General features: G+C 37.9%; 4 protein-coding genes and 1 long non-coding RNA gene across 6 annotated transcripts; 4 read left to right on the forward strand and 1 right to left on the reverse strand.

Annotated features, from left to right (window-relative positions):
• Positions 1–3,329: 3,329 nt before the first annotated feature.
• Positions 3,330–7,056, forward strand: LOC148206274 (uncharacterized). Its single transcript, XR_015785941.1, has 3 exons — positions 3,330–3,610; positions 3,742–3,868; positions 6,682–7,056. It is a non-coding gene; the product is annotated as an uncharacterized LOC148206274 (long non-coding RNA).
• Positions 7,057–8,555: 1,499 nt separating this feature from the next.
• LOC148206275 (GLABRA2 expression modulator-like) lies at positions 8,556–19,731 on the forward strand. 2 transcript variants are annotated; one of them, XM_088104198.1, is made up of 4 exons: positions 8,556–9,096; positions 9,193–9,294; positions 10,156–10,427; positions 17,790–18,373. In XM_088104198.1, the coding sequence occupies exons 1-4, from the start codon at positions 8,838–8,840 to the stop codon at positions 17,958–17,960; spliced, it is 804 nt and encodes a 267-aa protein (XP_087960324.1). In that variant the 5' UTR covers positions 8,556–8,837; the 3' UTR covers positions 17,961–18,373. The 2 variants fall into 2 exon arrangements, with proteins under 2 accessions (XP_087960324.1, XP_087960323.1); XM_088104197.1 differs by lacking the exon at positions 17,790–18,373 and adding an exon at positions 19,230–19,731 and having other exon boundaries at positions 8,575–9,096.
• Positions 11,928–15,794, reverse strand: LOC148206276 (uncharacterized). Its single transcript, XM_088105229.1, has 2 exons — positions 15,609–15,794; positions 11,928–12,936 (listed from the first exon to the last, which is right to left on the reverse strand). The coding sequence occupies exons 1-2, from the start codon at positions 15,792–15,794 to the stop codon at positions 12,301–12,303; spliced, it is 822 nt and encodes a 273-aa protein (XP_087961355.1). The 3' UTR covers positions 11,928–12,300.
• Positions 19,732–26,295: 6,564 nt separating the features above from the next.
• LOC148206277 (uncharacterized) lies at positions 26,296–26,874 on the forward strand. The gene has a single exon (XM_088107586.1). The coding sequence runs from the start codon at positions 26,296–26,298 to the stop codon at positions 26,872–26,874; it is 579 nt and encodes a 192-aa protein (XP_087963712.1).
• Positions 26,875–54,503: 27,629 nt separating this feature from the next.
• Positions 54,504–56,183, forward strand: LOC148206278 (uncharacterized). Its single transcript, XM_088113136.1, has 6 exons — positions 54,504–55,089; positions 55,172–55,339; positions 55,418–55,522; positions 55,624–55,672; positions 55,753–55,848; positions 55,937–56,183. Exons 1-6 carry the CDS (start codon positions 54,887–54,889, stop codon positions 56,024–56,026), a joined length of 711 nt encoding a protein of 236 aa, XP_087969262.1. The 5' UTR covers positions 54,504–54,886; the 3' UTR covers positions 56,027–56,183.
• The last annotated feature ends 15,906 nt before the right edge of the window (positions 56,184–72,089 follow it).

Below are 72,089 nucleotides of genomic sequence, written 5' to 3' on the forward strand. Positions count from 1 at the left end.
AGAACAAGGAAACATAACAATTAACCCAAAAAAAAAGCTAAGTTAGATTCAAAGACAATTCATATAATACATTTGTATATCAAGCTTCATAGTTAAATCACCTAGAACAAGTAAATCAAACATTCTAAAACATGTCAAGACTTAAACTACACTATCCGGATTTGGAATGAATGTCGAGCTATGACGGGTTGTGCACTTGTGGTGGTCTTTATTGCTTTGCAAAGCCATTGCAATCGGGTTTCACCCTACCACACTCACAAGGTCAGTCTGTTACATGCTTTGGATCATATTGGAAGCACCCAAGACTAAGACCTCTTACTAGTCTCACCACATGTGTCAATCTTCACTATTTGAGAATGAAAGACCATTAGAGTGTCAAGATAAGCCTCAAGACTGAGCTACATGCACTCATTTTAACAACACTTTAACTACACCCAGGAATTCCACCTTGGAACTCATTTCACCACTTTGAAACCATTTGAAAACATATACATATTCATTCACTTTTACATTGCATACCAAAATATAAAATTGATAATAACATTGTTTAAGTCATAAAAGAACATTGAAAAACATAGATCATATGAGTACAAGTGAATTTAGTTTAGATTAGTAAAAAATTTCACATTATTGGTAGTAATAATCGATTAGATTGGTAATCTAATCTGTTAAGGCAAGCCAGAATTCACATATCAAAAACAGGGCAAAACTGCAAATTTTAATTGATTATGTCACTAACATAATCGATTAGACTAAAGTGTTTGTTTTAATCGATTAGGTTAGTGTCATAATCGATTAGGCTGAAGTGTTTATTTTAATCGATTAAGTTAATAACATAATCGATTAAAACAAAACTATGGCTAAAAAAACTCAATTTTTATGACTTTGAACACTTTTCCCACAACTTTAATTGATCCCTAGGACCTTCTAGACACTGAGAAACACCTGAAAACACCACTGTAACTCCAAATTACTACTCCAAACCCAAACTCACCCCTCTAAGCTACCCCAAAACCTATTCTACACTTTTGAACACCCATATTAGTCCGCTAACTGCACAATAAAGTCTAAATACACTTGCTAACACACCTCAGCACCTCATATTACTCACAACCCTTTTGTTTCAAGTTCTCACTATGTAAAACCTTAAAATTTGACTAAAAACACCTAAAAACTCACCCTAAGATGACCCTAACAGTTCTACACCAGATTTTTCTCATTTAAAAGTCTAAACAAATCATAATAGATTTAATATTAGACCTTTACACTAATTGCTTCAAAATCTCACTACTCAAAACCTCCCTTTTACACTAAAAACACTCAAAATCATGTTAATGAACTACCTCTTTGTTCCATATCATTTTTCACTCAGAACACTTCTAACAAGTCTCAAATAACCATATAACGATACTAAACCAATTACTTCCTCACTCCAACACCTATCTCTCAAACACACCCATCAAACCTATATTTTTGACCTTTACAACCTAAGAAATTGACTCTTCTTTACTCCAAACACTTTAAATTCAGTTTCAAACCACAATACAACTTCACCACACAGTAACGACAGCAGAAGCATTATAACCACACCATACCAAACATTCAAACATCACACAATCATTATACACCAAGAATATTGGTACAAACATAACAATTTCATTTAAATCACATTTATCATCTATAGGGATACTAAATTTAAACCACAAATATAAATTTAAGACTAGGTCTAGCTTCCCTTACTTCACAAGGAACTATCAACTCTAGAAAACTCTTCCTGATTGCTTGGAACGCAAGGAAATTCTACAAATACCTACAAAACACTGAATTGAAAACGGAAAGAGTCCTTAGGACCTTACATTAACCAAGAACAAGTAGAAGAAGCAAGATTACGGATGCAACGATAATATTTTCTTCTAACTTCATATTAAGAACAAAAGAGGAAAAAATGAGTCGAAACTTACTTGCTCTATAACAGAAATTGATCGAATAGATGTGGAGATAACTCAACTATGATCTCGTAGGAACTTCCTTATCATCAAACAGATGATCAAGGGATGGAGAATCTTAGAGAGATGTGAGAGAAGATTAAAAGAAAAAGTTGTATAGAGATGACAGTGTTTTAAGTAATGAGACGAGTTTAAAAAAATTATATTTATATTATTGAATTATTTTAAAATAAAATAATCGGTCTCATTATTTTAAAACACCTACCAACTCTAATACTCTATCTGCTAGGTTTAAAAAAAACTTATAAATAATGCATTTTGCTTAATTTAAAATTTATTTATTATATTGGTTCATATTATTTTAGTACCAAATTAACTATATAAGTAAAAAAAAAATACTAAAAAATGTTGGAAATTTAAAATAGTAGTAAAATAGTTTGGTGAGACTATACCAAGATACAAGAATATTCACATAAACTTTAAACATTTTTAAATCTATATTTTATTTATAAATACCCTTTTACTAGCCTAAAGTTTATGAACATTTTTTTCTTCCTTCTATTTTTCTCCATTAATAAAATCACTTAATTTCTTATATATGTTGAAAATTTGATGATTCAATTTCTTTAAAATTGTAACTTTCATTTTAATTCTGGTAAGTTATTTAATATATACAATTTTTGGAACTAAAAATAGTTGTCATTTAAGCAAAGAGGACTATATGATGAACAAAGAAAAATATACAAATTAAGAATATTTCAAAAAATTATAGAGAATAAAACATAATGTATAGTATTCCATAGAGACAAAAGGTATGTTCATTTTTTTAATCGCAGTGACAGTGATGTCTAGACAGTAGGAAACCACCACTCTGGAGCACTTTAAGGAGGATCGAGTTGCCAAAAGGCCAAGATAAATATAATCATTATTATTTTGGATTATTGGTAAAGTCAAAATGAATATAAATATAATCCATTAATTAAATAATCGCTGTTCTTTTGGATTGAATTAGAGTTCGTAAAAGAGCTGTCAAAAGCTGGCAATTATTTTTCATGATCTTATTAGTATATAAGCTTCGTTGTAGTTCTGATATCATTTGTGTTTATACAGTAATGTAATTATTATCTTGTAAATTTACAAGAAATTGGTGTTTTACCGAAGGGTATTTACAGACGGCCTCAAGGCCTTCGGTAAAAGTGTATTACCGAAGGCCATTTAGAGTATTACCGAAGGTCATGGCGGCAGCCGGTAATTAAGTGCTGATTTTAAATACCGAGGGTCTTAGGCCGTCGGTATGTATGAGGGTGAATTAAAACCAAAACTTCTGTTTTCCCTCTCCCATTTCGAGCTCGTCTACTAAACCCTATATCCCTCTCCCTGCGAATCCTCTCCTCAGCCGCGTTGTGTGAGTGTGCTCACGGATGTTGTGAGGGCTTGCGTAACTGCGTCATCCTTCCTTCGGTCGTGTTAGTGAGGGGGGACACCGGTTGTCGTTGACGGTGTGAGGACGGTTGTGACTGAGGCGACCACCGTGGAGTAGGGACGGTTGGGGACTGAGGCGTCCTCCTTCATTCGGTGCGATTGGAGCTTTTGTTGAGTGATTCTCCGGGAAGGGTGTTCGTGGACGGTGATTGGGTCGGTGTTGCCGTTAGAATTGCATTAAGGTTAGTGTTCTGTTCATTTGAATTTTAGGTTTTGGGCTTGCTCCGTAATTGATTGATATTTGTTTTCGTGCTTCCAATTTCTTGCAAATCCTTGGAAGTCATTGTATATTGGATTGTGGTTGTGGCAGCAGGGGTCGTGCTTGGTGGATAGCGTGAGGACGGCATTGCGGTGGTGACGTGTTGTGGGTGCTGCTTTAAGTGGTGGTCTACTTGTGCTGGGGTTGCCATTGCAGAGGGTGCTGTGGAGCTTTTTATCAGGTTTGCTAACTTCCACCGCTATATGTTAACTGCATTTACAAGTTCCTGTTTTAGTGCTGTGGATGCTTCTACTTCTTGATGATTTGATATGAAACTGTACATCACTATGTGAAAAGTATGTATTGCATTTTCTGGTTGTTTTATGTGAATTTGTACATTACAGCCAAGCAATCCAACCAATACTTATGATTCAATAGCTTGTTTCTTGCACAGTTTGTTAGTCTAATTTACAATTCCTTATTCAGAACTAAACTAGTACTAAGTGAACCAACTAATTAAGTTCCCAGACTTCATAACCAAATCAACATCAGCCTAGAGGTATTATTCTCTCTAGGTTGAGTCCTCTTGTTCAATATAATATTATATTCATACAATGTACTCAGTGCACATCACCCTTCTTTTTTTGACCTTTAAACCAGTTAAGTGTGCCCTTTACCATGACGAGAATTAACTTTACAGTTACCTTTTATTTTCCCTCTCTCATTTACCATTTACACAATTTCATACTAGGCCAGTTGGGGTCCACTTTCTCAGTTTCCCAAACCAGGATCCTGACTCAAACACCATCATCATGTTATGACTGCAATGAAAGAGTACAAAAATCAGCCTAAAATGTCACAGAAGTAGGAAAATTTTAAAGGTTTTGATTTGATATATGTCTGATTGTAATAATTGGTGCCTTGTCTGGCACCTTAGAATTTAGAAGGATACCAGTGCCTTTTTTAGTTGTCCTTGGCCCATATCTATGTGTCACGTATATAAAATTTTATCAACATTTATCATTCTGTGGTTCTGAATTTATGTATGTTTTAGTTATAAGGATTTAACTTTATGTTCTGTTAATGGACCTAGAACATGATTCTGAAATAGAGGAATTGAACAGTGAGGCATAATTAAAGATCCTGCCAAATGGCAAATTTCTTGAACTTAAAACACCACCCATTTCGTACTCCTGGAATGTTGTTTTTCCCTATGCAAAATTCCCATCTTCCTATCTCATTATTAAATCCGAAAGAGAATAATACAGTCCACAACATTTGCCTTCTCTCACTCCTTTAAACTCATGACCAATTTATTATCACACTGCCACTGACCTTACTTCTACTCCTATTTCACTTAATTTATTCTTTCTCTTTTCTATTTGTCCATTGTATATGTTATTGTTATCCTTTGTTCATCTCTTATTTTCCCACACTCTGTCTCCCCTGGAAGTTCCCTCTGTTAACACTAATTAAAAGACTTTCGCTTCATCATTCACCTTTCACACCACAATACAACAACCACTCCTACTTTAAAGTATATTACCCTCGAATGATTAAATATTTTTGCAAATCGACATTTTATAATTAAAACAGCTCAAGAGTAAGCATTTTCTCAAATTAAATAAGTATTTAGTTTCTCAAGTTCCTTTGCAGTGATACTAGTTTCATATTCCTTCCCTAAATTACAAAATTTGTGTTAAACAACTAAAATTAATAAAGAAATTTATGAATATAGATGTTAAATTAAATTTTGGTCTACACAAAATTTAAGTTATTCTCATTATGTTTATTTATATAATAGATTAATCCACTAATTTATTTTTTATTTTTAAGAAAAATAATAAAAAGTATTCAACTGATAAACTTTATCAAAATGCATCAATTAATAAATTCGGAATTTTCAATAAATTTTTTATGATGATGATTTTGTAAGCGTAGAAAATATATTCAACAATAGTTCTCGTTATGGTATATGTGTTGAATAATATTAAGTAGAAAGTTGTTTAAAGCACTACCTACATTTCTCTTAATCAATATGGATTCATTTAAGGAAGAAATAGAAAAGAATGCATTAGCTTTTGAAGAAATTAACATACTTTCTAGAAAGGTTAAGAGTGAGAATATTGCTTTCAAATTGATATTCAAAAAGCTTGATACTCTTGATTGAATTTTCTCTTTAAAGTTTTGGGACAAAAAATGGTTTTCATTCTATTTTCACTAATTGAATTCTTTTAATTCTCAAATCAACAAAACTTTCTCTAAGAGTTAATGGTAATCTTGGTGGTTTCTAATAAAAAAAATTTCAGTCTATGATTAGTTCAAAAGATGTTATTTTTCTTCTCATATAGCTGATAGAAAATTCTAGCGTAATCTTAGGCAATTTCTAAAAGTGCATATTTTAAGTTCTGGTTACCTAAAATCATTTTAAAAGTTATTTTTATCTGTTTATGATTCTTATGGTTTTATCAGATGTGTCAAATCTATTTTATTTTGTGACTAATTTGTTAATCTTTTTGTTTATCTTGGAGTTTTCATTTTTGGTTGGTGCTCGTATATATTGGTTCTTATAGTCTTTAGTAAATAAAGTGAGATTCAAATTAATGGAAAGGTAAAATTTCAAGTATGATTGGAAGAATTCGGGTTGTTAAGTCTTTTGCTTTTGGTTTTCTTTCATATAGTGTTCAGGTTATAAATGGTCAATTACTTTGTTCAAAGAGAATGATAAATGGGTGAGAAATTTCATTTGGAACCTGAGATATTAGAAAACGTGGTGTTGGTTGAAGAATATTTTTTTCTTAATTATTGTGTCATTAAGTGATTTTCATTGTATCTTTTTTAAATTATAGGAAGCCCTTTGGTGAAACAACTTAGACTTGTAAGAGACTTATATATTTTAGATAACACATGAGAAACTATGCGAGATTTCATAAATCTCTTTTATTATAATTTATTATTCAAGTCATTAAAAATTACATATAGTTGTAACACTTTTAACCTGTGAATGAGTAATAGTATGACAAATTTCTTGATGTTAAAATACTTTGATGTTAGTGAGAATTTTCACAACTCAGCAAGCTCAATCCAACTTGATAGTCACATCTCGACAAGCTCAACACACAGCCAGGAAGTTCCGTAACAAAGCTCGACACAACTCGGTAGTACATCTTGGTAAGCTCGGTACACAGCTTGGCAAGCTAGACACACAATCCGACAATCTCGACACATAGCTCAATTGTATAGCTCGATAATACAACTCTTCCGTTTGTGGCTTCCCGCTCTGCCAACATCTTTCTGTTTACTTTGTTTATTCGTTTCTTTTTTGTTTTTCCTTTCCTTTTCTTATATAATCGCTTCCCCTTGTAAGAACGTAAGACAATTGTACTATTCTTCCTTTTCTTTTATCAAGATACTATTATGTTATTGTCTTTTGTGCTCAATCCTTCTTCTCAACCTTCTTCTTGTTTATGTTGTCTTTCATCTTCATCAACATGGCTTCCGTTACTAGTTTAGTAAACATTCTTGATACTGATAATAGTGTTATAGTATCAGAGTTCTTTTTTTAAAGAGCTTTGTTACGCATAAGTCTACTTATATGTTTCTTTTCTCTCTTTTTTTCTTCTTTCATTCTTTGGTCTGTTTTCTTTCATTCTTGTGTTTATCATGGAAAAAGAAAGTTCCATGCACAATTATCTTTACCTCAACCCCAACAAAAATCCTGTTATTGTACTTTTTTTGCCTATTCTTGATGATACAAATTATCATTCTTGGAGTTGCTTCATGCTAACCTGCACTCAACGCCAAAAACAAAATTGAATTTGTTCTTGGTAATGTTCATCCACCTGAAAAGACAAGCCTGAACATGCTACTTAGAAATGAGGAAACAATATGGTTGTCTTGCTAGTTCATTCTATCTCTACATCCATCAAACAAAGAATCATTTGGATGGATAAGGCTTTTGATACCTAGAGTGATAAGAAAAACATATTCTAAAATTATGAAGAAATTTACTTAGTTAAATTTACTTTTGTCCAGGACTAATACATTTTTAAATTAATGTGATTTTATATAATTATAAAAATCTCAAATAAAATTGAAAGATGATGATATTTGAGCAGGCCAATTGAAAAGTATTATCAATTAATCTGTTCAATTAATTTTATTAAGCTATACATAAAAAATATTAGTCTTATAGTTTTATCATGCAAATAATGTTCATTCTATGACAATTATCTTTACCTCAACCCCAATAAAAATCCTGTTATTGCACTTTTTTTTGCCTATTCTTGATGATACAAATGATCATTCTTGGAGTTGCTTCATGCTAACCTACACTCAACGCCAAAAACAAAATTGAATTCATTCTTGGTAATGTTCATCCACCCGAAAAGACAAACCTAAACATGCTACCTAGAATTGAGGAAACAATATGATTATCTTGCTAGTTCATTCTATCTCTACATCCATCAAACAAAGCATTATTTGGATGAATAAGGCGTTTGATACCTAGAGTGATAAGAAAAACATATTCTAAAATTATGAAAAAAATTAGATAATACTTAGTTAAATTTACTTTTGTCTAGGACTAATACATTTTTAAATTAATGTGATTTTATATAATTATAAAAATCTCAAATAAAATTGAAAGATGATGATATTTGAGCATGCCAATTGAAAAGTATTATCAATTCAATTGTTCAATTAATTTTATTAAGCTATACATAAAAAAAAAATTAATCTTATAGTTTTATCATGCAAATGTTCATTCTATGAAAATGAACCACAAAGAGATAACTTCTTAAATATGATAAACTTGTAAACTTTTAAAATATCAATATGACATTAATGGCTTGAGTAATAATTGAACAATTTTAAAATTAAGCATTTTATTAGAGATGGTAAATGCTCGTATTTTTATTACAATGTTTTAAAGTAATAAAAAATGCAGAAAAAAAAGAAAAAGAAAAAGAAAGCCGAAGATGTAAAATTACTATGAACATCCAGGAACTTTTGTGAAAATTCCTCCCCTGTCCTCGACCATCGAAAGGTTGAATTTGGTGGAGGAAAAGCGCCCTCCATGGTCCGCGCGCTAAAAAAAGCGATTGCATTCAACCAAATTACCACCCTCTCGTTCCCTTCGCCTCCAAAATTCCGTTTCACAATCCTAGCTCCCAACCTAATCCCAAAATCCAAACGAACCAACCCCAACAATGGAACCTCCCAAGCCCGAAGCGGAGTCTCAATCCCATGACTTCAACGGCCACTCCACCACCACCACTAACGGGTCGGGATCGGAACCGCAGGTTCCCAAGGAGAAAAGCACCACGTCATCAACCGGTAGCACGAAAAAATCCGTGCACTGGAGCCCCGAATTGGTCACTGAATCCACGTTCGCCTCTTCCCCTAACGAATCGCGATCCAATCCATACTTTTCCCCCTCGTACTCTCAACCTGCTCCCAATTTCATGGGTTAGTTTTATTTTCAACTTTCTATCTTTCAAATTCCTTTTTTCCATTTCATGCGCGTGGATGCGTATTTTTTTTTTTCGTTTTGTCTGTGTCCAGAGACGATGGTTACCGTTCGCAATGTGCTAGGGAGATGGGGTAAGAAGGTGGGAGAGGCTACAAAGAAGGCTGAGAGTCTCGCTGGAAACACGTGGCAGCACTGTAAGTTTTCTGTTTTGTTTTTATTTTATTTTATTGTCGTGTTTCAGTTACAACTCTAGAGTGGGCGCATATGGAATGGGGCTGGTGGTGACTTTTGAGTTACCAGATATGGGAATTTAATAGAATTTTTTTTTTAGGAAACTGGTGCTAGAGTTGTATAAATTTAAGTGGGAATTCGATTGTTATGTGTTTGTCAAACATGGGGATGGATTCAGTTACTTTGGAGCATTAGAAGCCATTAAATTAAACTAACGTTTGAAATGGTGCCATAACACATTTACGTTGGATAAAATAGTATAGTGTGATCCATTCTGTATGAAGAGATTCATTAAATGAGAAAATGTATCCCGCCAAAAATTCATTGTTTCTGAAACATTTCAACCAATAGTAGAAAGTGTGTTATAGTGTGTCCATAACTGTTCTCTCTTAAATGTCCCATAAAGGCTTTATTATCTATTTAAGTTGGTTTAGCAACAGGGTCTACCAAACTAACCTTTGGTGTCTGTGGCATGTACCTAGGATGCTTTATATATATATATATATATATATATATGTATATATATATATATATATATACATATATATATGTATATATATATATATATATATATATATATACATATATATATGTATATATATATATATGGTATACTTTATTAAGCATTTCCTGTGTTTAATCATCATCATGTCAACTGGTTGTTGAATATGGGTTTGTTCATTGTGTTCTAATTATTAGTGTACTTGATGATTTGATGAATCTTCTGTTTCTTGTTATTTTGCTCCCCTCGGATTATCTTAATGACAGTGAATCTTTTACACTACGCAATTAAAATTTTCTTGTTTTCTTACATTGTGCTTAAGTGAAAACAAGCCCTAGCTTTGCTGAAGCTGCTATGGGGAGAATTGCCCAGGGAACAAAGGTTCTGGCAGAAGGCGGATATGAGAAGATTTTCCTGAACACGTTTGAAACAGGTCCAGAGGAACGGCTTCAAAATTCTTTTGCATGTTATTTGTCCACATCAGCTGGTCCAGTGATGGGAGTTTTGTATATATCCTCTGCAAAGATTGCATATTCTAGTGACAATCCTATTTCCTATAAAAATAACAACCAAACAGAATGGAGCTATTATAAGGTACTTATTCTAATTAGAAATTGTTTACTGAATTGCTAGTGGAAAATAGCCTCAACATTATTATATACAAAATTTGCAATTACTAATGAACTGAGAAATTGACAGCTCCAAACTAGGTTATATTCTCCCAAAATAAGAAATACTTTCCAACACTCCCCCTTGTGTTGAAGGATATAAATCATATTCACCAAGCTTGTTAATATGGACCTGATATTCAATGACCCATACGAAACATTGTTAGGGTATCACAAGCTGACAATTAGAATTAACAAACTCAATGGTAGTTTCCCCCGAGAGGACTTTTTCTCTAATAAAGTGATAAATGATTCTCTTTGCTTGGTTTTCTCATGGAATATTGTGTTTGATGTAATGTAAAGAGCAACTTGATTATTACTACATTTTTATCTTATCGACATGATCGAACTGGTATCCAAGACTTACACTGAATATACTTCTTTATTGAACAAAGACTATTTCTGTGCCAATCTGACAGGGAAATAAGCCCAAAATACAATTGTAGATTTACAGTAATTGCCAAGATGGAATTCCAAGAGACCTCTCTCTCAGCCCTTTTCAAAAAACCAAACCCAACCAACAAAACATATCCTCCTACCAGGCCCCAACGTACTTATATGTGTTACAGTTATAACCTATAACTGTTTTAATTGTCAGTTTTTGTGCTTTTATATACAATACCAAATCTATCACAACACTCGCAAATTTCAACTCCCCAAGTAATTGTTTTGCCTCTACAAGTTCACAATCCCCTAGTCTGATCGTTATCATCTACATTAAACTGGCAACCAAATATTGGCTTCTAGGATACAAGATTACTATCAATAACCCTTGTATCCCAAAGCAGATTTTCTCTCCATACGTGAACCATATAAGTCTTTGATTTGGCAATGAATAAACTAGCATTTCTTCAATGAGATCCTGAATTATATAATCCATATAAATTGACAAACACATGGTATGCTGGTAGAAAAATGAATGAATAGATTCTGCTTGAGTCATACTGTTTCGTATATCACCCTCTCACACACTCACATCAAGCAAAATAATAATGAAAGAATGAAATTGAACGAATGAATATCTTTTATTGATGGTGATATCTGAATAAACAAAAGTAAACAATAATTGGGAGCATAACCTCCATCAATCATTTGGGAGGTTCCTCCCTCACAAGACAATAATGTCTGTCATAAAAACTCAATAATCAAAAGCATACCTTTAACCCTAGACTCTAGCTTTATTTATACTAATTATTTCTTGCCCCATCTCTTACTAAATATTTCCCTAAAATATATCTGCATTTAATATAAATATCTCTATATTTAATATAAATATCCCCGTATGTTATCCTAGCATATATCCTTAATTATAAATATCTTATATTGAATATTTTCCTAGGATATATATTTATTATTATAAATAGGGTTAAATATGTTTTTAGTCCCTGAACTATCAAGCGATTTTGGTTTTAGTCCCTACTCAAAACATTGATGGCATTTAGTCCTCGTAGTATTAAAACATGTAAAAATAGTCCTTAAAAATGGACGGCGTTAACTTTTGGTTGATCTGGCAAACGGCAATGCCACGTCCTCCGCCAGCTTCCCTGTTCTCTATCTGCCACGTTGCTTATATCGTGAAAACCCTATGTTCATCTTCCTCCGAGAGAAATGCCTAACCTAATAAATCCTCCGAGAGGCGGCAACTGGGTGCGGCGTGAATGGCTTGGATGCACTGCAGACTGTGGGGTTTGGCATCGGAATCCGGTTGGGGCAACTGTCGCCGGGAGTGGAGTACAGGCTTCACCAGAAGCTTGGAATCGGAGTGTTCTGCTTAGGTTTCGGTGGTAAGAATACAACTGTTAGAATTCGTACCTCATTGTCTTTAATGCATCTTTTCGATTGCTAATGTAAATATCATCATCCTCCCATTCAGGCTCTACAGGAACAGAATTCAAGAGGTTTTGAATCGGGGAAACATTTCTATTCTCCAAGTCTTTATCATTGTCTTGGTGATTATCAAAGGGAATATCATCCTTGACCTTTCCCAAAGTAAGACTTTCATTAGTTTTATTCTTATATGGGGTATCATATGTCGTAGTTATCACAGCAGATGATACTTTGTAGTCTTCAAAATTAACTGCAGAGGCCATTGTTTCCAATAAAGCTGAGGCCTTATCAAAATTGTTATTAACAGCAGTCAATACATCATCTATCAAGCTATGTTCAGCCCAAAGATTCTGCTCTCTAAGCTTTTTGATAGCTAAATTAACATCCTCCTGAGAAGGGGCACCACAATATTTTTCATCAGAATCAGAACCAGATACTGCCTTTTTGTTATTCAAACCCTCTTTCAACGGTGGGAAATGTTTAGTCGGCAGAAGTACTGAAGAGAAAGGCTTTGCAGGAGGATGGTTCTTCTTGACTGTAGATTCAGAAGTGCCTATAGCTGGGAAATGATCTTTATCAACTACAGATTCAAAATTGTTGTTCTTTTGCTGTTCTTTTCACGATATAAGCAACGTGGCAGATAGAGAACAGGGAAGCTGGCGGAGGACATGGCATTGCCGTTTGCCAGATCAACCAAAAGTTAACGCCGTCCATTTTTAAGGATTATTTTTACATGTTTTAATACTACGAGGACTAAATGCCATCAATGTTTTGAGTAGGGACTAAAACCAAAATCGCTTGATAGTTCAGGGACTAAAAACATATTTAACCCTTATAAATATCTTATATTGAATATTTCCCTAGGATATATATTTATTTACTCTAATTAACTTATACTGAATATTCTCTCCTATTGTGGCTCTTTTTACTGTAATTAGCTCTCGCCCTCCCTAACCGCTGTTTAGTTAAGATGGTGATTCTTCAACCGTTCGGCCTGGTCCCTCCCACCGTTCGGCCTGGTCGCTCCCCGTTGTCCACTGTTTGGCCTGATCGCTCCCCTTTGTCCACCGTTCGGTTTGACCGTTCTCCCTTGTCCATCGTTCGGCCTCACCTCTCCATGCCTTCCACCGTTCGGCCTTTATGGTCATTACCGATCGGCCTCACTTCCCTCCTACCTTTCTTCTCCTTCTCATTACCTCCCACCTTATACCCTAACAACCACCGTTCGGCCTTACCTCTCCATGCCTTCCACCGTTCAGCCTTTACGGTCAATACCGTTCGGCCTCACTTCCCTCCTACCTTTCTTCTCCTTCTCATTACCTCCCACCTTATACCCTAACACATACCAAATTATAGCTCAACAATACCAGATTTTGCTCAAGGAGATTTTAAACTGCAAAGAGACAGTTTCAACTTATAAACTAAGCTTGACTTCATCCTATTATTAATCCACATGTGAGTTTGAGTCCTACACTGATTAAAAATGAGAAAGTTGAACAACATGTAAGGAAGATGACGCATAAAGCCATTTTTTAGAGTTTTGGGTTGAAGGTCCTTATGTCCCTCAGCCTTCACGAACATCTTGATCACATGTTTTGGGTTTAGGTCCATGCTACCAGGCATTGGGCACAACTTGTCGAGTTGTGCCAACATGTTCTTGTGACCCAGGTTGGATTTGCACAAGCTCTCCTAGATATTGTATGCCTTTATACCAGAGTCTTTATAGTGAATGGTGTCAATTGTATACTCCCATGCCAACTTGCCGAATTGGCATGATTCTCTGCTGAGGGGACCACATCCATTTGTCCTTTAGGATAAGCCCCAAACCAAGTAGGACCTCTACACCTTCCCTAAGGGCAAGGCATGTATGACCTTGTGTACATCTTGAGGATTTGAGTTCTCAACTTTTTCTTAAATCCTTCCTAACATGATTTTTTTGTGTCCACAATATTCCCGTTGCCAATTTGTGCTATCATGTCCAGCATCGTGGTGGCAGTAGACACATTGATAGCAGGGAAAATCTTCAAGACCTTAGACGTGTTTAGCGAGCTTGCCATGTACACGCCCCCAAGGTAAAGACAAAAATCCTGCCACATCTAAGACCCTTGGTGTTGTCGTCTCCTCTCCTCCTTGATCAACTCTCAAAACTCTTGGGCCTGACCAATCTGGCTAGGTTGGCTGTGTATGGTCTCTGATACCCCTTGCACACTAGAACTTGTCCTTGTGTGCGATGCGCACTTGATTCAACCATACAACCTATGTTGACCTATTGTTTGGTCATGCCCACTCATTCTTACACGTAAACCCTGACCACGATTGATGCCACAAACATGACCAACTAGTGTAGCCTCTCCAAGTAACACTTTTCTAGTGTGTACCTTTGGCATTTTCTCTAGCATATCACCTTGACCCTCCACTTTCTCACAGACAAGGAGAGCATTGCAATGAGAATCATGGTTATCTCCTTTCATTAAACCCCTAAAGGTTTAAGTGAGTGTTCTTGTACCACCCCTTATAATTGTCTAACAATAAGTAGACGTGTGCCCTTTCGTTGAATTTAGTTGCTCTAGCGTATAGGTGACCCCCATAGAGCTCTACCCAGAATATATGATCAAGATGTTAGTGAAGACCAAGGGGCATAAGGATCTTGCCATGGCAATCGGCTCTTTGCCCAAACACATGACTGCTAATTTCTGACTGGCCCTTAAAGTCACTGAAGGTACCTGAGCAGTTCTGAATTGGATTGTGTTGGAAGTCCCACATCGATTAGAGATAATGTCAATTTAGAGTATATAAGTGGGTGCAAACCTCATCTTACAAGCCAATTTTGTGGGGTTGAGTTAGGCTTAAAGTCCACTTCTTAACATGGTGTCAGAGCCAGGTTAGAGCCTATCCTAGCGATATTTGTTATTTGTTGGGCATATTTTTCCACCCGCTATCGGGTCGCTATCGAACCACTCATTAATGTCTAGTCTTACGCTCGAGACATATATACCTCGGCGTGAGGGGGGTGTGTTTGAAGTTCCACATCGACTAGAGATAAGGTCAATTTAGAGTATATAAGTGAGTGCAAACCTCACCTTACAAGCCAGTTTTGTGGGGTTGAGTTAGACTTAAAGTCCACTTCTTAACAAATTATTTCCCTCAAATCAGACATCCTAATCCTTACTCTTTGAGGGTGCAAACCTCACCTTACAAGCCAGTTTTGTGGGGTTGAGTTAGGCATAAAGTCCACTTCTTAAAAAATTATTTCCCTTAAATCAGACATCCTAATCGTTACTCTTTGAGTTTGTGGAAGTGCCCACTTCTCTTTCTCTAGAAGATCCACGCTCTGAGACTTCCTCACTTCCATCGACTTATCAACTTTACTAGAGTCTTCACTTGAAGCACTGCTTGTAGAACCTGGCACCCTGCTTGACTTGAGGATCCTTATGCACTCTAGCCTTTTTGCCTCTTCTGTGAGCATGTTATGAAGTTGGGTGTTCAACATCCTATCTTCAATTTGCAGCAGTAGGCCTCCAAGCCATTTCGCTTCAGTCTGGGCTTTCCGGAGGATCGACTATCCACCTCTAGATAACTTTCTCATCAGTGGTCCACATTTGTTCATAATGGTTTTATATATGCTGCTAGATCAACTATGTATATTTTTAGGGTCCAACTGCTGTGGTTTTTAATTCACCTGAAGTGTGCATTACTCTTAATAATTAGATCATACTGAGGAAGTTTGATAATAAATATTTTTATCTTTCTCTATAAAATATCTAGCGTAGTTTTCACATGTTTCAAAGGCAGCTTTTTGTTTATTCAAATGAAAAACTTTTCCAGGGGAATGAAAAACAGCTGGATAGTAAAACAAACATAAAGGAAGTCTTAAATCTGAGAATTAGTAAGGAAATAGATCATACTAAAAGAGGATAAATCAAAATTCCCATCATGATTTCATTTTTCATTCTTTATTCACTTCTCTTTTTTTCAAAGACACAACTTGTGCTTGTATGCAGTTTATTTGAGCCTAGAGAGAAATTTTACTCTATTCTTTGTATCATCTGTTTGTAAGCTGGTGCATGCCTTTAAAGTTTTGAGCAAAGATATAAGTATGAGTGAAAGATTAACTAGATATAATAGTTTGCATGTATTGAAATTGAGAAGGTGATTTTATGCATTCAATTTTATAAAGTGTGTTGGATCATTATGAGCCAAATATTGATATTTAAATATGAACATAAAATAAAGGAATTTTTAAAAAATTTTATTCAAGTATTGCCGAAATTTCTGACTCAAGATAGACTAGATTACAGATTTTTCATGTTCGAGGTTAATAGAGCATAGTTCTAATTATATTTCCTGAATATTTATTATTTTAAATTACACACACAAGTTGATCTATATCACAAGCTTTGAAAGTTGAGTTTATAATAACTTTGGGAGAACCACACCACAAAAACTAACTGTTGTAGTTGGAGAGCTCAAAGCTTATAAATTCCATATTAGAATGACATTGACATACATCCAATTTGGAACAAGTCCTATTCCTTGCAATTGGATCCTAACGTCCCATCACATCCCAATCCTCAGCCGTGTGGCTGTTCACTAGCCCTTTGACTAGTTATGAGCAAATATTACAATGCTGACAGACCACCCATGCTGCTTATTTGCAACCGAGATATGGTGGAAGGCTATAATACGAATTGAAAAAATCTTTGGAGGACAACAACACAAAACCTAGCTATTGTAGTTGGAGAGTCCAAATCCTTACAAATCCCATAACTATTGTAGTACTCCAGTCCCATACTTTGCAACTAGATCCTAACACTGAGTATTACTATATCTGATTTTGTATTGAATCAAGCTACCATAGCTGTTCATAGCTTTCTGAAGTTAAAAGGGTTAATGGGTGGAGTAATCATGCAGACACCTTGTGTTGTGTGTTAACTGGATAAATATTCCAATAACTTTGTGTACCTTGCTTGGGTACTTGAAAGCTTTATATATATCTAATCTGAAAAGTATAAACATAGTACTTGGTTGATGAATTTGTGATTAAAATTTGCTTACAACTCTGGGGTACGTTGTATGATGCATTTTGTGAAGGAATTGCATCCCCTTTCATGTAATTAGTCAGTATATATGATGTAGAAAGGGATTGTTTATTTTGACTAAAATTTAGGTTGGTTCATCTGATAGGATATAATGTGTGCATGATAGAAGGAAACAAATTAGGAATTAGTTGTTAGTTAGGTTGTTAAGGTGAGTGAGGTTTCCTTTATATTGTTGGGGTCCTGAAATGCTGGGGACTTTTGGATAGTTTTGTAGATTGAGCTTTAGCTCTTTGTGAAGGGAAAACCCTTGGAGGAGAGAGTGCTCTCCTATTTTGTGTTCTTTTCAGTCTATACAGTAAAGAATATTACTTTTTTTTCTCTTTTCAATTCTGGATTCCTAAAAAATTGGTCTGACCTGCCAGATCACGAAGTGGTGCAAGCATGGAAGGAAGAGTCAATACTTTGTAGAGGGGCGTCAACAACCAGAAAAGGGTGATAATGGAATGGAGAAGAAGTTTCCAAGAATTGAAAGAAATGATATTGGAATACCAAAATCAAGAAAGGCACTCAAAAGGAAGGGAGAAATCTCTTGACAGTGCAAGAAGGGGAGGAAAAGAGGAATTTCTTCATGACATCAAGAAAGGAAAGAAAGAAGTAAAGAAGGGTAGGGTTGTTGGGAAAGATAGTCTGCTAGACATAAGCCAAGAAACCCTTAGATAGAGGAGAAAATTCAACCAATTAAGAGAAGAAAAGAGAAACGGATATAAGTGAAGAGGACGGGGTTCACATGTTTCCTTTATATAGTTGGGGGTCCTGAAATGTAGAGGACTTTTGGATTATTTTGTAGATTGAGCTTTAGCTCTTTGTGAAGGGGAAACCCTTGGAGGACATAATACTAATGAGATTTGAGCCTAATCACATAAGGGATTGACGTAACTCTTTACCTAAAACCTTAAGACAATTGGTTAATAGGCTTTTCATTTTTATATAATGTTCTACTTTTTCATTTCTATCCAATGTGGAACTTGAATATACTTGCATTCCCAACAATGTACACCTAGAAGCTGCTAGAGTGGGTACTAATATTTTATGTCATCATCATTATGTGATCATTAGTCTGCATAGTCTGCATAAAATATTAGATCAAGGATTGAGGTTGAATACCGGTACAATCAGATTATTTGAGATTTTTTATTAGTGGTCAACTAAAAATACCCCTCTCAACAGTAAATTTTTAAAAATACCAGCTTCTTCCAACGTGAGTCACTCTCCTGATTAAACGCGGAGTCGTCTATTGGCCCATTCCTGAATTACTATCAATCACCTCATTTTGTATCATATATATATATATATATATATATATATATATATATATATATATATATATATATATATATATATATATATATATATATATATATATAATGTATACATATTTTTGTATGTATGTGTCAACTACTTTTATTTTTGTTAGATCATTAATTGAGAGGACAACACTGTTCTACGTAAAGCATATGACCAGCTCAAGTGTGAAACTTGAATTAAACTAAATAATTATCTTATGTATAACTTATAAGGAACGAAGGGTAAATGACATTGCTATGTCAGCTTTAGTTTTGCTTTTATGGAATTCAATATTCCAATTTGCTTAAACTATTATCTTTTCTGCAATTTCTTGTCTGCAGAATAGTTGCTTTAACGCCAGTCTTTTCTTTGTGAATCTTTGAAATTGTAATTTCCGTTTCCATTTCTTAGCTCTTTTTTTCTCCTTGCGATGTTCTCTTCCCTTATTTAATTTATTCTTGAGTAATATTGTATCCAATTATGTTTGTCCTTGATATGGCAAATTATGCTGCATGTAGGTGATCATCCCATTACACGAGCTAAAAGCAGTGCATCCTTCATCAAACACATTCAATCCTGCTGAAAAGTACATCCAGGTGATTTCCGTTGACAATCATGAATTTTGGTTTATGGGCTTTTTGAACTATGACGGTGCTCTGGAGTGCATGCAAGAAGCTCTTGAAGCTGGCAGACATATGCAATCAGAAGCATAGTCTGTCCAATGGATCTAAAGAAAAAGTATAGTCTGTTCATACGTTAGAGTTTCAAACCCCCAATTATATTTTTCCCTTCCACAAAAGCTTGGTTTGTAGATGTGATCATTATGGTCTTGGAACTGTTGATGAATATTCAGCCAACTTTTGGCTATTTTGTGGATATGAATTTACCGTAGGGGATCCATTAGAATAGTTCAGAAGAGTTAAACGGTGACTTCTGTTTCTCGTTACCATCCATTTAGGGAAACTAGTTTGCAACTCTAATGCACAGATACTTTAAAATCAAGACGTACACTGCATATTATCTTCCACTGTTAAACTTTTACTTCCTGCATATATATATCTTCCACTAGTTTGCTAACGTCCGTATGTCTGTTTTCAGTTGGTACATTTTAACAATGTGTATCGGGTTTTAGTAGACAAAAATATCCTTATATATCATGGATTCTAAGTTTTAAAGTTAAGGGTATTTTAATAATTTTCATTCTCAAAACTAAAAAAAGAAACCCCCAAACCCTTATCACCTCTCTCATTCCTCTCAACTCTTTCCCTTTCATCTCTCTCACTCCAATCTTTTTTTTGTCATCTCTAGTGTAACCCTAATTGAAAAAATCAGAAACACTTGTTGTTAAACAGTTTGTTTTTGTAAAGAGTTGAGTCATTAACATATTCACCTTTAGACAAAGGTTATCTTTTCAATTTCACCTAACCTCTCTAATTTTATCATCAGCATATGTTGAATCATCATTTCTAAAAAACTCTCCAGGCCAATTACCAATTCCTTTGGATGTCATTATGCTTGTGAAAATTAGATAAAATTATATATGACAAAAATTATAAAATGAAAACTCATTATAAAATCATTTTTTGTAAGAAATTGTTTAACAACGATTATTTCTTATTTTTTTAGCCCAATTATCAATTCCTTTGATGTCATTATGCTTGTGAAAATTAGATATAATTAAATAAGACAACAATTATAAAATGAAAACTTCTTATAAAATCAATTTTTTTAAGAAATTGTTTAACAAGTATTTCTGATTTTTTCTAGGTCAATTACCAATTCCTTTATGCTTGTGAAAATTGGATAAAATTACATAAGACAAAAATTATAAAATAAAAACTCATTATAAAATGATTTTTTCTAAGATTGTTTAACAACTAGTGTTTCTGAATTTTTTCAGTGGGGCTACCATAGGATGACAGAGAAAATGTTGGAGTGAGAGAGATCAAAGAGAAAAGGTTGAGAGGAATGACGGAGGTGAGCAAGGGTTTGGGGTTTCTTCTTTTTTTTTAGTTTTGAGAATGAAAATTATTAAAATACCCTTAACCTTAAAACTTAGAATCCATGATATATAAGGGTATTTTTTTCTACTAAAATCCGGTACACATTGCTAGAATGTAACAACTGAAAAAAACCGTACACGCGTTAGCAAACCCCATATGTATATATATATATACACACATAGAACGTGGCATCTGATGTTATATTTGGCTAGAGCGGAAATACTTTATCCTGAACGTTTTGCCAAAACTATTTTCTGGTCAGTTTGGAAGTACAAATGTATATAAACATTTATGAAGTGCAACAATACAATTTTACACTACATTTTCTCCCTTTGACGTAGTTCAACAAGAATTTACAAATTTAATGATTCAAAACATCCAGCTCGATAACGGAAGCAAATTGATTAATCAACAAGCAATACATTATATTGTGAAAGATTAAGGGTTAAATATGTTTTTAGTCCCTAAACTATTGGCCGTTTCTGGTTTTCGTCCCTCTTCCAAAGTAAGGTACAATTTGGTCCTCATTCTTTAGAAAAACGTTCGTTTTAGTCCTCAAAATTTTGTTTTTAGTCCTCGTTTTAGTCCTCAAAACGTTCGTTTTAGTCCTCAAAACGTTCGTTTTTTCGACTAAAACGAACGTTTTTTAAAGATTGAGGACTAAATTGTACCTTACTTTGGAAGAGGGACGAAAACCAGAAACGGTCAATAGTTTAGGGACTAAAAACATATTTAACCCAAAGATTAACAATAGATGTTTAATGGTAAATACATTTATTGAGGGGGTGAAGATAAAGAGATAATTTATGAATATTTAGGAAAATAAACAAGAAAACAACGTGTTTAGTTTTAATCCGTCCGTTATTGTCATTATTGTTAGAGTTACTTATCATATATGTATACATATATCATAAGTATATATATATATATATATATATATATATATATATATATATATATATATATATATATATATATATATATATATATATATATATATTGTCGACCATACATTTACCCTTTACGAAGCAAGCCAGACGATCTTGAAGGGCAGGAAACAGTTAAGTAGCGATTGAACGTGGCAGATATAGTAGGTAAGATCGAACAACCATCAGTAGAGACGTCCGGTCTTAGCTGATAAACATGTTTTTCTACAAGGATTAAGGAAAATGGTAATTAGAGGTATTGGGCTGAGATTAGACCATGATTAAGGTTTCACTGATCTCAAGCTCATGCTAAAAACTATAAATATAGGTCAAAGGTAAGAGGTATGTGATCGTATTTACTGTACATTTAATACCATTACATTGAGCTCCCATATGGGCAATTTACTGACTTAAGCATTAGAAAACCTTTGGCAGGTAAATCTCCGAACGGTGGAGTGAAGATAAGGACTAGAAGAGTAGCTACCGGATGACATCCTAGGAGAAATTGTGCAGGTGTTTGAAGTGACTCGACCTTATACCTGAAACATTTTGGCGCCCATCATGGGCTGAGTGACTTGTCTATAACCTAATGGTGACCACAAGAAACATGAGCTTTAAAGACCTAGTAGAAATGATCAAGATGCTACAGTAGAAGATGAAGGAGATGCAACAACGCCATGAGGCTTAACTGGCTGCACTCTAGGCAGAGTGTTCGGCTTAGATTACGTAGGAGAAGATTTTTGAGGAAGGCGAAAGGCCAGGGGAGGAGCGCGACAAGGCTACCTAGGAGGAACAGACAGAGCAAAATATGATGCTCGATGAGACGTGGTGGCCGACCGAGACCAAGGTAAGGGAAAATGGAACAAAAACCGTCCCTACTGAGGACGTTCATGGACTGCTATCAAAAGATTGTGTGGCGGGTGAAGGGCCTTAATTTCGAGCTTTCCCTTCAGTACGTACTACTGGCCCTCAAATCGGGGCTCTTTAAGGACAACGTCTGTAGACAAGCCCCGAAGACCATGGAAGAATTGAGGAAGCGGGCGACTGATGAGATAATGGTTGAGGAGATGAAACAGTCTTACAAGAAGGAAAGTCAGGAAGCAAAGGGGGAGAGGAAGGATGACAAGAAGCAGGAGAGCCTGCCGGAGAAACAAGGAGGATTCAAGTAGAGAGAAATACCCAGGAGGCCACGTTTTCAACAGTACACCCTGCTGAACGCCCCCCGGGCCAAGATATTACAAGAAGCGCTAAGTGCGGAGTTGATTCCAAGCGACGTCCCACACCACAAAGCACAACTTGCATCATAAGAACATAGGCCACACAACCAAGAAATGTGTTACCTTAAAGGACAAGCAATCACAACGGTCTTAACGCAGTCTGCGATGGAGTCTGGAGAGGCGAGAGTACCGGGGCCATTCATGATATGGTGGAAGCGATCGCCCTCGGTCCGAGCGAAGGAGGAGTCGAAGCCGTAGGAGAAGCAATGATCGGCCCTTGCACGACCACATCAACACGATCTCCGTTGGATTTACAAGAGGCGGGTCGTCATGACCTATTAGGAAACGACACGTTCGGGCCCTCTGGTCAGTTCATGCCGTGGATAGGCCTAGGAGGACCATGCCTCCGATCACCTTCACAGACGAGGATTTCCATGCCCCCAATCCAGAGCAGGATAATCCCATGGTTATCACAGTGGAGATAGTCAAGTACGGGGTGAGTAAGGTACTGGTGGACCAAGGTAGCTCTGTCAACATCCCATACTGGAAAACTTTCCAGTGGATGGACTTGTCGAAGGATATCATCGTGTCGTACAACGAGCCGATTGTCGGCTTTACGGGAGAGCGGGTTGATACAAGAGGATACATAGACCTCCGCACGCATTTAGGGACCAGACGGGACAACGAGGAGTAGAGAGTGCGCTATCTGTTGGTGGAAGCCAACACATCCTACAACATATTTCTCGGCTGACCATGCCTGAACACCTTCGGCGCCATTGTATCAACCCCCCACCTCACCATGAAGTATCCGTCTGATAGGGGGACGATGTTCATCGTCCAGGCGGACTAGAAAATGACGCGATAATGTTATTCTTCGGGCCTGAAATTGTATCATCACACGACCAAAAGAAAGGTAACCTTGTCAGAGGTAACCATGACAGACCTTGACCCGCGGACCAACATGGACGATCAGATGGAACCTCTAGGGGAGTTACAATCGGTAACAATGGGGAAAGATGCCTCTCAAATCACCACAATGGCTAGAGGCTTGGAAAAAGAGGTCGAGTGAGAGCTGCAGTGCGTCCTCTAGCGTAACCAAGATCTCTTTGCCTGGATAACCACTGACATGCCAGGGATCCTCCCCTCAATCATGTCCCATAAATTGGCGCTATTCAAAGAAGCACGACCGATCATCCAGAAAAAGAGAAGAGTTGTGGAGGAGGAGGTCGGCAAGTTAAAGGAGGCGGGGTTTGTGAGAGAAGTGACATACACCACATGGCTGACCAATGTGGTTATGGTAAAAAAGGCTTGTGGGAAGTGGCGCATGTGCACCAACTACACGAACCTGAACAAAGCCTACCCCAAGGATGCCCACCCACTGCTTAGCATAGACGGTTTGGCCGATAGGGCGTCCGACCACAGCATGTTAAGATTTCCGGATTGCTACGAAGTCATGCCGTTCGATCTAAAGAAAGTGAAGGAGACTTACCAACGTCTGATGGATATAATGTTTGCAGATTAGATCGAGCGATGCATGGACATGTACGTAGACGACATGGTGGTCTGTTCTGGATTCGACGCGAGGTACATGAAGGACCTGGAGGAAGTTTTCGGACAGATCCGGCGGTACGGGATGAGGTTGAATCCGACCAAATGCACTTTTGAAGTGGCGGTTGGTAAATTTTTAGGGTTCATGTTGACGGCCCGAGGAATAGAAGCCAACCCAGACAAGTGTGCTGCCATCCTAGAGATGAAAAGCCCGACGACTTTGAAGGAGGTTCAAAGACTGGTTGGCAGATTAACAACTCTTTCCTGGTTTATTTCTATGTTGGCTGAGCATATGCGACTGGTACTAAAGAAAATAAAGAAGGGGTTGGTGGAGAAGTGGGATGCAGACTGCGAGAAGGTGTTTGAGGAAGTGAAAGTGGTGCTAACTTGCCCTCCAATCATGAACCAACCAACTGCAGGCGAAGATTATCAAATCTATTTGGGGGTGTCCGACGAGGTTATCAACATCGTGTTGCTGCAGGGGAAACCAGAGCCCAGACTCATCTACTTTGTAAGTCGGACTCTCTAGGATGCCGAGACTCGCTACTAACATGTGGAGAAGGTTGCGCCGGCATTGCTCAACGAAGCCATCAAGTAGTTGTTTGGACCGACCATTCCATTTCGAAGATCCTGAGAAAACCTAACCTGGCCGGTTGGATGGTTAGTTACGAAGTGGAATTGTCAGAATTTGGTCTACGTTATGAGCCGAAAGGATCTGTCAAGGGCCAACACTTGGCATATTTCGCGGTAGAACTGCCTCAAAATGCCCCAACCTTGAGTGGAATTTGTTCATCGGTGGGGCGTTCGGGCGAGCAGAAGGTGGCGCCGGGGTTGTACTCGAAGGGACAAACGAGTTCTTGCTAGAGCACTCCTTGGTATTCAAATTCAAAGCTTTCAACAACCAGGTGGAATATGAAGCCTTGGTGGTAAGAATGAAGCTGGCTAGAGACATGGGGGTCCGAAGGGTAACATGCCGAACGAATTCGCAATTGGTGGTAGGCGAGATGAATGGTGAGTTTTAGGTCAAGGGTGACCATCTCCTAAAGTACTTCCACAAAGCCTTTGCCTTGGTAAAAGGCTTTGAGAAGATCTAGATCAAACATATCCCTCGCGAAGACAATTCCCATGCGGTTATGCTATCCAAACTTTCTAGCGACAACAAGAAGGGGCAACTGACCACCACCATCTGGCAGGTATTGACGCCTTCGGTAGAATGCTTGACCATGAGCATGACAACTAATAGTGATTGAAGGTAGGACATTAGAGCACTCATGGAATAGCAAGACATCAAGAACCTATCCGTTCAACAAATGCTAGGAAGGCCTCCTGGTATGTTGTATTAAAAGGCGATCTTTATAGGAGGGGGTTCTCAGTTTCCCTCCTCAAATGCCTGTGGGGGCCTGAAGCCCAATACGTGTTGGACGAGCTCCACAACATAATTTGTGGGTTTCACATCGGATGTAGAACCTTGAAGACCCGAGCCATGAGAGCCGGGTATTATTGGCCCACTATGGAGGAAGACGCCAAACTCTTTGTATAGAAATCCCCTGCATGCCAAGCCCATGCCAATGATGTGCATGCTCCATCGACCGTATTGCACAACATGGTTTCCCCGTGGCTGTTCACCCAATGGGAAATGGACATTATCCTTTCCTCCTCGGGTGGGGTCAAAAGAAGTTCTTTCTCGTCGCCATTGACTATTTCACCAAGTGGGTGGAGGCTGAAGCTCTGGCCACCATCACGGCACAACAGGTAAAAACGTTTGTATGGAAACTGATTTGTCATTTCGGCCTTCCCTAAACGGTCGTAATGGACAACAACAAACAGTTCATCGATAAGAAGCTGACCGAATTTTATAAAGGCCTAGGAATAAAACACATCACTAGTTCAATGGAGCATCCGCAGACGAACGGTCAAGTTGAGGCAGTGAATAAGACCATCGTTGCCGAGCTGAAAAGAAGACTAGGGGAAAAGAAAGGGGCTTGGATGGACAAGCTCCCTGAAGTTTTGTGGGCTTACAGGTACACTCCGCACGGGACGATTGGGGAGACGCCTTTCAACCTAATGTATGGTACCGATGCCATGTTGCCCGTCGAGCTAGGAGAGCCTTCTCTACGACGAGAATTGGAGGATGCCCACCTAAATGAAGTTGAGATAAGAGTGGAACTGAATACTCTAAAGGAGCGTAAGGAATCAACAGTCGTACGATCAGAGGCCTGCAAGCGGATGGTTGAAAGAAGATGTAACACCAAGGTGCGACCTAGAAGCTTCCAAGAAGGAGACTTAGTATGGAGAAAGATTGGTGAAGCAAGACAGACGACTTCACATGGCAAGCTACCGACTAAGTGGGAAAGACCCTTCAAGGTTGCAGAAGCCCTCGGAAATGGAGCCTATCGCCTCACTCATCCTGACGGCCGACCAATTCCAAAGACTTGGAAAACCTCCCATTTAAAATTCTACTTCAGTTAAATGATTATTCATTTGTAATTTCCCTTTTTTTGTGAAATATTAATACAATATAGAGTATTTCATTCATAGCAGAATCGCGCGACAAGACTATCAAGACCAAACGGATAAAACATTGTTAAATGTAAAGCTCAAGTTGGTGAACGGAGAGTTCCGAAAGCAACCACTGTCACCTTGGTCGGGCGATAAATGATGAGTTTGTTAATGAACCACTACCGACCGATGTAAATAAAACCCAAGTTGATTAACGGAGAGTTCCAAAAGGAACCATTGTCAACTTGGCTGGGCGATGAATGACGAGTTTGTTAATGAACCATTGCCACCTGGTGTAAACAATGCCAAAGTTATTGAACATAGTTCCTAAAGAAACAACTATCAACTTGACCGGGTGGTGAACGACACGTTCTGCAAATGAACCACTGCCGCCCGGTTCAGATAACATTGAAGTCGAACGGAGCTCCAAAAAGAGCAATTATCAACTTTGTCGGTCAGTGAATGATGCATTCATCAACAAACCAATAATGACAAGTTGAAAGAAGTTCCCAAAAACAATAATTGACTTAACAGGTCGCTAAAGGCCAAAGAACAAAACACTTCAAAAAATAAAATGAATGCGTCGCGTAATCATAAAATTAGCGAACGGTCATCACTCAACAGAAGATAACAAAACCGCAACGCTCGTACGAGAAGGAAAAGTGAAATTGTTGTATTAAAATAGCAAGTATGGGGTATACATCAAATGGTATCAATGGGTCGGCGGAGCAATCAAAAACAAATCCTAGAATTATTATCGCCCGACCATGTTCCAAAAAATAAAAATAAAAAATTCCCACCCCCATTTCCCTATGTTGAGTTTTCCTTTTACTCGCTATCAGCAGCTTCATCGCCATCTTCAGCTGCCGGTTCTTCCTCTTCGGCTGGTGGTTCCTCTTCAACACCCGAATCCTCTTCATCGCCAGATAATTCCGCGAGAGGGATTAGATTCCCCATGATAACCTCTTTCATCACATCAAAGCCCACGGCGTACGGATCGGGGACCCCTAGTAAGAAGGACGCTTGGCAAAGAGCTTTGTTGAAACCTTCCTCGTTCTCATCCACATGAAAGCATTCAACACAACGATCTTCTCGTCTGCCCGTTCTAGTCTGGAGGAAAGGGTCTTGATTTTGCAACCAATTCTTCCTCCCTCTCAGCATGCTTAGTTTCCACCGCCTTCAGCCGGTCACACTCTTTGACCGCCCGATCGCCTCTTCCTTGCGCAGAACAAACCCTCTCGGCGACTTCAGTCAATTGCCGACGAGCCTCATCCAACTCAAGTTAAAGATCAGCTTGCTTCTTCTCACACTCTCCATGGGCGACCCTCAAAGCTTCCACCTCGGCGCGAAGATCGACATAGGTTTTCTTCTCTATTGCCAATTTTGCTTGCACGTGCTCCGCCCCGCACTGATTGGCAAACTCCCGAAGGTGCCATGTTAGCATGGTCGTCCTGGTTGCTAACTCCATCACAACGTTGGTCAATTCGCCTTTCGACAGCGGCTCTACGACCGCTTGTTCGGCTGAGTGCATGTGAAAGTTAGTCTTGTGACTAACATTGAACTCTAGACTAAAGACGCCACCCGACAGAGGCCGAGAGACACTCCCCTCATGGCGATTCCTCTTGGAAGAGGATTTTTCCCCTTCCTTATGAGAGTTCCTCTTCGTCTCTAGAGGGGTAGCCGTGGCAGTGGTCGCTCCTGACGACTACTGATGCACAAATTTATGATCACCAAAATATGATGTCACAAACTTGTTTAACAATCGGCAAGTATGACCGAATCGTTTCAAGTAATAAACTCGGTAAGACCAAGTATCGTTCTCCCAAAGGACTCACGGCCTAGTTTAGTTATGTGATTTGTTGATTAGCTAAGACTTAAGAACAAAATAATTGGATTTTACTATGCAAAAGACGAAAATAAACATGTATGCATGAGGTTGATCAATGGCTAAAACAAAAGACAAGCACTTTCAATGAAATATATTGATGAATATGTTGTTGCGGGTCAATTTCATCTTATCCACTCTCATATATTTTAGGAATTCAACATTCAAGTCATCATTGTTAATGCCACTCTCTAAATTACCTTTCAAGAAGGCTTCTCCCTAATTACGAGTTCATACGATTCCTAGCATTCCTAATAATTAATTTTTTTAGCACAGGAGCTTAAGGCAACCAATATACTATTGGGAGAAATTCCCCGGATCTAGACTTCCCCGTACGTTCCCGTATCGACAAAACCAATAATCATGCATTGAATGAGTTAAACAAAGCAAGCTTTGAGCAAAGAGGAAAAACCCTAACTAATGATGAAAGAAAGCATAAGTCTTAAATTAAGATGCAAGCACAAATTCCATATATGAGAGCTTCAAAAGATTACATTGATTCCCCAACAAACATACAAGGTTTAGTTCACCATATTCATGGTGAACCTAGATGAACAATAATGAAAGAATGAAAGATAAAACCCTAGAAAGGTGAAGAGGTAGCCTGAGCATCCAAGATGCTCCTTCAAAGGGGTGGAAGAGAGAGTGTTTGCTTCGTTTTTGCCAAAGACACAAACCCGAGGACGTCCTAAAGCTTATATACTATTCTAAAATTACAGAAAATCTAGGCCCAAGCCCATAAGTGTGCCGCTCAGCGGTAAAGTGCCGCTCAGCGGTAAGTGCGTGAATAGTTTCTTCCCCTCAGCGGCCATTTTGCCCCTCAGCGGTTCCAACGTGAACTCCTGAGTGCCGCTCAGCGGTAAACTGCCGCTGAGCGGCAGTTGCGACTTCTCCTTTTGCACTTTTTGATGTCTTTTCTGATTCCATCTCTCTCCTTCTTCACTTCTTTCACCAAATTCACCTTAAAACCTGCACAAAAACACTGAAATCAAGCATAAACCTGTCCAACTCTCTTATTTCTGAAAATATGAATAAAAGCATGATTTCAAGCTAGTTTCTAAGTGTTAAAGGTTGCTTTTAGTATCAATTTAAGCAGGAAAATAACAGTTTTTCAACTGTTATCACAACCCCAAACTTAGAACTTTGCTTGTTCTCAAGCAAATAAGATGTAACTCAATCTTCAACCAATTCATATGATGGTTCACTTATTCAAAGATCCTCTTTTTCAAGATAAGTAAAAACTTCAATCAAACTTATGACCAAGAGTTCAATCAAGATGTGCACATGCTTTAGTGTTCACAAAGTCATTTAAATTCCAACAAATGCTATTTTTCATGAATGATCAATCAATTAAGCATGGATGTTCATGTGTTCATGGAATATTTCCTCACTAGGTAAAGTGTTTCACTCACACACAAGTGTATAAGAGGTAATCACTCATTCACTCTACTATCACAATGTCACATGAATCAACTTTGCCTTTCATTTTACCACAATCAAAAACATTCACAAGCATGCATCATCACAAGGACTTTTCAATGGCTTATAATGTGGCTGGGCTAACAAGAAAATTGGTTTTTCTGGATCACAAAATCTTTGAGTTAAGAGAATCATAATCAACACAATTATTCTTATTTTTCCCAACTTGCCTTTTGCATTTGCATTGAGCTTTGCTTCTTTTTTTTTTCTTTTCTTTTTCTTTGCATATTCTTACTTTTTAGCTCTTAGCTCAATGCTTTTCCTTTTTCATGTTTTCCCAACAACCCCAAACTTGAACATTTAACAATACCACACAATATCTTCTACTTAACTCAAGGTAAAGATTTTCAATCAAGGGTTTTCAATTTATGTTCAAGGCTAAGGGTTCAAAGGATAGAACACAAAGTGTTCTCTTTTAGTGGGCTAACTTTATGAATTTGGCCAATAAAAAAGGGTTCCAACAAACGGCCTTGATCATATGATGCAAAACAAGCAATTGATTCAATCATAGAAAACCTGGGCAAAATCATTCATGCTTTCAAAGTAATAGCATTCAATCATAACAAAAACTCTGGAGCTCAAAACCTCACATATAAGCTCATCCACATTTGACATACACATCCTGCTTAATCTCACAATCACAATCATAATATCATGCATTTGTTCACAAAGCTTGTGAATCACCTGTATAAGCATTTTAATGTGCACATCATCTCAACATCAATCAATCAATAAGCATCATCAAGCATTACTTATCAAACAATCACAGTTAATAGCAAACCATCATAACAAACCAGGTGTTCAATAGAGTACATCAAACCCTAATCTAAAAACAAAAACAAATAAGTTCAGAAAACTTAAACCAACAAAAGCATAAGCATATGATAGCATTCATCAGTAAATGCTATCTCAGCTCCTCATCAGTCTGAGCTGTCCTCTGTATTTTCCTCTTCCTCCTCATCTTCATCATCTTCAAATGCATCATCATCATCAACTTCATCTTCTTCCATCTCTCTAACTGAAGCTTCAGCTGCTTCAGCTCCTCCTTCATGCACTGGCTCCTCTGGCCAAGCTACCACATTATGGAATTCATCCATAGTCCACCTGTGGGCTGGAGGTGTATCATACATCCCCACAATCATCTCAGCAGTGGCCACCTGCCCTTTGTGAATGGACTGCAACTGAGCACCTATAAGAGACATCTACATGTCCCTCATCTGGAATGGCTCTGCTTCATGTGTCTCAGCAGATGTCTGGCTCTGTGCTGGCCCTCTCTCTCTACGAGCACGGCGTGGTGGAACTGGCTGAGCTGCCTCCTCACCTCCACAGTACTGTCTGTAATAGGCCTCATCAATAGATTTTCTTGGCCTCTCAAATGGTGGAGCAGAAGTGTCCACCCCAGCTATCTTGCAAAGGTGAGTGATCAAGGAGGGATGTCCTAGTGGTGCTTTGTTGTTTGAGGTATTGGCGCACACACTAATCTCATCAGCTATCACCTGCCCAATGTTAACATTTAAGTTTCTGATAGCACAGTAGATGAATAGTGCCCTGCTAAGAGTAATATCTGACACATGTGAACATGACTGAATGTTGGCATGAGAAAATGCCATCCAATACTTTGCAAGAGGAGTTAAATCCGTCCTCCTAATGTTAACCACTGGGCCAGATCTATTCCTTTGGAAGTGTCCTCCAAGTATGCATAGTACTCTCTCCACATCCTCATAATCAGCACCTTCCTCCATGCAAAGAGCAAACTGGCACTGCTCACCAGCCTACATAGTGTCCAGGAACTTATTGATAGAATCAGGATCATACTTGATAGCATGGCCTCTGACATAGCCCAGATAATTTTCAGCTGGATAGTCACCAATCTTCTTTGCATTGGTGTAGAACTCTTTTACCACAGCTATGTTGGCAGGTGCAGGATATGTGGCTAGCTTTCCCCAGTCATTCCCTAACACTTGCTCTCCAAATTGAGGAGCAAAGTTAGGTATCATTCCAACTTTTCTTTCCATCAGAAGTCTCCTGTCTTGAACCACCCTAAAGTGCTTCTCATGTTTCCTAGAGAGGAACCTGCTAGAGTGGGGTTGCTCTGGTTCCTTTTCCTTTCTCTTGGTTGCCATGGTTTTCAATCTCTTTCCTGAAGAGGATGCCATTCCTGCATTCAAACATAAATACAAAACCACAGAACATGATGTTAATCATTAGTAAAACACAGAACACAACTCCTTTCGAAGCTAAACCACCGTTGAGGGCCAGAATTTCCCCTCAGCGCCACCATTGCCACATTCCAGATCACAAAAAAACCAGAAAAACCAAGTCTGGCAGAATGCCGCTCAGCGGCAGTCTACCCCTGAGCGGTAACTCTGCAGATTTTTGAAAAATCTCTTTTAAGCTGTCCTAACTCCACCCAAATGCAATTTTCAATTTTTCAGTTCATAATCATGCAGTTTAATCGGTTCAAACATCAAATATATCATCAAATCATGCATAGAAACCAAAACCCCTAAATATTCATGCTTTGACAATCACATTCAAATCAAAAACCCTAGAATGAACAAAATGCTTTTTACTTACTTGGGTGGAGATACTAGATGCAATGAGAATGCTTCCAAGCTAGAATGCTCTCTTCCAACCCCAAACTTTGATGGCACACTAGTGAAAAGGTGCGTGGAAGAGAAATTTTCTTAAGAGGGAAGAGTGAAAAGATGTGGAAAACCTTGGAGAAGGTATGTGGGAGTGTTTGTGCAGAGAAGAGCCTGAAAGAATGAGCATATGCGCCACCACCACGCCGCAAGACCGCCGCCACCTTCCTTCTCCTTCGCGCAAGGGTTCGAACCCGCCGCGCTGTTGCCGCGACCACCACTCCCGCCATCACAGCGCCTCTCCTCCTCTGAAATTATTGTTACCAATAAGGAGTATTGGTAAATCTTGAAGAAATTTGTTTTGATGATGCTACAAGAAGTTTTAGTTGAAGAAGATATTAGAATTAGTTAAAAGCAAGTTGTAGAAATTAAATGTAGTAGGAAATTCTTGTAAACCTTGTAAAACTTGCATTTTTAACCTGCAATAATCGATTATGATTAAGCAATAATCGATTATCACAAGTCATACTTGAATAATCGATTATCACTTCATATAATCGATTATCACATCTTTGAAAACCTGTAACGGACTTGAATAATCGATTATCACTTACAATAATCGATTATTCATGGCAGTTGGGAGCTGTCCTTTGACATTCAGTGTACTTGGCTATATATTTTGATTTGGAGAAATCAGAAAAAAAAACATTGTTGAACAGAAGCTCTTGCAGAATACTGTTTGTCAGAGGAAGTTCTCAGAAGCTATAGTTCAAGTTCCCTTGCTTGGTCTCGTGAACAGGAGAGGCTCGCGTGTCGTGTGTCGATAGTCGGAGCAAGCTCTCTTCGAGTTAGCAAGGTGCTCTGCCTGGTCTCGTGAATAGGAGAAGCTCGTGTTTCGTTTGTCGATAGTCGGAGCGGTTCTCTTCGAGTTGGCAGAGTGTTCTTCTTCCGGTTCGTTCGTCGAAGGAAGGTTTATTTATCTGCTTTATTCACTATTTCTTGTAATCTGTTAAATAACTTTTTAGTGAAAAAGGTTAATCACTATTTATAGTGATTAACGACTGGACGTAGATTCTTTTGAATCGAACCAGGATAAAAATTGCTTGTGTGATTTTCTATTCCCTACACTCTTTATCTTTTACGCATATCAACTGTTTGATAAATTTTCTCTAAGAAAATTGTTTTTCTAAAACGGACCATTAAACTTGATTTGTGACCGTAACACGCTTTCTAAGTATTTTATTCCGCTGCGCGACTCTATAACGGTACCGATTGTTCCAACAATTGGTATCAGAGCTTGCTTTGATAGTTTTTCAAATTTTTCGAAAATGGGCGGTCATAACCAAGTTTATGCTGAGGGTGCTTCTATTGATAGACCTCCTTTGTTTACAGGGGAAAATTATGCGTTTTGGAAAATAAGAATGCAAATATTTTTGGAGTCTATTGACAGGGGTATTTGGGAAGTTGTTATGAATGGACCAATTGTTCCCACTATTTTAGTAAATGATATGCAGGTAGAAAAACCATTTTTACAGTGGACTATGGATGAAAATAGAATGGCACAATATGATGTTAGGGCTAGGAACATAATTTTATCTGCACTAACCCTTGATGATTTTTTCAAAGTTTCTGTTTATGAAAGTGCTCAGGAAATGTGGGAATTTTTAAGAGTTACTCATGATAAAGTCACAGATGTTGTTAAGTTGACGTTGTCTGATTCAAGCTCCTAAAGCTCAAACAATTCAAATAAGCAAGAAAATATATGCTTAATGGCCAGTAATGAATCATCTAAAAGCCAACTCTTGAAGAAAAAGAAGGACAATCAAGGCTCCTCATCAAGCTTTAAATGTTATGGATGTGGTGAAAGAGGCCATATAAAAGCCGTTTGTCCAATTATCAAGAAATTTCACAAAAAGAAGGTCCACATTGCTTGGGTTGATAATGACTCAAGTAGTTCAAGTGATTCTGATGAAGAAGCAAACTTGTGTTTGATGGTAAATACTGATGATACTGCAAGCCAAGTAAGTTGTTCTAATTCTGAATCTAGTGAATTTGATTTGCAAAAAGCTTTTCTTGAATTGCTTGATGAATCTGAAAAATTGAATGTTGCTCATAAAAATTTGAAAAAGGAATTTAAAGAATTGCGAATTAAATATGAGAAGGCATTAGATGAGGAAGTAAGTTTGAGAAATAAAATTTGCAACTTGGAAATGAAAGAGTCTTCAAATGTTGAACATCCTGTTGAATGTCTTTCATGTAAGAATCATATGCTTGATATTGATATTCTTGAAAATCTTCTTGAAGTTGCAACTGGAAATAATAATGTTGAAATGCCTATAACTGTTAGAAAGGTTTATAAAAACAAAAGTGTTTTTAAAAGTAAGAACCAAATTAAAAGAACCCGTAGGGTATGGGTTGAAAAAGGAACTGTGTTTTATAGAAATCCAAATATTGTCACATGCTTTTATTGTATGAAAAAGGGGCACACTTCTAACAAATGTAAAATTAAACATTTTGATGTTCCAAATGGAAAATATGCTTGGATTCCTGTTATAAAGTAAATTGTCTCTAACCCCAAAGGACCCAAATGAGATTATGGGGACCAAAACTCAATTTTTTGGTTTTGCAGGTTAATTTTTCAAAAGGAAAAGAAAACTCTATGGTATCCTGGTATTTTTTAAGAGCCTTGAAATAATTTATGAATGTTAGATGTGTCTTAAAGTTGAAAATTTGGTCCAAATTTGTGTTTTCCGAAAATTAACGTAAATAATCGATTACCAAGGGTAATAATCGATTATCTCGTCCTCAAAAATTTGGATTTTGACAATTTGGCTCGCACATAATCGATTATTTAAAGTAATAATCGATTATCTTAAGTCACAGCGTAAAAAAAAAAAAAAAAAAAAAAAAAAAAAAAAAAAAAAAAAAAAAAAAAAAAAAAAAAACTTTTTTTATATTTTTTTTATTTTTTTGGAGTCTGTTTCTAAAAGGGGATTATTACATTCAGGGGAAGATATATGAGGTATTATGCTCTTTCATGTTATGAAATTTCAATTTTATTTATGTTTTGAAATGCATCTTTTGATTAATTGAGGGGGAGATCATATTTAGGGGGAACCTTTAACATCCGATCTTTTTGCTTCTGATCAAAAAGGGGGAGAAGAATAATACAAGGGGAGAAGTATAAATTATTACAGGTAGTGCTAACCTTGTTGTTGTTTGTTAGCTTGTATGTTTTGCAGGTAAGCCAAACTTGCTTTTAAAATTGAATTTTTGATCATCATCAAAAAGGGGGAGATTGTTACCAATAAGGAGTATTGGTAAATCTTGAAGAAATTTGTTTTGATGATGCTACAAGAAGTTTTAGTTGAAGAAGATATTAGAATTAGTTAAAAGCAAGTTGTAGAAATTAAATGTAGTAGGAAATTCTTGTAAACCTTGTAAAACTTGCATTTTTAACCTGCAATAATCGATTATGATTAAGCAATAATCGATTATCACAAGTCATACTTGAATAATCGATTATCACTTCATATAATCGATTATCACATCTTTGAAAACCTGTAACGGACTTGAATAATCGATTATCACTTACAATAATCGATTATTCATGGCAGTTGGGAGCTGTCCTTTGACATTCAGTGTACTTGGCTATATATTTTGATTTGGAGAAATCAGAAAAAAAAACATTGTTGAACAGAAGCTCTTGCAGAATACTGTTTGTCAGAGGAAGTTCTCAGAAGCTATAGTTCAAGTTCCCTTGCTTGGTCTCGTGAACAGGAGAGGCTCGCGTGTCGTGTGTCGATAGTCGGAGCAAGCTCTCTTCGAGTTAGCAAGGTGCTCTGCCTGGTCTCGTGAATAGGAGAAGCTCGTGTTTCGTTTGTCGATAGTCGGAGCGGTTCTCTTCGAGTTGGCAGAGTGTTCTTCTTCCGGTTCGTTCGTCGAAGGAAGGTTTATTTATCTGCTTTATTCACTATTTCTTGTAATCTGTTAAATAACTTTTTAGTGAAAAAGGTTAATCACTATTTATAGTGATTAACGACTGGACGTAGATTCTTTTGAATCGAACCAGGATAAAAATTGCTTGTGTGATTTTCTATTCCCTACACTCTTTATCTTTTACGCATATCAACTGTTTGATAAATTTTCTCTAAGAAAATTGTTTTTCTAAAACGGACCATTAAACTTGATTTGTGACCGTAACACGCTTTCTAAGTATTTTATTCCGCTGCGCGACTCTATAACGGTACCGATTGTTCCAACAATTATCACCATCACGCCGCTGCCATGACCGGACAATCTTCAGGCCACCATCTTCCTCGTCGCGCCGCCAGCACCAAAGCGCGACATCCATGGCCGCCGCAACGCCACGCTTCTCGCGCACCATTGACGCAACCATCAACAGTTGCCGTCACTGCCGTGCCACCACCACGCTGTGAACCTTTCCTCCATCACCACATCTCGCACCTGCAAAGAGACAAACTCAAGAAACCAGACGCACAGGGCAAGCTCGAACAATTTCGAAACGGAGAAGAGAAACACCATTCTTCTCCAACAGCAAGCGGCAGCGGCAAGCCTTTGCCCAAATCTGAACCCTAATTTGGGAGAAAGGGGAATGACACGTGGCAAGCTCTCATTGGCCGCGCCCTTCCACAGTCAAAGCTGGTCAACACTGCTTAAGTCTGGTCAAAGCTGGTCAACAGGGGTTCTGGTGCAATTTTGGAGAATTCAGTTGGGGCTAAAGCGCAGATAGAGAAAGTTTCAGGGCATTTGTGCAATTTTGGGAAGTCAGAAAAGATAAAAAAATAAAATACAGTTGTTGAATTAATTTAATTTGGGAATATCAACAGAAAATATCTTCCAAATAATGTTATAATTATCTAAATCTTTTAGTTATTTGGAAGATATAAGATAAAAGATTCTATCAACTGAATACTCAGAATCCAAGCCCAATCAAGTCCTATTTAAAGAGACCCAGGGGACTTCACTTCATTGATTCTCTCATACTCCTCTCACTTTTCTTTCATCTTGTATTCAACTCCATTCATGGAGAGCTAAGCATCTAGGGCTATTCTGCTGTAATTCCATGACGGATTCTGAGGTTACGTTCAGTTAATGCAATTGTTTACTTTGATTATAAATTTAAGTTGTTCTCTCTATGTCTTTCATCTCTCTATCTTGTTAAAAGCAAAGATTTTTGCATCATAATGTGTTTGAATCTACATGCATATTGATTATATGAGTTTTAGGGTTTCTAGGTTTAAATTGAGAATCTACTTTGATTTAATTTAGGAACTTTCATATGATTAAATGGTTTTTACTATCAATTGAGAATGTACTTTGATTGATTAGTAATAATTTCAACAATAATCAATTGAGAATTTACTTTGATTGATTAGCTTTTAATTTGGTTAGGAGATTTAAGAATAGACATGATTAAACACAATAGAATTTGATTGAGAATGTACTTTGGTTGAATTTATTGTGAATAATCTAGAAAGGTTTTGCATTTGATTGAGAATTTACTTTGGTTAAATGCATGATCAGCCTCAAATTAATTAAGAATGTACTTTAATTAATTTGAAACTTAAACAATAATCAATTGAACAATTATCCGTGAATAACCGATGATGCATCTATCTTGGAAAAGCAGTGGAATTAGCCTATTTCATCGTAACTGTTTTTAAGTTTCTTATTCTTTAAACACTCTTCAACCATTACTTTTATTCATAAGCATTGCATAGCATTCGTAAGAATCACAGATATTCAAAAGCAATTCCGTGTTCGTTGGGAGACGACTCAGGGTTACTTCAACCCTGTCTACTTTCTTGAATACTACTTGGCAATACTGAAGTTGCCTTGAAAAGTAGTATTAATTTGATAGCTTCAACGACAGCCTATCAAATTTGGCGCCGCTGCCGGGGAATACGGTTAGTATTTTAAATATTTTGATTCTTATTTTATTTTATTTTATTTTATTTTTTTATCTTTATTTTTTTTTTACGCAGATACATTTAATTTAATTTGAGTTATTTTGTAGCCTTTAGTCATTCTTGTTTTAGCAAAAAAAAAATATTTTCTTGTTTTTATTAAAGATTTCTCTTGAGAAATACTTGAGGCTAGTTTGAATACACTCTGGCTAGGAAAGACTTGGTACTTAAGTTGTCCGTTGTGACGCACCTCTCTTTCCTGGGAGTGAACCCAACAAGTCTTTCTTATCTCTTATTTGAAATCTTTATCTAAAGCAAGAACAAAAGAAAAAGAGAAGTAACAGAGAAACAACTTCAAGCAGATTGCGTAGTGCATGACTAGAGCTAACCCGGGAGAATTTTATCAAATTAACCCGGAAGTTGAAAGGAATTTGCGTAAGCTGAGGAAAAGATTGAAATTTGGGTGTTCTACTGAGGGAACACTTCCTACATCTGAACTTATTCCACCTTCATTATCTCCAATCACAAACATACCATCCAATCCTTTACCTGATCCTAACCCAAACAATATGGCACAAAGAACCATTAGACAGTTAGCCACCTCCCACAATACAGCTATCCGAAGTAACATTGAATATCCTAATGAGGAGTGGGAGCTGAGACCTGACCTGTTAAATGCCTTACCAAAGTTCAATGGGTTATCAAGGGAGAATCCACACAAGCACTTGAGACAATTTCACATGTTGTGTGAAAACTTTAGATCTCCCAGGACCACAATAGAGAGCCTTAAAATGAGAGCTTTTCCTTTTACTCTTCAAGGCGCAGCTCAAGATTGGTGGTATTATCTCTCTGCACGGATTACAAATTGGGAAACTATTGAAAGACTCTTTCTTGAGAAGTATTTTCCTGCATCCAGATTATCAGCTATCCGTAGAGAAATTCAAGATATAAGACAGAGAGATAGAGAGAATCTTAGTGAATATTGGGAAAGATTCAAGAAATTATGTTCTTCATGCCCTCAACTCCAAATGGAAGATTTTATTCTAAGCTTTTATGAAGGCTTAAGTCCTACTGATAGGTCATGGGCAGATGCTGCAAGTGGAGGATCTTTCTTAGACAGGTCACCAGAAGATGGTATAGATCTAATAGAACGGAAGGCAGTTGACAATCAACAGTATGGCACAAGAGAAAATTCAGTGACTTTGTTGAAGGGAGTGCATGAAATTGATAATGGTGCAGTTGATGGAAAGAGGATAGATGAAAGATTGAATAAGCTAGAAAGCAAACTTGACGAGATTGCAAATTTGTTTAAAACCTCAACTCCACAAATTGCTAAGAAGTGTGGAATTTACATTTCAACTAACCATTATACTGATGAATGTCCTAGCTTGGTGGAAACCACTGTGGAAAACTCATCTCAAGCTTTTGCTGCAAACATGATTAGAGGAAATAGACCATACCAGAATTATCATGATTCGACCTCCAATAGGTATCAGCAGAACAGACAACCCTATGTTCCACCTCAACAAAGGCAGCAATCTCAGCCTGAAATGTCAATGCAAGATTTCATGAAAACAATAGTTGAGCAAAATTCAGAAATAAAGAAATCAATTACAGAGTTGACTCAGAGGGTGGATAAGTTAGAGGCTAAGGAATCAAATAAACTGCCTGCACAAACAGTGATCAACCCGAGAAATGTAAATGCTATTACTTTAAGAACGGGTAAGCAGGTAGAAGGCCCTGAAGGAGTCCTAGAGGATGAAGATAAAGAGAAAGAAGAAGCACAAATTGATGACAATGGAGGAACAAGTGAGCCATCACCTGAATCTACCACTGAAAAATCCAGGTTAGTATCTTCTAACTCTTCTAAAAATTCTTCTTCATCTCATTCTCCACCTCCTCCATATCCAAATCGGTTAAAACCGAGAAACAAAAAAATGGAGGAATTAGACCAAGAGATTTTAAATACTTTCAAGAAGGTAGAGATCAACATTCCTTTGCTTGATGCTGTTAAACAAATCCCCAAGTACGCCAAGTTTTTGAAAGAACTTTGCACAAATAAAAGGCGTATTAGGGATAATGAGATTGTGAATTTGGGAAGAAATGTGTCAAGCTTGGTTAAGAAACACATTGAACTACCACAAAAATGCAAAGATCCAGGTATGTTTTCTGTTCCTTGTACTATTGGAAATTTAAAGTTTGACAATGCCATGCTAGATTTAGGGGCTTCCATTAATGTAATGCCTTTATCAGTGTTTACTTCTCTATCTTTGGGACCTCTTAAGACTACTGGTGTGGTCATTCAACTGGCCAACCGTAGCACAGTTAACCCTGCAGGTGTGCTCGAGGATGTCCTTGTCCGAGTAGACAAGCTAATTTTTCCTGCCGATTTCTACATCTTGGATATGAAGGATGAAGATGGAATCAAGTCATCCACTATTATCTTGGGAAGACCTTTCATGATGACAGCACAAACCAAGATAGATGTGCATGCAGGCACACTGACCATGGAGATAGGTGATGAGAAGATGCATTTTAATGTATTGGAAGCCATGAAGCACCCAATTGAAGAGCATTCTCTGTTTTGTATTGATTTATTAAGTGAAATTGTAAATAATTTTTCTGTTAGTTTCTTGGACATTTTTTCAACTTTTTCTCCATCTTTGGACTTTTCTTTTTCAAACATGTCGTGCCTGATTTTGGACGACGAAGAAAATTGTAAAACAGGTGATATTGAGGACGCGGTATTAATAGATGATACCTCTGTGGCGTCCGAGTGTGATGTTGAGGTGGCTGAGATTACCTTAGGCAGTAAAATTTTGCCATCTGTGGTGCAGCCACCCATTTTGGAGTTAAAACCTTTACCATCCCATTTGAAATATGCTTATCTTGAGAGGGATGGGAAACTCCCTGTTATTATATCTGCATTGCTTACTGATGAGCAGGAAAGACAACTATTACAGGTTATCAAAGACCACAAGAAAGCAATAGGCTGGACTTTAGCAGATATTCCTGGTATTAGCCCTTCTTTTTGCATGCATAGAATACTTTTGGAGGAGGATGCTAAACCAGTGAGACAACCTCAAAGAAGACTAAATCCTCAACTGATGGAGGTTGTCAAGAAAAAGGTAACCAAGTTGCTACAAGCAGGTATTATATATCCCATTTCTGACAGCACTTGGGTGAGCCCTGTACATGTGGTTCCCAAGAAATCTGGAATCACAGTGGTTAAAAACGAGAAGGAGGAATTGATTCCTACTCGCATTCAGAATAGCTGGAGGGTTTGTATTGACTATAGGAGATTGAACCAAGTCACTAGAAAGGACCACTTTCCTTTGCCATTCATGGATCAGATGCTAGACCGTTTGGCAGGTAAGTCACATTACTGTTTTCTAGATGGATTCTCCGGGTATTTTCAAATTTGTATAGCCCCGGAGGACCAACATAAGACTACCTTCACTTGTCCTTTTGGTACATATGCTTATCGGAAAATGCCATTTGGTTTATGCAATGCTCCTGGTACATTTCAGCGATGTATGCTGAGTATTTTTACAGACTTATTGGAGCATTGTATTGAGATTTTCATGGATGATTTTAGTGTGTATGGTTCCTCTTTTGATAATTGTTTGGCTAACCTTGCAAGAGTTTTGCAGAGATGTGAGGAAACTAACCTTGTTTTGAATTTTGAAAAATGTCATTTTATGGTGGAACAAGGTATAGTTTTGGGTCATGTTGTTCCAGAAATGGTATATCTGTAGATCCTGCTAAAATTGATGTTATTTCACAATTGCCTTACCCCTCTTCTGTACGAGAGGTTCGATCTTTTCTTGGTCATGCAGGGTTTTACAGGAGGTTTATACAAGACTTTAGCAAGATAGCTAATCCTCTCTCCAACTTACTTCAGAAGGATGTAACATTTGACTTTGGAGGGAAGTGCAAAGGCGCTTTTGATTCCTTGAAAAAGGCACTCACTACCACTCCCATCATCCAACCACCTGATTGGACATTGCCATTCGAGTTGATGTGTGATGCATCAAACTTTGCAGTAGGAGCGGTACTTGCACAAAGAAATGGGAAGCTACCACATGTGATATATTATGCTTCCAGGACATTGGACACTGCACAGGCAAACTATACCACAACTGAGAAGGAATTACTAGCTGTTGTATTTGCCTTGGATAAATTTAGATCATACATACTTGGATCCAAGGTAATTGTTTATACAGATCATGCTGCATTGAAATTCCTTCTAAAGAAAGCAGATTCCAAACCAAGGTTGATCAGATGGATGCTACTACTCCAAGAGTTTGACATTGAGATTCGGGACAAAATTGGAGCCCATAATCTAGTAGCAGACCATCTTAGTAGGATTGAAAAAGAAGAAGATGAAATTCCTATTCAGGATGACTTTCCTGATGAAGTCTTGCTAGCATTAACTTCTGTGAAAGGTATGTATCCTGAACCTTGGTTTGCTGACATTGTTAACTATTTGGCTGTTTCAGCTATTCCTCCATCTTTCTCCAAATCTGAGAAAGCCAAACTGAAAAGTGAGGCGAAGTACTATGTTTGGGATGAACCATTCTTATGGCGCATTGGTAGTGACCAAGTTGTAAGGAGGTGTGTTCCTGACATAGAGATACCTTATGTGCTTGAATTTTGTCATTCATCACCTTTTGGAGGACACTATGGCACGCAAAGGACAGGTAGGAAGGTATTGGATTGTGGATTATATTGGCCTACAATCTTTAAAGATGCACGGAGGATATATGAAAATTGTGAGCAATGTCAGAGGGCAGCTAGATCCATCACTAGGAGGGAAGAGATGCCTCAACAACCAATGCTATATTGTGAGGTATTTGATATTTGGGGTATTGACTTCATGGGTCCTTTTCCTTCTTCTTCTTCTGGGTTTTCTTATATTTTGCTTGCTGTAGACTATGTTTCCAAATGGGTGGAAGCCATAGCTACAAGGACTAATGATGCTCAAGTTGTTATGAGTTTTGTCAGATCTAACATTTTCTGTAGGTTTGGAATACCACGAGCCATCATTAGTGATCAGGGGACCCACTTTTGCAATAAGCTGTTAGAGAATATGTTGAAAAAGTATGGGGTGACGCATCGCATTGCTACACCATATCACCCCCAAACTAATGGACAAGCTGAGGTCTCTAACAGAGAGATCAAGAAGATATTGCAAAAGCTAGTGAAGCCAAATAGGAAGGATTGGGCCGCAAGATTGGATGATGCACTTTGGGCACATCGGACGGCCTACAAAGCACCAATAGGTATGTCACCTTTCAGGGTTGTATTTGGAAAAGCTTGCCATCTACCTGTGGATATTCAACACCGAGCCTATTGGGCTGTGAAAGCTTGTAACTTGGACATGGAAGGAGCAGGGAAAGAGAGAAAGCTCCAACTGCAAGAACTAGAGGAGATTAGGCTAACAGCCTATGAAAACTCCAAGTTTTACAAAGAGAAAACCAAGAAATTCCATGATCAAAAGCTTGTGACCAAAAAGGATTTCAACATAGGTCAAAAGGTGTTATTGTACAAGTCTAGGGTAGGGCCTATGAGTGGTAAATTACGCTCCAAATGGGAAGGTCCATTCATTGTAACACAAGTGTTTCCCTATGGAGCAGTGGAGATCAAGGAAGAATCTTCTGATAGAATCTTCAAGGTTAATGGCCATCGTCTGCGGATATTTAATGAAAATCAAGACATGCTGAACAAGACGATGGATGGAGTGAATTTGACCACTCCAACATTTCTTCCACCATGAAGGAGGTAAGTTCCCTCATACTTTTTCTTTGCATTTTATATATAAGGTATACATTGAGGATAATGCATAGTTTAAGTGTGGGGGTGTGGGGAAACAATTGATTTTGTTCCCTATTTTGTTTATTTTTAATAAATATTTGCATTGGATTTGAGAGTTTGAATCAGTAACTGGAATGATCATGAATTTAAAAAAAAAATGAGTCATGTTGATATGAGTGGATTGCTTTTATGATTTGCTGATTGAGTTGACTGGAGAATTTCCTAATTAAATCTTTTGTGAAAGAAATTTGAACCATGTGAGTTTTGAACTTAATGTTAAGGATGGACCACCATGTGCCATACCTATTTTTCTTGTGTGAATTGTCCATGTTTTGTTGATACTCTAATAGTTAGCTTGATTCTGTGTTGTGCAACTAAGGAGAATATGCATGATTTGATATGATTGAGGCATTTCTTGTTTTAGCTACTTGGCCAAATAAACTTGTCCTAACATTAATCCATTGGAACCCACTTGAGCCTTAAGCCTATTTTTTTTTCTTGTTCCCAGTCTTTGTCAAATGAAACAAAAAGAAGAAAAATCATATGTTCCTTACCTTAGGAAAGAAGAAGGAGTAATGAATTCTGTTAGAAGTAAAGTGATGAATAAGTGTGTGGGTGAGTATCACACCCACAAAACAATAAAAAGGGTAAAAAGGAAGATGAAAAGTTGAAGTTTTAAAAAAAAAAAAAAATCTTCCTTAAAAGAGCAAGAAATAAAGTTGTTTTTGAAATCAAGTGTCATTACTCTTTCTATATCAATTTCAAAAACTCAGAAATTCCAGAAAAATTCCCTACCTTTACCTTGGCCTCAATAAAACCTTAAAAAGCCCTCATGATCAATAATTGCATGTTTACTGAAGTGTGTGAATGTTAGAGTCATGCTAAATATCAAGGGTGTCTACTTACATGGGTATTTTGAGTGTAAACACAAGCCAAAAACACTTGAGAGAATTGGAGAGAAATAGATACATGTTGACTTGAGTATTGTCTTTCATATTTGATTTTCTTGGGAATTCAAAAAGGTTAACTCATGTGTGAAGAATAAAGTGATTCCATTAGCATGTCCATGACAAAGTAATGCCTAAAATGATTGATCTATGTCTAGTGCTACTCCTTCTTTTGATCCAAGTGCAAATATGAAATAAAATGACTCAGAACAAAGACTTGGAATTAATCAATTTTGCCAGGAGTGCAAAAGGATAAGTGTGGGGGTGTGATGAGTGCATATTTATGCCCACATTTATGTTTGAAAATTAAAATTTTGATGGGATAATTGTGTTTAAATGGTTGATTTTAAGTGAATTTGTGATGATTAAAATTATTGGGTTTGGGAAATAAAGAGAGGTAAAAAGTAAGTTTTAACGCATAAATTATTCTTGGATGTTCTAATGTTTATTTGTGCAGCTGAGAATATAAGTTTTATTGGTCCAAATGGCAATTCAAGGCCCAAAATCAGGTTTTATTTGGAAAATAATGTACAGATGGGCCAAACAGGCAACTTTTACCCTTGCACCTCCCAATTTCCTTACATACACCCCTCTTCTCTTAAACAGGCCCAATACTAAGTCAAACAGTAACCCTATTCTAAATACACCTCCTAAATTTCCCTACCCATACCCCTCCTAAGCTAGAGTCCACCAGATCATGCCACGTCAGCCCTAACCCATGAGCATCATCTTCCACCTTCTCCACAGAAACCCTAGCCGCCAGTGCCGTCAGCCGCCGTTCCGCTTCCGCCGCTCCCGCCAATGCCGCAAGTCGCCGCCACGGCCAGAACATCATCTCCTTCCTTTCTCGCCGGCGCATCAACAGACCACCACGGTGCCTCTCCATCCGCGCCGCCACCACGTCGCAAGACCGCCGCCACCTTCCTTCTCCTTCGCGCAAGGGTTCGAAGCCGCCGCGCCGTTGCCGCGACCACCACTCCCGCCATCACAGCGCCTCTCCTCCTCTGAAATTATCACCATCACGCCGCTGCCATGACCGGACAATCTTCAGGCCACCATCTTCCTCGTCGCGCCGCCAGCACCAAAGCGCGACATCCATGGCCGCCGCAACGCCACGCTTCTCGCGCACCATTGACGCAACCATCAACAGTTGCCGTCACTACCGTGCCACCACCACGCTGTGAACCTTTCCTCCATCACCACATCTCACACCTGCAAAGAGACAAACTCAAGAAACCAGACGCACAGGGCAAGCTCGAACAAATTCGAAACGGAGAAGAGAAACACCATTCTTCTCCAACAGCAAGCGGCAGCGGCAAGCCTTTGCCCAAATCTGAACCCTAATTTGGGAGAAAGGGGAATGACACGTGGCAAGCTCTCATTGGCTGCGCCCTTCCTCAGTCAAAGCTGGTCAACACTGCTTAAGTCTGGTCAAAGCTGGTCAACAGGGGTTCTGGTGCAATTTTGGAGAATTCAGTTGGGGCTAAAGCGCAGATAGAGAAAGTTTCAGGGCATTTGTGCAATTTTGGGAAGTCAGAAAAGATAAAAAAAATAAAATTCAGTTGTTGAATTAATTTAATTTGGGAATATCAACAGAAAATATCTTCCAAATAATGTTATAATTATCTAAATCTTTTAGTTATTTGGAAGATATAAGATAAAAGATTCTATCAACTGAATACTCAGAATCCAAGCCCAATCAAGTCCTATTTAAAGAGACCCAGGGGACTTCACTTCATTGATTCTCTCATACTCCTCTCACTTTTCTTTCATCTTGTATTCAACTCCATTCACGGAGAGCTAAGCATCTAGGGCTATTTTGCTGTAATTCCATGACGGATTCTGAGGTTACGTTCAGTTAATGCAATTGTTTACTTTGATTATTGATTTAAGTTGTTCTCTCTATGTCTTTCCTCTCTCTATCTTGTTAAAGCAAAGATTTTTGCATCATAATGTGTTTGAATCTACATGCATATTGATTATATGAGTTTTAGCACTAGTGCAGAAAGGGGTTTTAACGTCTCCCAATAGACGTCCGTCCACAAAAGCCCCAACGTATATAATTGACCGGTGGCATATTAGTAAATAAGTGGAACTGTAGACGTCCGTCCTGGGGCTAGCCGGACGTCTATAATGTTATGAACGTCCGTCCTTGGAGACGGATGTTTATAGGCTGAACAAAGTGAACACGGGTCAGCCCTTTGGACGTCCGTCCTTGGTCGCGACGGACGTTTATAATGTTATGGACGTCCGTCCTGGGGGACGGACGTTTAATAGGCTGAACTAGTAAACACCTATCAGCTCTTTGAACGTCCGTCCTTGCCCGAGACGGACGTTTAAACTTGAGTGAACGTCCGTCCTAGGTGACGGACGTTTATTGGGCTGAACAGTGAAACATGTGCAGGCTTTGAACGTCCGTCCCTGGCCGAGACGGACGTTTATACTTGAGTGAACGTCCGTCCTAAGTGACGGACGTTCATTAGGCTGAACAGTGAAAATCCATGTGCAGGCTTTGAACGTCCGTCCGTGGCCGAGACGGACGTTTATACTTGAGTGAACGTCCGTCCTAAGTGACGGACGTTCATTTGGCTGAACAGTGAAAACCATTTGCAGGCTTTGAACGTCCGTCCGTGGCCGAGACGGACGTTTATACTTGAGTGAACGTCCGTCCTAAGTGACGGACGTTCATTTGGCTGAACAGTGAAAACCATTTGCAGGCTTTGAACGTCCGTCCCTGGCCGAGACGGACGTTTATACTTGAGTGAACGTCCGTCCTAAGTGACGGACGTTCATTTGGCTGAACAGTGAAAACTATTTGGAGGCTTTGAACGTCCGTCCCTGGCCGAGACGGACGTTTATAGTTGAACGTTTATACCCATTGCAGCCCTTAGACGTCCGTCTCAGGGGGACGGACGTCTACGAGGCTGAACGTTTCAATTTCCCAAGTAGGGAACTTACACGTCCGTTTTGGGAGGGCTCGGACGTCTATAATAAACACAGACGTCCGTGCCCCTATAACGGACGTTTAAGGTACTGACAGGGTGGTTGGATATTTAATTCTCTTCAGGCCCTCAACGTCAGTCCTACGAGGGCACAGACGTCTATAATATTATAGACGTCCGAGCCCGTATAACGGACGTTTAATGTACTGACAGGGGTGGTTGGATATTTAATTCTCTTCAGGTCCAGAGACGTCCCATATGCGGGGCCCGACGTTTATACTATTATAGACGTCAGAGCCCTCGTAGGACGGACGTTGAGGATCTGCCATGGGGAGTTGAAACGTTCAGTTTGTTCAATATAATAGACGTCAGCTCCCCAAAACGGACGTTTATCATATTACAGACGTCGGCGCACCCAAGGACGGACGTTTTAACCCACCCGCGAATATCATTTTTAAATCATCAAAGACGTCACATTAGTGACGAACCTGACGTCTATACTCTTATAGACGTCCGTCCACAAGCTCGCCGGACGTCTAAGAGTATAATATCGTGCTCCCGCGAACCAGTGACCAGTTAACGTTTGGAAACGCACTGTTCATCGTCTTCCTCCGCAAAACGCTGCTGCGCCATTGATTTCCAGGTGAGTTTTCTCGTTTTTGGACCGTTTAAATTCATTTTCAATCCGATTACATTGCTCTGTGATGAAATACCTTTGATTTGAACCGATTAAAAATCGTTTTCGGTCCGTTTTTTTGTAGACTCTTGCGTGTTCTTGGAGGCTTCTTTGACTGTTTTTGGACTGCGTTTTAGGCCGTTCACTCCTCCGTTTTCATCATTTTCATTTCGAATCTACTTTCCAGGTTAGCTTGTTGGTTGAAATTTTTTTGTATGCATGTAATTGAGTTTTGTGAATGCACGTTTTTTACTGTAAAATGTGACTGCGTAATTGGCTTTTGAATATATCTGTATTAGTTGTGTATTATATAAGTATCAAATCATTGAGTGACACTTAGTTCCCGTTTGAAATTTAAGACAAACGATTAATCTTTTAATCGTTTGTGTTAAATTTTGAATTGTCCGATTGGACAGTTTGAGAAAATTAATTTCCATAATTTGCAATTCCATGTCATTTGGAGTTTAAGGATAAGATTGATAAAATTTCGGTTCAGTACTTGTGTTGTTCTCCGGATGCATATTTGATTGTGGTCATCGTTGACTACTCTCATTTCGTGTATTTCGGAGACCAATGCGAAATGCTGCCGAAATCTTATCAATTTTATGATGTAGACTTCAATGCACGTGGCTGATATAATTATGGAAATTAGTTTTTTTGAATGGGTAGGGCCTAACCTTGTGAGAGTTAAAACACTTGAACTAATGATTTTACGAACATAGTATGGATCGAAGTTGGATGAAGGAACGTCGCATCAGTGAAGAGTATGAGAAGGGTGTTTCGAAGTTCTTGCAATACGTTGAACAAAATGCTAAGTCCGTCAACGGGAAATATTTTTGTCCTTGTGTGCGTTGTCTTAATCAAATACGGCAAGACTTAGGCAATGTGCGTGACCATCTATTCATGTACGGCATAATGAGGACTTATACCGTTTGGACTTGGCATGGAGAACTACTGGAGCAGCAAACCACGTCACGAGGAACGGATTATGTGGAAGAATGGATGAGTGATCATTTAGAGGACATGATATGTGATGTCGGTGAAGAAAATTTTGTAAGGGCTAATTTGTATGATTCTCTTATTAATGATTCAGAGCAACCGTTGTTCCCAGGATGCTCGAACTTTACACGTCTGTCTTCAACTTTAAAATTATTTAGTTTAAAAGCAAGGAATGGATGGACCGATAAAAGTTTCACCGAGTTGTTGGAGTTGTTGAAGGAGATGCTTCCAGAAAATAATACTCTACCTATTCGTAATTACGAGGCCAAAAAAATTTTATGTCCAATGGGTCTTGAATATCGAAAGATACATGCTTGTCCTAATGATTGTGTTTTGTACACAAAGGAGTTTGCTTCGTTAAAGTATTGTCCAACATGTGGTTTATCCCGTTTTAAAAAGAAATCTGACAGAGTCACTGGTGATGAAGGTAATGATGGTGCACCTGCTAAGGTGATGTGGTATTTGCCTATAATACCTAGGTTCAAACGTATGTTCTCTGTTAAAGAAGATGCAAAGAACCTTAAATGGCACTCTGACGAAAGAAAGTGCGATAATCTTCTTCGACACCCTGCTGATTCTCCACAATGGAAAAAGATTGATGACAAATTTCCTGAATTTGGTGCAGATCCAAGAAACTTAAGGCTTGCACTTGCAACTGATGGTATGAATCCTTATGGAAACTTAAGTAGCAAACACAGTTCGTGGCCAGTTATGTTGATGATTTACAATCTTTCTCCTTCGTTGTGCATGAAGAGAAAATATGTGATGTTGTCCATGATGATATCGGGTCCTAGACAACCTGGAAATGACATTGATGTTTACTTAGCACCTTTAATTGATGATTTGAAATTGTTGTGGGAAGAAGGCATCGACGTGTTTGACTCACATGTTCAGGAACAGTTTCGTTTGCGTGCAATGTTGTTTTGCACTATAAATGATTTCCCAGCATATGGAAACTTGAGCGGTTATAGTGTTAAAGGTCATTTTGCATGTCCCATATGTGAAGAAAACACTAGTTACCTTCAGTTGAAGCATGGTCAGAAGACAGTATATACAAGACATCGAAAATTTCTTCCTCGTAATCATCCTTATCGTAGATTGAAAAAAGCATTTAATGGAAGTGCTGAGGATGAGGTTGTGTGCAGACCCCGGAATGGTGAAGAGGTGTACAACGAAGTGAAAAACATTGACATTGTGTTTGGAAAACATCATAAAAGTACCTATGCAAAGAACATCTGGAAGAAACGATCGATATTTTTTAAGCTTCCATATTGGTGTGAACTTGATGTTAGACATTGTATTGATGTGATGCACGTTGAAAAAAATGTTTGTGACAGTGTTATCGGAACTTTATTAAACGTCAAAGGGAAGACCAAAGACGGAATAAAAGCAAGACAAGATTTGGCTGACATGGGAATCCGATCTGAGTTACATCCACAGATAATAGGAAGACGCACCTATCTGCCCCCAGCCTGTCACACACTTTCCAAAAAAGAAAAACAAAGTTTTTGTAACTGTTTAAGAAGTGTGAAGGTTCCGCAAGGTTATTCTTCAAACATTAGTAACCTTGTGTCTATGCAAGACTTAAAGCTAGTTGGTTTAAAGTCTCACGATTGTCATGTATTGATGCAACAGTTGTTACCAGTTGTTATTCGAGGTATATTACCTCCTTCTGTTAGGGGTATTCTGACACGTCTGAGTTTTTTCTTTAATGCCATTTGCAAGAAAGTTGTTGACCCTCGAAGTTTAGATGAATTGGAAAATGAGGGAATAAGACTACTATGTCAATTGGAGATGTATTTTCCACCTTCCTTTTTTGACATCATGGTACATTTGATTGTTCATCTAGTCAGAGAAATTCGAATATGTGGGCCGGTCTTCTTAAGGTGGATGTACCCAGTTGAAAGATACATGAAGATCTTAAAGGGATATGTCAAGAATCAGTATAGACCAGAAGCTTCAATCATAGAGCGATACGTTGCAGAAGAAGCCATTGAATTTTGTTCAAGTTATATGCCATCTTGTGAACCCGTCGGTCTTCCGAAGAGCAAAAATGAAGGAAAATGTGAAGGTAAGGGTGTTCGAGGTGTGAGAATTCAAAGTGTTAGCAGAAAAGAAATTGACCAAGCTCATTTGTACGTCTTAAACAACACTGTTGATGTGATTCCTTACATTTCTGACAACGTTAATGAAATAAAGGCAGCAAACCCAAAAATGAGTGAAAAATGGCATCTTAATGAACATGTGAAAACCTTCTTGGGATGGTTTAAGAAAAAGATGTATGCGACTCCACATGTTTCTGAAACTTTATTGAGGTTATCTCGTGGGCCGAACACAGAGGTCATTACATATGGTGGGTACTATATAAACAATATTTCATTTCAGACAAAGGTAGAAGATGACAAAAGCAGAGTTCAAAATAGTGGCGTCACACTACAAGCTGAGGCTGTGCACTTTGCTAGTTCTAAAGACAAAAATCCAATCACAGCATCCATCAGTTATTTTGGAATAATACAAGAAATATGGGAAGTTGATTACGTTACTTTTAGAGTACCAATTTTCAAGTGTAAATGGGTTGATATAAATTCTGGTGTCATGATGGATGACCTTGGTTTCACATTGGTAGACTTGAACAAGATGAATTACACTGATGAACCATTTATCATGGCTAGTCAAGCAAGACAAATATTCTACGTAAGTGATCCATCGAATAACAAATGGTCAGTGGTTTTAGAAGGTAGAAACATGCATGGACATGAGGATGACGATTCTCTTGATATACTTGAGACAACATCTGTTGCATGTAGACCCACTGAAGACCCAGTTGATGACGTTGCCGATGTAATGCAGGCAATTCGTAGTGATCACAACGAAGGCATTTGGGAAAAAACAATTAATTAATAGGTTAATATTTTCACTTTTATTGACTTTATATGTATGTTCATCATAATTGAATTATTACTAACGTTGTATAATTTTTTTAGGTATGTCGGCCTCAGACTCAGGATCGGGAAAGAGCAGACGTGGACGAGGCGTCACCCGAGTGGCAGATGTGACATCCGGACGCGTGGATGGTCAGAGGAGGCATGTTGACATTGACCCCAGATCAGGTCATCCATCAGGGCCAAATGCTGATAGGTTTAGGAGTTATCTGGGCAAGTTAGCAAAAAGTCATGTCTCTATCCTTCATGCATGTTGGGATGACGTCCCAGAGGTCGACAAGAACCTCTTATGGCAAGATGTTCAGGTATGTTTATACTTCATGCAATTTGTGATATACTTATCTGTTATGTTTTCTTTTGGTAACAAGTTTTTGGTTTTAAACAGCAACATTTTGATATTCCAAACACAATGCAAATCAGAAAGAAAGTGTTATCGCATATAGCGATAAGATGGAGGGATTTCAAGACAAGGCTGACACGACTATATGTCTTTGGAGATAGACAACATGAAAATCCATCTCAGCATTATACCTTCACAGAGGAGGATTGGATGCAGTTTCGTGCATCTAGAGAGTCTGAGGAATGGAAGGTATGTTTCTTAAGATCGCCTTTCATTGAGTTTTTATGATTATACACTTACTTATATACATGGTTTCACAGGATAAAAGGTTAGCCGCCCAAGAAAGACAAAAGTTAAACGACGCACCCCACTTGTTATCACGAGGTGGATATGCAAAATTGGAGAAGAAACTGAGAAAGTCTAGAGCCGATGCCTTGGGACTTGAGTCGCCCGACCTAGCACCTGCACCTGCTAGGTACGAGCTGTGGAAGGTTGCTCGGACTAAATCTGATGGGAACATGACATCTTCCTCAGCTGCCTTGATCTCACAGAGAATTGTAAGTTCAAATTATAAGCAGTTATTTGATTGTGTATCTATCACAGCATGTCTTCTAAGTAACTTGGTTTTTTTATGTGCAGGATGAGTTGGTTGAGCAGCAGACTCAAGGCACATTTGCTGGCCAAGGTAGGGACGACATTCTGACAACGGCCATTGGAAGGCCCGAGCACCCAGGACGTGTACGTGGAGTTCCTGGGGCGATTGGTCTTCGTGAGTATTTTGGCCCTACACAGAAAACCCCCCAATCAATGAGTCAGGAGACACTGAGGCAGATGGATCTTCAATGGGAGGAAAGACTCAACCAAAGCATGAGATCAATGGAGCAACGATTCATGGAGCAGCTACAAGAACAAAAACAAATACAAAGAGCGCTTGAAGAAAAGCTGCATTCCATGACGCAAGGCGACATGGGGGTCGATGAAACTCCCACACCACCTCGTGTCAGCACTAAAGGATCATGCTCTGCTGTAGACCCCACTCAGTATAACGGTCAATATGAGCTGTTGGTTGATGGGGATCCCCCACGCATTGTGGCTGTCGGACGAGTGCTTGAGGGAGGGGAGACCATTCATGGTGTTGCCATATTACCCCAGCACGTGCGTGTGACCATTGACGAGGTTCGGGATCCCCAGGCTCAGGTGCCTGTACCCACTCCAGAAATTAACTTTGTGGGGGAGGCCATAGGATCATTTATTGCATGGCCTAGAGCATTGATCATGTCCCACATCGCTACTCCACAGGTATAATGTCTTTTAAAATAGTATTTCTATGTTTATTCTTCATATAATTGTTGACAAAGCTTTGACGTAAATTCTTATCTTCAGTTCACACGTCCTCAGAAGCAGCCAATTCATGATACAGTCATACATGAAGATGATGAGATGGCTGAAGCGGAGGATGATCCTCTATCAAAGTTAGTGACAAAATTACCCAAATTAAAGAAAGCATCATTAGAAGTCTACTGGGATTTGAGGGTATTTGGTCTTCCCCCACATGTGCCAGTTTATATCACATTTTCTGATGCATTGGAGGTGATTGGGGGAGACAGGATGTTGAATATTTCCATCATTCAGCTGTGGTGCATGTAAGTTACTCAATTTGGTCTTTCATATTACTTTTATTTACATTGTTATATAGTTTCTAACAACTTAACTTTGTTGTTTTAGGTACATGGACACAATCGTTGTAGACCAAGGTCGGTCTTCCATGTACGGATTTGTTGAACCTCAGACCATTCAACCGTCTGGTAACACACTTCAAAACAGACAAGATTATTTGCAAACATGGATGGATGAGTCAAAAAGAGACGTATACCTTGTGCCATACATTGACGGGTAGGTGTTGTTATATGTGGTCAGTTTATTATTATAGTTTCGTTAATTAGTTGAATAACTATTTGTCCTTCGTGATAGGTCGCACTGGCAGCTGATGGTAATCCTTCCCAAACAATGTAAAATTATATTTTTTTGTTCGTTGCACAGGAGGATGAAAACTGAGTTGAGAACCATGCTTCAAGGGTAAGTGTTTCTCCAAAAATGACTTTGAATTTGATGTTCACCTTCAACTTTTATGATAAAATAGTCACATTAATTATACTTTGTGTTTTCAATCTGTACAGAGTTATTGGTAAATCTCGTGGTCAACTGGTTCAAGTTTTGTATCCAAAGGTTGTAAGTCATTTAACGTTTCCTTTTCATTTATGTTATTGAATGATCTAAATTCTTAACTATTTAGTTTGTTATTTTAGTGTAACCACCAGGTAGATTCATGGGAATGTGGCTTCTATGTGATGTGTTGGATTAAGACCATCATTCGAGCAGTCATTACAGATGACTGGAATGAGGTAATGATGTATACCTTCAATACATTACAAATCATATTCATCTACAACTATATATGAAACAATAATGAATCTTTGTTGAATTTTGCAGCGCTTCAAGACTACATCGCCTATTACAGAAGACACAATTAAACAGATAAGGCAGGAGTGGACCGCTTATCTTCTGCAAAGATGGAGTTAGGAATAGTTATATTTCTTGTTGAACATTGTTTAGTTTTTTAGTTTAAGTTTTATGTTGATAGTTTGGTAGTGGATTGAACTCCACATTAAGTAGAACTTTGTTTATATAAAACGCATTTTTATATTATTGCAAAATTGTTCTGGGACATTTTTCTGCTTTTCAGGTGTGGTTTTATTGAAAAAATAAACTAATTTTTAAAAAAAAACGCCCAGTAGACGTCCGTTAGTGCACAGTCGGACGTCTACAGACGTCTGTCAGTGCACACACGGACGTCCACCCCCCAGCTCCTACCTAAAACATTTCAGCAAGGTAGACGTCAGGGGGGAGGAGGCGGACGTATATATAGACGTCCGTCCAGACACAACGGACGTTTATATAGGCGTCCGTCCAGACACAACGGACGTTCATGTAAACGTCCCTCCTGACACAACGGACGTTCATGTCGACGTCCGTCATGACACAACGGACGTTCATGTAGACGTCCGTGCTGACACAACGGACGTTTTACAGAGACGTCCGTCCTGCCACAACGGACGTTCATGTAGACGCCGTGCTGACACAACGGACGTTTACAGAGACGTCCGTCCTGCCACAACGGACGTCTGAGCGACGTCACCCACATAAACGTCGAGCGTACGCCGGACGTCAAAAGGCCAAAATATCGGACGTTAAAACCCCTTTCTGCACTAGTGTAGGGTTTCTAGGTTTAAATTGAGAATCTACTTTGATTTAATTTAGGAACTTTCATATGATTAAATGGTTTTTACTATCAATTGAGAATGTACTTTGATTGATTAGTAATAATTTCAACAATAATCAATTGAGAATTTACTTTGATTGATTAGCTTTTAATTTGGTTAGGAGATTTAAGAATAGACATGATTAAACACAATAGAATTTGATTGAGAATGTACTTTGGTTGAATTTATTGTGAATAATCTAGAAAGGTTTTGCATTTGATTGAGAATTTACTTTGGTTAAATGCATGATCGGCCTCAAATTAATTAAGAATGTACTTTAATTAATTTGAAACTTAAACAATAATCAATTGAACAATTATCCGTGAATAACCGATGATGCATCTATCTTGGAAAAGCAGTGGAATTAGCCTATTTCATCGTAACTGTTTTTAAGTTTCTTATTCTTTAAACACTCTTCAACCATTACTTTTATTCATAAGCATTGCATAGCATTCGTAAGAATCACAGATATTCAAAAGCAATTCCGTGTTCGTTGGGAGACGACTCAGGGTTACTTCAACCCTGTCTACTTTCTTGAATACTACTTGGCAATACTGAAGTTGCCTTGAAAAGTAGTATTAATTTGATAGCTTCAACGACAGCCTATCAAATTTGGCGCCGCTGCTGGGGAATACGGTTAGTATTTTAAATATTTTGATTCTTATTTTATTTTATTTTATTTTATTTTTTTTTATCTTTATTTTTTTTTACGCAGATACATTTAATTTAATTTGAGTTATTTTGTAGCCTTTAGTCATTCTTGTTTTAGCAAAAAAAAAATATTTTCTTGTTTTTATTAAAGATTTCTCTTGAGAAATACTTGAGGCTAGTTTGAATACACTCTGGCTAGGAAAGACTTGGTACTTAAGTTGTCCGTTGTGACGCACCTCTCTTTCCTGGGAGTGAACCCAACAAGTTGGGGTCTTCTTTTCTCCCAGTCATCAGGAATTTCTCCTCCTCTTCCAATCTTTTCTTCCTTTTTCACCTGAAACAACAAACAATGGTTACCTGCAACCTTGGGATTTTCATCTTTATGGCTAGTCATGTGTGCATCTTGAAATGCAGCTTTATAACTAGCTTCTTCCTCCTGTGTTTGCGTCTCATCTTTAAAGACGTCTACAACCACTCTCTCCTCTCGGTCCTGGAGCACCACTATACCTTCATTTACATCAATGATAGCTCTGGCCGTTTTCATAAACGATCTTCCAAGTATGATAGGTATCTTCTCTGTCTCCATCTTCATCACCACGAAGTCTGCCAAGAACTGAAGTTTGCCAACACAAACTATAATGTGCTCTGCAATCCCACATGGCTCCTTTGAAGATCCATCGGCCATTACTAGATTAACCTTTACAGGTTTCACATTAACATTGCCGATTTGCTCCAGTAAAGAGTAAGGTATCAAGTTAACACTTGAACCTAAATCAAGAAGAGCTTTCTTAACCCTTTTCTTCCCTATGGTACAAGGGATAGAGAAACTTCCTGGATCTGTTGCTTTAGGAGGGAATGGCTCTTTTTTAACAGTTATACACTCCTTTACCTCATCATCTCTACATCTTTTCTTTGTAGAGATGTTTTCATCAGATTTCATGTAAACTGTGATTTGTTGTAGAATTTGTTCCCAAGGTGCATCATTATCCACCATTTTGAATAATTCAGTGAAATCCAGTTGTTTCCCTTGATGTATTGGAAAAGGAAAAGTGCTTTTGCTCTCTATTTCTCTTCTCTCTTCTGTATCTAACTCAACTTTCTCATCATCAACACTCTCTACCACCTTGCACTCTTCTCTGGGGTTAACCTCAGTATTAGCCCCAAAATTTCTATTTGGCCTTTCTTCCACCTGCTTGGTGATCTGCCCCATCTGAGTTTCCAAATTTTTGATAGCAGCTTCAGTGCTCTTTTGGGTAGACTCAGTTTTCTGTATGAAATTGTTAAGAGTTTCCTCCATCCTCATGGACCTTTCATTAAGCATAGATATCTGCTGCCATAAGGTGGGTTGTTGCTTCTGCTTATTAAATTGACCAGCTTGCCCAGTTTGCCCTTGACCAATGCTTGGGTGTGGTTTCCACCCTTGATTATAGTTCCCTTGACGGTATTGATTGGTCATGTAGTTTACATCCTCTACGGCTTCTACTGGAAAGGCACATTGACCATTAATATGGTCGCCTCCACACAATTCGCACAACTGGGATTGTACCTGTGCAGCAGTCTTCAACTCTTTGGGTAACTGTGCAAGAGTTTTAGTAAGAGTCTCCAGCTGTTGAGTTAGAATTTTGTTTTGAGCTAGTGATAACAGTTGAAAAACTGTTATTTTCATGCTTAAAATTGACACAAAAAGCAACCTTTACACTTAGAAACTAGCTTGAAATCATGCTTTTATCCATATTTTCAGAAATAAGAGAGCTGGACAGGTTTATGCTTGATTTTAGTGTTTTTGTGCAGGTTTTAAGGTGAATTTAGTGAAAGAAGTGAAGAAGGAGAGAGATGGAATCAGAAAAGTCAACCAGAAACCAGAAAAGTCAACCAGTCAACCAAAAAGTCAACCAGTCAACCAGAATACGGAAAAAGTCAACCATACGAGTTTTGGGCCAGTTTTCTGCGATTTTTATGATCTGTTTGGGCTTGGACCCGTTTTCTATTATTTTTATGTCCTATTTAAAGACCTAGATGTCTTAGGGTTTGGTATCTTTGGCTGGAACGAAGCAAACACTCTCTTTTCCACCCCTTTGAAGGAGGATCTTGGATGCTGAGGCTTCCTCTTCACCTTTTTAGGGTTTATTCTTTCATTCTTTCATTGTAATTCATCTAGGTTCACCATGAATATGGTGAACTAAACTCTGTATGTTTGTTGGGGAATCAATGTAATCTTGTGAAACTCTCATATATGGAATCTGTTTTTACATCTTTTAATTAAGACTTATGCTTTCTTTTCATCATTAGTTAGGGTTTTTCCTCTTTGCTTAATGCTTGCATTGTTTAACTCATTCGATGCATGATTATTGGTTTTGTCGATACGGGCACGTACGGGGAAGTCTAGATCCGGGGAATTTCTCCCAATATGATATTGGTTGTCGTTAAGCTCCTGCACTTATGAACTGATCATTAGGAATGCTAGGAATTGTATGAACTCGTGATTAGGGAGAAGCCTTCTAGAAAGGTACTTTAGAGAGTGGCATTAACAATGATGATTTGAATGTTGAATTCTTAAAATATATGAGAGTGGATAAGATGAAATTGACCCCCAACAACATATTCATACATTAATATCATTGAAAGTGTTTATCTTTTGCTTTTTGCCATTGATCAAAACTTCATGCATACATGTTTATTTTCTGTCTTGCATATTAAACTCCAAATATTTTATCTGTAAGTCTTAGCTAATTAAGAAATCACATAACTAAACTAGGCCGTGAGTCCTTTGGGAAGAATGATACTTGGTCTTACCAAGTTTATTACTTGAACGATTCGGTCATACTTGCCGATTGAAAAACAAGTTTGTGACATCATAAATTGGTGTTCATAAATTTGTCCACCAAGTTTTTGGCGCCGTTGCCGGGGACTCGTGGTTTAACGGGTTAATTTGTGTGATTATTGATTATCTTTGACTTTAATTTTGAATTTCTGTTTTTATTTTCGGTTTTTATTTGATTTGGTTTTATTCCATTTGATTTGATTTGATTTGATTTGATTTGATTTGATTTTATCTTATTTGATTTGATTTGATTTGATTTGATTTGATTTTATTTTATTTTATTTTATTTTATTTTATCTTATTTGATTTGATTTTATTTGATTTTATTTTATTTGATTAGATTAGATTTTATTTGATTTGATTAGATTAGATTTTATTTTATTTTATTTTATTTTATTAGATTAGATTTTATTTTATTTTATTTTATTTTATCCTCTGAATCTTTTATCTTCTGAATCTATATCTTCTCCTATATCTTTTTGTGCTAACAAATATTTTCTAGAGTTTTGTGCCTAATGCTTTCAGGATGCAATTCGGTCTAGAATTTAACTATATGGGCACTCAATTCTACCAAGGTAAACAAAGGAAAGCAAGAGATATCATCTTTCAGGCAAGGCATGGAGGAATCACTAGGGCATGTATGGGATAGGTATAAAAGCTTATTAAGAAAGACACTCACGCATAACTTTGATGATGTGCAAGTAGTCCTAACCTTCCTTGGAGGTCTTGGTTCACAAACCAAGATGATGCTTGACGCCTCAGCAGGAGGAAATATCAAATGGAAAACTCCAGAGGAAGCTACAGAAATCATTGACAATATGGCTACTAGTGATAATGAGCTGAACAGTGAAAGAGGAGCTCCTATTCAACAAAAAGGAGTTCTACAATTGCAATCCAATGATGCCTTGCTAGCTCAGAACAAGATACTAACTCAACAATTGGAGAATCTCACAAAGATACTTGCACAACTGCCAAAAGAGTTAAAGACTGTTGCACAGGTTCAACCACAGATGTGTGAATTGTGTGGAGGCGACCATATTAATGGTCAATGTGCCTTTCCAGTAGAAGCCGTAGAGGATGTAAACTACATGACCAATCAATACCATCAAGGGAACTATAATCAAGGGTGGAAACCACACTCAAGTATTGGTCAAGGACAAAGTAGGCAAGCTGGACAATCAGGGCCATTTCACAAGCAACAACAGCAACAACCAACCTTATGGCAACAAATGTCTACACTTAATGAAAGATCAACAAGGTTGGAAGAAACTCTTCAGCAATTCATACAGAAAACTGAATCTTCTCAAAAGAGCACTGAAGCCGCTTGATAACAGTTGAAAAACTGTTATTTTCATGCTTAAAGTTGATACTAAAAGCAACCTTTAGACTTAGAAACTAGCTTGAAATCATGCCTTTTGTGTATATTTTCAGAAATAAGAGAGCTGGACAGGTTTATGCTTGATTTAAGTGTTTTTGTGCAGGTTTTGAGGTGAATTTGGTGAAAGAAGTGAAGAATAAGAGAGAGGACATTAGAAAAGACAAGAAAGAGTGCAAAAAGGAGAAGTCGAAGGCACCGCTCAGCGGCAAACTACCGCTGAGCGGCACTCAAGAGGTGGCGTTGGAACCGCTGAGGGGCAAATGGCCGCTGAGGGGAAGAAAGAAGACGCGTAACCACCGCTGAGCGGTAAATGGCGCTGAGCGGCACTTTTTGGGCTTGGGCTTTTGTAATCTTTTGTAACTCTAGATTAGTATATAAGGGCTTGCACGTCCTTTAGTTAGGGATCTTTGGCAGAAACGAGGCAAACACTCTCTCTTTCACCCCTTTGAAGGAGGATCTTGGATGCTCAGGCTACCTCTTCACCTTTATTGGGTTTATTCTTTCATACTTTCATTGTAATTCATCTAGGTTCACCATGAATATGGTGAACTAAACCTTGTATGTTTGTTGGGGAATCAAAGTAATCTCTTGAAGCTCTCATATATGGATTTGTTGAGTACATCTTTGAATTAAGACATATGCTTTCTTTCATCATTAGTTAGGGTTTTTCCTCTTTGCTCAATGCTTGCATTGTTTAACTCATTCTAATGCATGATTATTGGTTTTGTTGATACGGACACGTACGGGGAAATCTAGATCCGGGGAATTTCTCCCAATATTATACTGACAATATTATATTGGTTGCCTTTAAGCTCCTGCACTCATGAACTAATCATTAGGAATGCTAGGAATTGTATGAACTATTTGATTAGGGAGAATCCATCTAGAATGGTACATTAGAGAGTGGCATTAACAATGATGATTTGAATGTTGAATTCCTAAAATATATGAGAGTGGATGAGATGAAATTGACCCCCAACAACATATTCATTCATATATTCCATTGAAAGTGTTTATCTTTTGTCTTTGCCATTGATCAAAATTCATGCATACATGTTTAATTTTCGTCTTTGCATATTAAACTTCAATTATTGTGTTCTTAAGTCTTAGCTAATCAACAAATCACATAACTAAACTAGGCCGTGAGTCCTTTGGGAGAACGATACTTGATCTTACCAAGTTTATTACTTGAAACGATTCGGTCATACTTGCCGATTGTGAAACAAGTTTGTGACATCATATTTTGGTGCTTACAAATTTGTCCATCAAGTTTTTGGCGCCGTTGCCGGGGACTCGTGGTTTAACTGGTTAATTTGTGTGATTATTGATTATCTTTGACTTATTTTTTTATTTTTACTTTAAATTTCGAATTTTTTTAATTTTATTTTATTTTTCTGTTTATATTTTTCAGTTTGTATTTTATTTGATTTTATTTTATTTTTCTGTTTTCTGTTTTTCTGTTTTCTATTTTTATTTTCTGTTTTTTTATTTTTCGGTTTTTATTTGATTTGATTTTATTTTATCTTTTTAGATTAGATTTTATTTTATTTTATTAGATTTTATCTTTTTATCTTTTTAGGTTAGATTAGATTTTATTTTATTTTTATCTTTTAGGTTAGGTTAGATTTTATTTTATCTTTTTAGATTAGGTTAGATTTTATTTTATTTTATTTTATTTTATTCTATCTTATTCTATCTTATCTTCTGAATCTTTTATCTTTTGAATCCATATCTTCTTCTCTATCTTTTTGTGCTAACAAATATTTTCTAGAGTTTTGTGCCTAATGTCTGCAGAATGCAATTTGGTCAAGAGTTTAACTATAGGGGCACTCAATTCTACCAAAGTAATCTCAACCAATGGTGGGAACCTCACTCAAGCATGGATCAAAGCCAATTTTGGCAAGCTGCTGGACAATTTGAGAACCAACCACAACAACAATGGCAGCAACAACCCTTTTTTTACAGGAAGTTTGGATAGGTTGGAGGACACCCTTCAACGATTTTTGAAAAATTCCGACTCTACTCAGAAAAGCATTGAAGAATCATGTAAAAGAATGGAGATGCAACTTCGTCACATTAGTCAGATATTAAATGATGATGTTAATACTGATGTTAACCTTAAGGAGGAAGGGCAAGTCATTATCACTGAAAGTGACAAGATTCTTGATGAGGAAAAATTAGAGGGAGATGAGGAAAGGGTAGAGAGAAAAGAGAAAGAAGAGTTGAGTGAGAAAGATAAAGATGAAGAAAAAGAAAAAGAATTGGTTGAGAGAAAAGAGAGAAAGAAAATTTGTGTGAAGATAAAGAAGTTGAGGAGAAAAAGAGAAAGGAAGAAAAAAATAAAAGAAGAGAAAAAGAGAAAATTTAGGGAGAGAAAAAGGAAGAAAAAGAAGATGAGAGGAAAGAAGAAGAAATCACATGAAAAATCACATCCTCATCTAAAGAAGAATCATAGGAAGGAAAAGAAATTTAAGTGCTTCATGGAAATCTTCAAGAAATTGGAGATTAAAGTTCCTAAGATTGAGACACTGCAACAGGTTCCTGGTTTGATCAAATTTCTGAAGAAGTTCAGTAGGAAGAAGAAGAAAAAGAAGAAGGAACTTGAGCTTTACTGGGTCAAGCTAATGACATTAAAAGAGCGCTTGCTGGGAGGCAACCCAGTGAATTTAAAAACTTTTGATTTGGTTTTGTAATTTTTAATTTGTGAACATTAGTTTTGTAAATATTTTTGTTGGATCCAGCATCTACTGAAGGATGTTAGGTTTGTAACACCTACTGATGGGTGTTGGTGAGAAGATTTTGCACCTACTGATGGGTGCTGGTAAGTTTGAAACACCTACTGATGGGTGTTGGTGGATTTTGGGTCAGGCTCGTGACGTTAAACAAGCGCTACCTGGGAGGCAACCCAGTTGATTGATTGTTTTCTGTTTGTTTATTTTTAGGATTTGCATAAGCATTTTTAACATTGAATTGCAGGGAACCTATGAGGGGTATGCTAGGAAGGCACGTAGGTCAAGAAAAGAAGGAGAAGGGCACATCACGAAAGTGCCGCTGAGCGGCAATTACCGCTGAGCGGTACTATCGCAGATGGGCTTAAGTTCCCCTTAGCGGGACCCGAGCCCATTAGGGTATTGTTATACCCCAAGCTGCGTTTTAGGGTTTATTCCCAGACTTCTCTCTGCACAAACACTTCCACACACCTTCTCCTAGGCTTTCCACATCTTTTCACTCTTCCCTCTTAAGAAAATCTCTCTTCTATTCACTTTTTCACTAGTGTGCTATCAAAGTTTGGGGTTGGAAGAGAGCATTCTAGTTTGGAAGCATTCTCATATCATCTAGCATCTCCACCCAAGTAAGTAAAATGTATTTTGTTCATTCTAGTGTTCTTGAATTTGAATGTGATTGTCAAAGCATGAATATTTAGGGGTTTTGATTTCTATGCATGATTTGATCATATATTTGATTTTTGAACCGATTAAACTGCATGATTATGAACTGGAAAACTGAAAATTGCATTTGGGTGGAGTTAGGGAAGCTTTGAAACTGATTTTTCAAAAATCTGCAGAGTTACCGCTGAGGGGTAAATTACCGCTGAGCGGCACTCTGCCAGATTTGGTTTTTTCTGTTTGTTGCGTGTTTGAATGTGGCACTGGTGGCGCTGAGGGGAAATTCTGGCCCTCAGCGGTGGTTTAGCTTCAAAAGGAGTTTTGTTTTGTGTTTACTAATGATTAACATCATGTTCTGTGGTTTTGGATTTATGTTTGAATGCAGGAATGGCATCCTCTTCAGGAAAGAGATTGAAAACCATGGCAACCAAGAGAAAGGAAAAGGAACCAGAGCAGCCCCATAATGGCAGGTTCCTCTCTAGGAAACATGAGAAGCACTTTAGGGTGGTTCAGGACAGGAGACTTCTAATGGAGAGAAAGGTTGGAATGATACCTAACTTTGCTCCTCAATTTGGAGAGCAAGTGTTAGGGAATGATTGGGGGAAGCTAGCCACTTATCCATCACCTGCCAACATAGCTGTGGTGAAAGAATTCTACACCAATGCAAAGAAGATTGGTGATTATCCAGCTAAGAATTATTTGGGCTATGTTAGAGGCCATGCTATCAGGTATGATCCTGACTCCATCAATAACTTTCTGGATACTGTGTGGGCTGGTGAGCAATGCCAGTTTGCTCTTAGCATGGAGGAAGGTGCTGACTTTGAGGATGTTGAGAGAGTATTGTGCATACCTGGAGGACACTTCCAAAGGAATAGATCTGGTGCAGTGGTTAATATTAGGAGGACAGATTTGACTCCTCTTGCAAAGTATTGGATGGCATTTTCTCATGCCAACATTCAGCCATGTTCACATGTGTCAGATATTACTCTCAGCAGGGCACTCTTCATCTACTGTGCTATCAGAAACTTGAATGTTAATATTGGGCAGGTGATAGCTGATGAGATTAGTGTGTGTGCTAACACCTCAAACAACAAAGCACCACTGGGACATCCTTCTTTGATCACTCACCTTTGCAAGCTAGCTGAGGTGGACACTTCTGTTCCACCATTTGAGAGGCCAAGAAAAGCTATAGATGAGGCCTATTACAGACAGTACTGTGGAGGTGAGGAGGCAGCCCAGCCAGTGCCACCACGCCAGGCTCGTAGAGAGAGAAGGCCAGCACAGAGCAGGACTTCTGCTGATACTCATGAGGCAGAACCATTCCAGATGAGGGACATGTATATGTCTCTTATAGGTGCTCAGTTGCAGTCCATCCACAGAGGGCAGGTGGCCACGGCTGAGATGATAGTGGGGATGTATGATACCCCTCCAGCACACAGGTGGACTATGGATGAATTCCATAATGTGGTAGCTTGGCCAGAAGAACCATGGCATGGAGGAGCTGAAGCAGCTGAAGCTTCAGCCCGAGACATGGATGAAGATGAAGCTGAGGAGGAGGATGCGTTTGATGATGATGAGGATGAGGAAGAAGAGGAAGATACAGAGGACAGCTCAGACTGATGAGGAGCTGAGATAGCATTTACTGATGAATGCTATCATATGATTATGCTTTTGTGGTTTAAGTTTTCTGAACTTATTTGTTTTTGTTTTTAGATTAGGGTTTGATGTACTCTATTTGAAACCTGGTTTCTTGTGATGGTTTGCTATTAACTGTGATTGTGTGATAAGTAATGCTTATGATTAATTGATGTTGAGATGATGTGCACATTAAAATGCTTATATAGGTGATTCACAAGCTTTGTGAACAAATGTGTAATATCATGATTGTGATTGTGAAATTAAGCAGGATGTGTATGTCAAATGTGAATGAGCTTATATGTGAGGTTTTGAGCTCCAGAGTTGTTATTGTTGAATGCTATTACTTTGAAAGCATGAATGACTTTGCCCAGGTTTTCTATGATTGAATCAATTGCTTGTTTTGCATCATATGATCAAAGGCCGTGTTTTTGAAACCCTTTTTATTGGCCAAATTCATAAAGTTAGCCTTCTAAAAGAGAACACGTTGTGTTCTATCCTTTGAACCCTTAGCCTTAAATATACACTGAACACCCTTGATTGAAAATCTTTACCTTGAGTTAAGTAGAAGATCTTGTGTGGTATTGTTAAATGTTCAAGTTTGGGGTTATTGGGTAAACATGAAAAAGGAAAAAGCATTGAGCTAAGAGCTAAAAAGTAAGAATATGCAAAGAAAAGAAAAGAAAAAGAAGCAAAGCTCAATGCAAATGCAAAAGCAAAGGCAAAAGAAAGTTGGGAATGAATAAGAAGATTGTGTTGTTATTCTCTTAACTCAAGGATTTTGTGATCCAGAAAAACCAATTTTCTTGTTAGCCCAGCCACATTATAAGCCATTGAAAAGTCCTTGTGATGATGCATGCTTGTGAATGTATTTGATTGTGGTTAAATGAAAGGCAAAGTTGATTCAGGTGACATTGTGATAGTGGAGTGAATGAGTGAAACACTTTACCTCTTATACACTTGTGTGTTGAGTGAAACACTTTACCTAGTGAGGAAATATTCCATAAGCACATGAACATCCATGCTTAATTGATTGATCATTCATGAAAAATAGCATTTGTTGGAATTTAAATGACTTTGTGAACACTAAAGCATGTGCACATCTTGATTGAACTCTTGGTCTTAAGTTTGAGTGAAGTTATTACTTATCTTGAAAAGAGGATTTTGAATGAGTAAACCATCATATGAATTGGTTGGAGATGGAGTTACATTTTATTTGCTTGAGGACAAGCAAAGTTCTAAGTTTGGGGTTGTGATAACAGTTGAAAAACTGTTATTTTCATGCTTAAAGTTGATACTAAAAGCAACCTTTAGACTTAGAAACTAGCTTGAAATCATGCCTTTTGTGTATATTTTCAGAAATAAGACAGCTGGACAGGTTTATGCTTGATTTAAGTGTTTTTGTGCAGGTTTTGAGGTGAATTTGGTGAAAGAAGTGAAGAATAAGAGAGAGGACATTAGAAAAGACAAGAAAGAGTGCAAAAAGGAGAAGTCGAAGGCACCGCTCAGCGGCAAACTACCGCTGAGCGGCACTCAAGAGGTGGCGTTGGAACCGCTGAGGGGCAAATGGCCGCTGAGGGGAAGAAAGAAGACGCGTAACCACCGCTGAGCGGTAAATGGCACTGAGCGGCACTTTTTGGGCTTGGGCTTTTGTAATCTTTTGTAACTCTAGATTAGTATATAAGGGCTTGCACGTCCTTTAGTTAGGGATCTTTGGCAGAAACGAGGCAAACACTCTCTCTTTCACCCCTTTGAAGGAGGATCTTGGATGCTCAGGCTACCTCTTCACCTTTATTGGGTTTATTCTTTCATACTTTCATTGTAATTCATCTAGGTTCACCATGAATATGGTGAACTAAACCTTGTATGTTTGTTGGGGAATCAAAGTAATCTCTTGAAGCTCTCATATATGGATTTGTTGAGTACATCTTTGAATTAAGACATATGCTTTCTTTCATCATTAGTTAGGGTTTTTCCTCTTTGCTCAATGCTTGCATTGTTTAACTCAATCTAATGCATGATTATTGGTTTTGTTGATTGACAGTTGAAAAACTGTTATTTTCATGCTTAAAGTTGATACTAAAAGCAACCTTTAGACTTAGAAACTAGCTTGAAATCATGCATTTTGTTTATATTTTCAGAAATAAGAGAGCTGGACAGGTTTATGCTTGATTTGAGTGTTTTTGTGCAGGTTTTGAGGTGAATTTGGTGAAAGAAGTGAAGAATGAGAGAGAGGACATTAGAAAAGACAAGAAAGAGTGCAAAAAGAGAAGTCGAAGGCACCGCTCAGCGGCAAACTACCGCTGAGCGGCACTCAAGAGGTGGCGTTGGAACCGCTGAAGGGCAAATGGCCGCTGAGGGGAAGAAAGAAGACGCGTAACCACCGCTGAGCGGTAAATGGCGCTGAGCGGCACTTTTTGGGCTTGGGCTTTTGTAATCTTTTGTAACTCTAGATTAGTATATAAGGGCTTGCACGTCCTTTAGTTAGGCATCTTTGGCAAAAACGAGGCAAACACTCTCTCTTTCACCCCTTTGAAGGAGGATCTTGGATGCTCAGGCTACCTCTTCCACTTTATTGGGTTTATTCTTTCATACTTTCATTGTTATTCATCTAGGTTCACCATGAATATGGTGAACTAAACCTTGTATGTTTGTTGGGGAATCAATGTAATCTCTTGAAGCTCTCATATATGGAATCTGTTGAGTACATCTTTGAATTAAGACATATGCTTTCTTTCATCATTAGTTAGGGTTTTTCCTCTTTGCTCAATGCTTGCATTGTTTAACTCATTCTAATGCATGATTATTGGTTTTGTCGATACGGACACGTACGGGGAAGCCTAGATCCGGGGAATTTCTCCCAATATTATACTGACAATATTCTATTGGTTGCCTTTAAGCTCCTGCACTCATGAACTAATCATTAGGAATGCTAGGAATTGTATGAACTATTTGATTAGGGAGAAGCCATCTAGAATGGTACATTAGAGAGTGGCATTAACAATGATGATTTGAATGTTGAATTCCTAAAATATATGAGAGTGGATGAGATGAAATTGACCCCCAACAACATATTCATTCATATATTCCATTGAAAGTGTTTATCTTTTGTCTTTGCCATTGATCAAAATTCATGCATACATGTTTATTTTCTGTCTTGCATTTTAAACCCAAATATTTCGTTTGTAAGTCTTAGTTAATCAAGAAACCACATAACTAAACTAGGCCGTGAGTCCTTTGGGAAGAACGATACTTGGTCTTACCAAGTTTTATTACTTGAACGATTCGGTCATACTTGCCGATTGTGAAACAAGTTTGTGACATCATATTTTGGTGCTTACAAATTTGTCCATCAAGTTTTTGGCGCCGTTGCCGGGGACTCGTGGTTTAACTGGTTAATTTGTGTGATTATTGATTATCTTTGACTTTAATTTTGAATTTCTGTTTTATTTTTCTGTTTTTCTGTTATTTTATCTTTTAGATTAGATTTTATCTTTTAGGATTAGATTTTATTTGGTTAGATTTTATTTTATCTTTTAGGTTAGATTAGATTTTATTTTATTTTATCTTTTAGGTTAGATTACATTTTACTTTATTTTATCTTTTAGGTTAGGTTAGATTTTATTTTATCTTTTTAGATTAGGTTAGATTTTATTTTATTTTATTTTATTTTATTTTATTCTATCTTATTCTATCTTATCTTCTGAATCTTTTATCTTTTGAATCTATATCTTCTTCTATATCTTTTTGTGCTAACAATTGTTTTAGGATTTTGTGCCTAATGTCTGCAGAATGCAATTTGGTCAAGAGTTTAACTATAGGGGCACTCAATTCTACCAAAGTAATCTCAACCAATGGTGGGAACCTCACTCAAGCATGGATCAAAGCCAATTTTGGCAAGCTGCTGGACAATTTGAGAACCAACCACAACAACAATGGCAGCAACAACCCTTTCTATCAGGAAGTTTGGATAGGTTGGAGGACACCCTTCAACGATTTTTGAAAAATTCCGACTCTACTCAGAAAAGCATTGAAGAATCATGTAAAAGAATGGAGATGCAACTTCGTCACATTAGTCAGATATTAAATGATGATGTTAATACTGATGTTAACCTTAAGGAGGAAGGGCAAGTCATTATCACTGAAAGTGACAAGATTCTTGATGAGGAAAAATTAGAGGGAGATGAGGAAAGGGTAGAGAGAAAAGAGAAAGAAGAGTTGAGTGAGAAAGATAAAGATGAAGAAAAAGAAAAAGAATTGGTTGAGAGAAAAGAGAGAAAGAAAATTTGTGTGAAGATAAAGAAGTTGAGGAGAAAAAGAGAAAGGAAGAAAAAAATAAAAGAAGAGAAAAAGAGAAAATTTAGGGAGAGAAAAAGGAAGAAAAAGAAGATGAGAGGAAAGAAGAAGAAATCACATGAAAAATCACATCCTCATCTAAAGAAGAATCATAGGAAGGAAAAGAAATTTAAGTGCTTCATGGAAATCTTCAAGAAATTGGAGATTAAAGTTCCTATGATTGAGACACTGCAACAGGTTCCTGGTTTGATCAAATTTCTGAAGAAGTTCAGTAGGAAGAAGAAGAAAAAGAAGAAGGAACTTGAGCTTTACTGGGTCAAGCTAATGACATTAAAAGAGCGCTTGCTCGGAGGCAACCCAGTGAATTTAAAAACTTTTGATTTGCTTTTGTAATTTTTAATTTGTGAACATTAGTTTTGTAAATATTTTTGTTGGATCCAGCATCTACTGAAGGATGTTAGGTTTGTAACACCTACTGATGGGTGTTGGTGAGAAAATTTTGCACCAACTGATGGGTGCTGGTAAGTTGGAAACACCTACTGATGGGTGTTGGTGGATTTTGGGTCAGGCTCGTGACGTTAAACAAGCGCTACCTGGGAGGCAACCCAGTTGATTGATTGTTTTCTGTTTGTTTATTTTTGGGATTTGCATAAGCATTTTTAACATTGAATTGCAGGGAACCTATGAGGGGTATGCTAGGAAGGCACGTAGGTCAAGAAAAGAAGGAGAAGGGCACATCAAGAAAGTGCCGCTGAGCGGCAATTACCGCTGAGCGGTACTATCGCAGATGGGCTTAAGTTCCCCTTAGCGGAACCCGAGCCCATTGGGGTAATTTTAAACCCTAAGCTGCGCGTTTTTACATTCTTTCAAGCTCTTCTCTGCACTAAGACTCCCACATATCTCCTCTTAGGTTTCCCACATCTTTTTACTCTTCCCTCTTTAGAAAATTTCTCTTCCACTCACTTTTACACTAGTGTGCTATCAAAGTTTGGGGTTGGAAGAGAGCATTCTAGTTTGGAAGCATTCTCATATCATCTAGCATCTCCACCCAAGTAAGAAAAATGCATTTTGTTCATTCTAGGGTTCTTGAAATTGACTGTGATTGTCAAAGCATGAATATTTAGGGGTTTTGATTTCTATGCATGATTTGATGATA

Source organism: Vigna umbellata, chromosome 1 (genome assembly GCF_029865625.1).
Source record: "Vigna umbellata cultivar VRB3 chromosome 1, Vumbellata_1.0, whole genome shotgun sequence".
NCBI classification, from domain to species: domain Eukaryota; kingdom Viridiplantae; phylum Streptophyta; class Magnoliopsida; order Fabales; family Fabaceae; genus Vigna; species Vigna umbellata.

What these genes read in the sequence shown, in the direction of transcription:
- LOC148206275 (XM_088104197.1), top strand. Translation starts at nt 8,838, where the DNA reads ATGGAACCTCCCAAGCCCGAAGCGGAGTCTCAATCCCATGACTTCAAC. An exon ending in TGGAAACACGTGGCAGCACT is followed by an intron (nt 9,295 to 10,155) that starts GTAAGTTTTCTG and finishes ATTGTGCTTAAG; the next exon opens with TGAAAACAAGCCCTAGCTTT. An exon ending in CAGAATGGAGCTATTATAAG is followed by an intron (nt 10,428 to 19,229) that starts GTACTTATTCTA and finishes TGCTGCATGTAG; the next exon opens with GTGATCATCCCATTACACGA.
- LOC148206276 (XM_088105229.1), bottom strand. Translation starts at nt 15,794, where the DNA reads ATGCTCACAGAAGAGGCAAAAAGGCTAGAGTGCATAAGGATCCTCAAG. An exon ending in CACTTCCACAAACTCAAAGA is followed by an intron (nt 12,937 to 15,608) that starts GTAACGATTAGG and finishes TGAAAAGAACAG; the next exon opens with CAAAAGAACAACAATTTTGA.
- LOC148206277 (XM_088107586.1), top strand. Translation starts at nt 26,296, where the DNA reads ATGGAGCATCCGCAGACGAACGGTCAAGTTGAGGCAGTGAATAAGACC.
- LOC148206278 (XM_088113136.1), top strand. Translation starts at nt 54,887, where the DNA reads ATGGCTGAAGCGGAGGATGATCCTCTATCAAAGTTAGTGACAAAATTA. An exon ending in ATCATTCAGCTGTGGTGCAT is followed by an intron (nt 55,090 to 55,171) that starts GTAAGTTACTCA and finishes TTGTTGTTTTAG; the next exon opens with GTACATGGACACAATCGTTG. An exon ending in TTACAGATGACTGGAATGAG is followed by an intron (nt 55,849 to 55,936) that starts GTAATGATGTAT and finishes TGAATTTTGCAG; the next exon opens with CGCTTCAAGACTACATCGCC.